The 70,644-nt window shown below is 42.4% G+C and overlaps 5 protein-coding genes across 6 annotated transcripts in view; all 5 read left to right on the top strand.

The window, feature by feature from the left end:
• Nucleotides 1-2,981, top strand: part of LOC140281915 (uncharacterized) — a 5,373-nt gene extending 2,392 nt beyond the window's left edge. Inside the window, exon 6 of the mRNA XM_072376426.1 lies at nt 2,936-2,981. The gene's annotated coding sequence lies outside the window, so the exon portion shown is untranslated. The remainder of the gene's footprint in view (nt 1-2,935) is intronic.
• An 11,126-nt stretch (nt 2,982-14,107) lies between these two features.
• LOC140281526 (L-amino-acid oxidase-like) lies at nt 14,108-19,717 on the top strand. The gene is made up of 6 exons (XM_072375964.1): nt 14,108-14,240; nt 14,695-14,804; nt 14,896-15,097; nt 17,008-17,076; nt 17,224-17,360; nt 18,896-19,717. The coding sequence occupies exons 1-6, from the start codon at nt 14,193-14,195 to the stop codon at nt 19,689-19,691; spliced, it is 1,362 nt and encodes a 453-aa protein (XP_072232065.1). The 5' UTR covers nt 14,108-14,192; the 3' UTR covers nt 19,692-19,717.
• Nucleotides 19,718-28,452: 8,735 nt separating this feature from the next.
• LOC140282335 (L-amino-acid oxidase-like) lies at nt 28,453-33,899 on the top strand. The gene is made up of 7 exons (XM_072376914.1): nt 28,453-28,487; nt 29,795-30,014; nt 30,131-30,243; nt 30,356-30,560; nt 30,976-31,044; nt 32,206-32,342; nt 33,083-33,899. Exons 1-7 carry the CDS (start codon nt 28,453-28,455, stop codon nt 33,897-33,899), a joined length of 1,596 nt encoding a protein of 531 aa, XP_072233015.1.
• Nucleotides 33,900-36,368: 2,469 nt separating this feature from the next.
• LOC140281523 (L-amino-acid oxidase-like) lies at nt 36,369-50,018 on the top strand. 2 transcript variants are annotated; one of them, XM_072375961.1, is made up of 8 exons: nt 42,942-43,037; nt 43,361-43,420; nt 43,924-44,147; nt 45,407-45,519; nt 45,903-46,104; nt 46,955-47,023; nt 47,539-47,675; nt 49,149-50,018. In XM_072375961.1, the coding sequence occupies exons 2-8, from the start codon at nt 43,390-43,392 to the stop codon at nt 49,948-49,950; spliced, it is 1,578 nt and encodes a 525-aa protein (XP_072232062.1). In that variant the 5' UTR covers nt 42,942-43,037; nt 43,361-43,389; the 3' UTR covers nt 49,951-50,018. The 2 variants fall into 2 exon arrangements, with proteins under 2 accessions (XP_072232063.1, XP_072232062.1); XM_072375962.1 differs by lacking the exons at nt 42,942-43,037; nt 43,361-43,420 and adding an exon at nt 36,369-36,385.
• Nucleotides 50,019-61,788: 11,770 nt separating this feature from the next.
• LOC140282099 (L-amino-acid oxidase-like) lies at nt 61,789-66,288 on the top strand. The gene is made up of 6 exons (XM_072376659.1): nt 61,789-61,996; nt 62,190-62,302; nt 62,462-62,663; nt 62,750-62,818; nt 62,920-63,056; nt 65,201-66,288. The coding sequence occupies exons 1-6, from the start codon at nt 61,826-61,828 to the stop codon at nt 66,006-66,008; spliced, it is 1,500 nt and encodes a 499-aa protein (XP_072232760.1). The 5' UTR covers nt 61,789-61,825; the 3' UTR covers nt 66,009-66,288.
• The last annotated feature ends 4,356 nt before the right edge of the window (nt 66,289-70,644 follow it).

Genomic DNA, 70,644 nt, shown 5'->3' with positions numbered 1-70,644 from the left:
GTCAGGTCAAAGAGGCATCGGGTCCAGTGGAAAATCCTGTCAATGAAAATCACAAACAAGTCCAAAATGCACCATGAAGGAGCTTGACTTTTTGCCAAGAATGCAAACACAACTTTTGCTTTGGTTAAACAGGGACTGAATAGCCCTTGAAAACAACTCTACTAACTTGGAGCACCCTGCATGGAATATCTTGGGGCATATGTTCCTAAGCCTTTCCCAAAGTCCACAAAACACATATAGACTAGATAGTAAAACTCCCATGACCCCTCAGTAACTCTGGGTGAAAACCTTGTAAACTGTTCCACGACCTGGGTGAAAACCATACTGCTCCTGCTGAATCCAAGGTTCTACAATCGGTTTGAGCCTCCTCTCCAACTCTTCAGTCCACCTTCTTAAAAATGGGAACCACCAACCCAGTCTCTCGCTCTACAGGTGATGTCACAGACCTCAAGGTGATATTGAAAAGGCGTCAGCAAAGACAGCCCCACAATGTCCAAAGCCTTCAGCATCCTGGGGCGAATCTCATCCATCCCTAGCACCAGGAAGCTTTTGAACTAACATTACCACCTCTGCCAAGGTGATGGGCAAATCTTCCCCCAAGTCAAAGTACTTCGCTTCCTCAGTGCAAGACCTGCTGGTCAGTTCGGGAAGATCCTCAAAGTGCTCCTTCCACCACCTAATGACATTCTCAGCTCGGGTCTGCAGTTCTCCACACAGGCCAAGCCCAACCTGAATTGGACCCTGCTTTCCTTTTCCAAGTCGCCAAAAAGTTTACCAGAACATTACTTTAAAGCAAGCTGGAAGTCCTTCTCTATGGCCTCACCATATTTCCTCATATGCCTGAGTTTTACCTTCTGCAACCACCACGGCTGCAGCCCTTGTTGCCCCGTCTGCTCCCTTGAACGCCCTTTATGAGAAACTACAGCAAGATTGCTGCTCCACTGACTCAGCTGATTTCAATTAAAGGGCCCTTCACCTGGAGTCAGGAGGCACAACGGGCTTTTGGAAAGTTAAAATCTATGTTCACGACTGCTCCTATTCTTGGTCACCCAGATCCCGAGAGACAGTTGGTCATGGAAGTTGACGCCTCAGACTCAGGAGTCGGGGCCGTCCTCTCCCAGCGCCTTCCTGCGGACAATAAACTCCATCCTTGTGCTTTTTTCTCTCGTCAACTCTCCCCTCCTGAAAGACATTATGATGGGGGGAACCAAGAGTTGCTGGCGGTCGTCTTAGCCCTTCAAGAGTGGCGGCATTGGTTGGAAGGAGCGGCTCCCCCATTCATAGTATGGACTGACCACAAGAACCTGTCGTATGTCCTCTCTGGCCGCCGGCTGAACTCCTGCCAGGCTCGGTGGACGCTATTCTTGGCCCATTTCAATTTCACCCTCACCTACCGACCTGGCCCCAAGAACAGTAAGCCGGACGCTCTCTCTCGTCAGTTTACTCCCACGGATACAGATGAGGCCGCAACGGACCCCATCCTCCACCCCTTCTGTGTGGTGGGTGCCATCCAGTGGCAGGTAGAACAGGAGGTCCTGGAGGCGGTTCAACAGCACCCGGCATCTGCAGACTGTCCACAAGGTCGACTCTTTTTCCCCCCACTGGTAAGACCCTCAGTATTCCAGTGGGGCTATTCTTCTGGAATCGCCTGCCATCTGGATATGAATCGGACCAATGCCCTGATTTGCCAGCGCTTCTGGTGGCCCTCCATGTCCACTGACATCAGGGAATTTGTCATGGTTTGTGTTGTTTGTGCCCACAACAAGCCCTCAGGCCGCCCCCCGACCGGACTCCTGCAGCCGCTGTCCATCCCACACCGTCCCTGGTCCTGCATCTCTGTTGACTTTGTCACTGGTCTTCCGCCATCTGAAGGAAACACAACTATACTTACTGCATTGACCATTTCTCTAAAGTCTGTTCAGTCTTCCCAAGCTTCCATCAGCCTTGGAGACCGCTGACCTTCTAATTCAGCATTTGTTCCGTCTGCATCGCATCCCTGATGACATCATGTCTGACCAGGGTCCGCAGTTCACCTCTCAGGTTTGGAAGGCTTTTTGTCAGTCTTTAGGTGTCACTTGTAGTCTCACCTCTGGTTATCATCCTCACTCTAATGGCCAGGCAGAACGCTACATGACATCACGTCTTCCGGCCTCCTGGTCCACCCAGCTGTGGAGTATGCCCACAACTCCCTGGTCAGCTCAGCCACGGGCTTTTCTCCATTCATGGTCACTCATGGTTTCCAATCTCCGCTGTTCCCAAGTCAGGAGGTGGAGGTGGCTGTACCTACAGCTCAGGCCCAGGTGCGGCGTGTCTGGCGTGAGGCTCGGGCCGTATTGGAATGAATGGCTGCCAAGAACCGACATTTAGCGGACAGACATCGCATCCCTACTCCAAAGTATCAAGTGGGGCAGCGGGTCTGGTTGTCAGCCTGGGACCTTCCCCTCCAGGTGGTCTCCAGGAAGCTGGCGCCACGCTACATCAGCCCCTATCCCATTGAGCGGGTTATCAACCCCTGCACCGTCTGCCTGACACTGCTGGCAGCTCTCAAGGTTCACCCCGTGTTTCACATTTCTCTCCTCAAACCAGTGGTGGACAGCACCCTTCACCCCCTGACCAACCTCCCTCCTCCCCCTCGTGTCATTGATGGTCCCCCAGAGTTTGACTCTCTGACCTTTTATTTCCCTCCCAAAGTTGACTTAAAATGTTCAGTATATCTTTGGTTACCCGATTATGCATCTGAATAACTCTGATAAACATACTCAGTTTCCCTCTAGCGCCCCCATGGTGCTGACTGAGAAGTTGATCTGTTGCAGTGCAACATAACAAAATACAAAACAAACCGATAAACATTAATTTGACATTTTTCTACAGGCAGCGTTTGTCCTCCTCTGTTCTTTGCCCCCACTTAGTGATAACAATAAAGCCCCTTCTACAGGCTGTGGTTCTATGAAGGCTGTTACAGAAATAAGCCACACAGGAAGAAACACTCTTCAGCGACTTTTTACGTCCGCCTCACGTTCAGTCAGCAGCAAGACGACATGGAGGTCACAGCTCTCTGCTTCAGACTGTGTGAGTACGCACATTTATCGCCATTTCCTGCTCATCCAGATAAAGAATGAAAGATAAAGAGGCTGTTTAAAGTTATGAGGGCTGTTTAAAAGTCTGTGGTGTTTCAAAAGTTTCCTGTAGACGAACCTTTTGTTTAAGGCTTTGATCTCACATATCAAACTTAAAGCTGAAATGTGGCACTTTTTTAACAGACGCATATATTGTACATATGTTGTAATAAACACGTCTCTGTCGTGTTTAATGTTGTTTCAGTGATGACTGTGATGATCCTGCAGTGTGAACATGATCAGAGAGTCGGTCAGTACCAGCTAACTTGAACCTTATCTATTCACTATTGTGTCTAGAAACACTGACAAAGTTGTCAGAAAATGTGGACAAGAATAAAATTTTAGTGTTTTTCTGTAATTGTAGAGGCGTCATAAATGTCTCTCTGAACCGATCTCTTATTCTTTGTCTCAGATTCAGCTTCTCTTCATGTCACTCCAGACAAACTGCAGTTCTTTAGCTATGAACAGGTAACTTTTCATTGCGAGTCAGAGTTTAATGATGGAGTCTTACAAAAGCTTGAGGGGAAATTACAATCATGTAGCACCACTGGTACAAGCCCAACACGATCAACCTGCAGCATCAAAGCCCTTTATTCAGAGGACAGTGGAGACTATGTGTGTGTGGCTGGAAGATGGGAGGGAAGCAACATCATCAGTATTACTGTCACTGGTATGTTTGCACTGACACATGGATGTTTGTTATGAATTCATCAAGATTTTAACAGGAGGTGAATATCAAACCCTTTTTGTTCAGGTGGCTCTGTGATCCTGGAGAGTCCTGCTCTTCCTGTGATGGAGGGAGAAGCTGTGACTCTGAGCTGCAGAAACAAGACGATGTCCTTCAATTTTACAACTGATTTCTATAAAGATGGACTCCACATCAGCAGCAGCTCCACAGGAAGCGTGACCATCAGCGGAGTTTCCAAGTCTGATGAAGGACTGTACAAATGTAACATCCCAGGAGTCGGAGAATCAGCAGAGAGCTGGCTGGCTGTCGGAGGCTTTACACATACAGGTGATACGAAAGAAAATAACAGAAAATGTCAGAGGGTGCTAAAACAAGCACAGAAATGCAAATTAATCACTTTAAAACATTACGTTTTAATCATTTCTTTATTTAGTCCTTTTAAGGCAACATTTTCACTTTTAAAGCTTACTTTAAAACACTTTAAGTCTTTCAATTAAAAAAAACAACAAAACGTTGTAATTTATCATCCTTTTATAGTCAGTCCCTCCTGTGAAAGCACACCGTGGATCGTTGTGATCGTTTTATTGATGCTTCTGTTGGTGATGATGGGACTTCATCACTTTGGCAAAGATTACTGGAACAGAGGTAATTAACAAAAAGTGTAACTTCTCCATCACGTGTCTTTTGATGCATGGTTTTTCCTTTTCCTGTACTGCAGTATCAATCTACCCGTGTACCAACGTTCATTCACCCTCAGAGGACGACCAACCCACATGTCAGTATTCAGGTATGCTTACATCTCTACTCTGCAGACACCCTTTCTGGTCTTCATTTTTTACATATCATGACGTAAGAAGAATCATCGGGTTTGTACCAGGTCTGAAATGGAAGTAAATACCACCTTAAATGAACAACAACCCATCGTGATAGAAATTCATTTTCCATCCCCTGATCCAGCAGCTTGTGGCGGTAGCTTCGGCAGCTTCAGCTGCAGTAATGGTTTCCTGTGTGACGTTTTCGGTCTCTCATATGGTTGTGGAGGAATCGTCTTTTTCACACATTCTGTTGTAGATCTTCTGCTGTCTTTGGGATCATTGTCCTGTTGATGAGCCAGTTTCATGTAGGCTGCAGCTTGGCCGAATCGAATAATAAGGAGAGACGGCTTAAATGGGGGGAAGTCGGGGATTCCCCGGCTTGCTTTAACGGCCAATCAGAATTTTTTTTCTCGCTGACAAACCCAAAACCAAATCAACATGCTGGATCTGCTGCAGAAAGTGTGTTGAGCACCAAATAGACAAAAGTCACAGATGTTCAGGGAGAATCCAGATGTTGCCAACAGTTGATTGTCTGCTTGGTGTATATCTCTATATATCTATAGGGTCAGCTCCCAATTTGAAGGAATACTTGCATTATCTCTGTCTGTAAAAAAACAGCTGCATTGGTGTTTTCATCAGCAGAAACCAGTTCTGTCTGCTCTGACAGAAATAAGAAGGATACTTTTCCTCTGAGGCATTGTTTTCCAAAAGTAGAAACCAAAGCCATAATACCAAGTACACTTACAACGTACTTTTGTACTTCCTAGTATATTATATATACTAGGATTATGTATTATATATACATATAGTATCTATATCTATATAGATATAGATACTATATAGTATTGTCTGAAGTATATACATGTTTATGTTTATGCATTTAGCAGACGCTTTTATCCAAAGCGACTTACAGGTAGGCAGATGGGGTAAGGGGGTCTTGCCTAAGGACCCCTACTGGAGACAGTACCTTTCATGCAGGGGATCCACAAGAAAGGTGGCAATTATACCACTACACTATCCAGTCCCCATATATATATATATATATACATATATAGTATCTATATCTACATCTATATAGATATATATATACTATATAGTATTGTCGGAAGTACAGACTTCTGAGGACAGAAGGACCCAGGTACGCTCATTATGCATTTGGAACAGAAGCGTTCTTGATTACATCAAAGACGTTGACGTTGACGCCAAAAACAAAAACATTTGCAGAAAAAAAGATTAAAAATTGACTGAGCAGTTGCTGTTGGTCTGCTTTACGTAACATTTCCAAACAGAATTTACAGTTATGTGCTTTCTCCTCCGCTATATTTGTTTGTGCCGCACTGCTTTCTGGGATAGCAAGCTGTCTGAAGTCCACACAAGTCACCACAGAAGCATCCTCCATAAAATGGGCGGAGCTAGTGCACATCTGGGAATTTGGAGCGTACTTGTCTTGTCTTTAAATTGGAACAGTACTTGGTCGTTTCAGAATTACACAAGAACACAAGTATGGACAAGTATGAACATTGAGAAACGGCCTGGATCTGTCCTTCTTTGTGTTTCCGAGAGCTGCAGGTATTTGGGGCCCTGTGGTTGGTGAAGTGGGGCCTTTGTTTGCGTTATGTGAATCCCAACAGAACACTGAGTTGCAACAGATGTTTCCTGTCAGTGGTTTCAGTGTCATGGCTCATGGGTGCACACACCTAAACACACACAAAAAGATGCTTGTATTGTATTAATTGCGTCATATTTGCTGTACAGTTTCTGCAGAGGCCGCTGCAGCTGATGAGGGGAGACCAACGTATGCTTCAGTGAAGAAAAACAGGAAGAACGGTATTTTTTTCTTGTTTCATCCTAATATGGATGGAATTCGCCGGTTACCAGGGTTACCATGGTTTTTTTTCATAGCCACAGCACAGTAACTGGAGTGGAAACCACTTCTACGACCAGGCAAAGCTTAATAATTTCCACTCACACATTCTCAGGTCATGCTCACTTTCATACTTGCCAGACTGTAAATGGAAACAGCCGCCCATACTGTAACGTGCACACGGTTTATGCATGAGGCTCCTTGTGTCCGTTACTGATTCCCATTCAGTTACATATCATCTTCCTCTGTATAATCACAGCGTTTCGTTCCACCTGTTTATTGCACTGCTCTGTTAGTTTGGTCAGTTTTTCAGCTTCTGTTTTGGGAGATTTGATTGTACCTGTCCTGCAAAGATTGAGATTTGACTCCATGAGCCCTTCAAGCCCTTTAAAGTAGTCCATGAGTCTTTCTGTTTTCCATCCGGGTGCCTTCTGAAGTTCTGTTGAATGTTTGGAAACTGCTGTCAGTTAGCATCAGTTTTAAAATGATCCCCCGATGCTGGTCTATTCATCTGTAACTGTAATCTGTAATTCTTTGTCAGGTGGTGACCAGCTGTCTTGTAGAGCCATTTACTGCAGTTTGAGCCCTGGTGACATTCAACAGCAAGGTGAGACTTTAACTCATTTGAGTGGAAACTGTCCTCCTCACAAACGTGACCAAATGGGTTGTTTGCTCACAGAGGCAGCAACAGATTACTTTCAAATGATATGTCACCTGTAGTGGTCATGAGGTCAGTGTGTAATTATGATCTTTTTTAACTCTTACCCAATAGATTTGATTTGACACATCACCAAGGCAACCAGAAAGGGCAAAGGTCGCCCTAACACACTGTAGAACATCGTATGCCAACCCTAACCGTTGTCATTCTCTAAACCCAACCAGGAAATAACAGATGAGTTTGAGGGAAGTTTACACTGAGCATAACCAGGAAGAATAAAACCAGGTATCCAGGGTCAAACTTGGCCGATGGAGTGTTATTGCACCTTAGAGTTATAGAGTTATTGTGTAGGCTGCCCCCCCTCCTCATTCGTATGACTTGTAGTTCCCTCCTTTTAGAGGCAACAATCAGTGCGGTTACATGAGCGCCATCGGATCGGATTAATGGCTAAATCACAATAAAACTGAGTTATTCAGCTCATGTAGACACCTTAATCTGAGAAGAAAACGGATCGGATCGGGTTAAGACCCCGAGATAACTCGATCCAAACGTGCACGTAAACGACAGCGGATCGTATCGAGCGTTCTGCGCATGCTCCAGATTTTTTACCGCGATCGTCACCCTGAAGTCGACGGAGACGATATTACTGTTGTTGCCGCCGTCAGAAAGAAAGAAACAAGGCGATGGAGAATGCGCCGTTGTGCATCGTCTGTGCCATAACCAGCTCATCACAGATGGAGAGGGACGCAGCTTCATCTCGCTCTGCGTTCGCCATCTTTCTGAATGCCTGAGTTTGTTGTTGTTGGCGGTGAAGACGTCAACAGGAAGTGGCTCTATTAGCGATAGCTGAAATGGGGACAGCGCCACCTATCGTACCGGGGTATGACATGCTTTGTGCCAGCGATTCCATTCATTCACCGCCATATATCCAAGGATAATTACCCTCAGATAAGGAGCACAACCCAACTGTAGCTGTAATCCAGTTAATCTCAGCATGTAGACCCACTGAATAGCTTCTAATGATGGGTGACGATTTTGGAAATGACCTGATGTAGTTTTTCTCTGTTTTTAAAGCAGAAGCTGGAATATCCAGCATCCAGGCTCCGTCAGCAGCTGTCCCCCAACGTTTAGCTGAGGATCCCTTCTATTCAACAATCCACTAGGTAAGAATGAAGGCAAAGCTGGATTTTATGCTGCTTTTGTGTCATATTGTGGATTTCGAAGGTTAAAATCAACCCAGGACATCTGAAAGACTGCAGGTTTTACTCTTTGGGGTGGGTATGTAAACATGAATAAGGCCATACATCTATATGCTGTGGCTGGGGGCACAAACAGTAAGCAGTGGTTGTTGCTATGGTCCTCTGCAGTTCAGCCTCTAACGCAGTGGTGCTTAGAATGAACTGTATTCAGAGCTGGACCAAGCCTCTCTGGTCCTCTGCAGTGGTGGTTAGACTGAACTGTATTCAGAGCTGGGCCAAGCCTCTGGTCCTCTGCAGTGGTGGTTAGACTGAACTGTATTCAGAGCTGGACCAAGCCTCTCTGGTCCTCTGCAGTTCAGCCTCTAATGCAGTGGTGGTTAGAATGAACTGTATTCAGAGCTGGACCAAGCCTCTCTGGTCCTCTGCAGTTCAGCCTCTAACGCAGTGGTGGTTAGAATGAACTGTATTCAGAGCTGGACCAAGCCTCTCTGGTCCTCTGCAGTTCAGTCTCTAACGCAGTGGTGGTTAGACTGAACTGTATTCAGAGCTGGACCAAGCCTCTCTGGTCCTCTGCAGTTCAGCCTCTAACGCAGTGGTGGTTAGAATGAACTGTATTCAGAGCTGGGTCAAGCCTCTCTGGTCCTCTGCAGTTCAGCCTCTAACGCAGTGGCAGAGGAAGCTCTCTCATGTGCTCCTGCAGAAGTCCCCTGAGAGCTTTATAAGGAAATATAAGACTGCTGGCCAGGATAAGAGTTACTCTTTCACATTTCTGTGAGCTGCAATAACGTGCACGATGTGTCACACAGGAGCCGTGCGCAGACTTCCTGCATCACGGACTGTATCAGGCGTCTTTTCACTCACGGGAAACACCTTCAGGGCCACGTGTTCATGCTCTAAGCAGCTGCTGCGATGAGCACACGGATGCTGATGGAAATGAATGGAGAGTTTTACATTGAACACTGTTCTGTTAGATTGGTTTGCTGATTGATCAGTGCATGAGCTTTGAGCGCACGCTGCTGTGACTGTAGGATAACTGACAACACTTCCCACCTAAAGTAAATCTGTAAAGATGTAAAACTACACTTTTTCTGTTCATATCTATTCAGTTTATCTTGTGTGTCTTACAGGTTTCTGAGAGAGCTGAAGGAGGAGCTTTGAATATCCTGTTCATACATGAAATGAGAAACACCATAATTAGCTGAGCTGGACGCCCTTTGGGTCTCACATGTGTTCGTTTTTACCTGAGAACATCAGGGCAGCATTGTGCAAACAGGCCAGTTTAAGTGTAAACCAAGAAGAATGATGCATGGAGGGACAAAGGAAGACGATGAGTGTTGTTTGTCTTGCAGAAAGGTAGATCGCTCAGTAACCAGAGTGTACTCAGTAAGCCACAGGGACAGCTTTGACTGCATGTGAAGCGCTCTGGCGAACAAAAGCATCTATTTTTAAAAGTGTTAAACCAAATAGCTCCATCTGCTTTGTTTGTTCTGAGGCGTGCAAACGTGCCTCGATGCTGCAGCTTTTAATGAACTCACTCACTGTGGTTATCGTCTCATCTGAAGGGGGCTTATTTATAACTGCCAGCAACAGACACTGAGTTTGTGGTCAGCAGTAAAATAACCATGCGAAGTTTCGAGAAAGTCTAAAGATTTCTGACTCACTCAAAACGTTCTGCATTTATCTGAGAGCTGAGTACCAGCTTATTTTTATCACTGTCTCTGTGACAGGCTGCTGGTAACAAAGTGCCTAAAGATCCCATTTAAAATGTTGTCTGTGATGTGTCGACACAACACTGGTTCATCCCTTGAGTTAGGAGCCTTTTTTCTGCCTGAATGACTCATAGGTCAAAGTTAAGTGGCTTAACAAAGAGGAAACTGAGTGAAAAAGCATAAAATGTCCAAAGAAAAACTTTGAAAGACCTTCAGAAAGCTGGAGAACTATTGCTCAACACCACTTTAAAAGAAAACAGGAAAGTCTGGCTGTTTGGAAGGTTTTTCCATTTATATTTATCATTGCTTCTGGTTTCTCTGAGAGCCACCAACAAAACTACAATGAGACGCTGGTCGTATCATTTAACCTACAGTAATTATCCTGATGATGATGCTGGGGTTCATGTTCCCAACACAAATCTCACTGACTCTGGTGATCTGAGTGTTCTATGAATATCTGCTCGATAGAACATATAATTCTTTATGCAGCTTCATTACACGCTAACTGTATGCCATCGACATGAAGAACCCAGAAATTACAGATAGAAAATGCTGAATTTGAGAGTAAACATTAAAGTCTTTTTCTGTAAAAAAAAATTCATCAACGTTTCATCTGTCGCTGTGTATAGTTTTGATTTGAGTGTTAATGAAAATATAGATGTTATATGTAACAAAAGAGTCATCTGACAGCATTAAAAGCTCCTTCCTGTTTGCATTCGCCCCCTATGCTCTTTAATTAGTGGTTCTGATGCCTTCCTTTTGAAATGCAGTCAGGCGGTGGGTGAAAAGATGTCAGAGCTGTCGATGGTTCATCACATGATATTTTACCACAAGCCAAGCCTCATTTCCATGGATTGAAGCTTCAGTTTAGATCAAAAAGTCACTCAAAGACCTGTTTTAGATGTCCAAGGTGTGAAAGGAAAGAAAACTCGTTCTTTGCACTTGATGGCGTTGACAGCCTCAGCCCGGGCTGAGGGTGCGTCAGGGCGTGTCATCTTTCAGGGAACTTGAAAACCGCCTCATTTCGGAAAACTCATAAATGATTGGCAGTTTGCAAGTTGATCTGTTCAACTGTGTGTGGTAATAATCTGTAAGAGTCGTGATTGCAGCAGAGCTGAAAAAGCCTGAAGCGTGAGAAAATGAGCTCTTCTTCACATTTCAAGTTGTTTTTTTTAGTCTGGTTGAAGTTTAGTGCCGTCCTGGTTCACTTTGCTGTTCACACTGGCCAACAGATGTCCAATAAAAGAATCTGGATGAGATCAGACATGCAAACAACAGGCTGCAAAACAAGACAAAGCATCCAAAGCATCATGTTGAGCGTAAACTTAGCAGAAAGGAGACAAAGAAAAGAAAAGTTTCCTGATAGCATTTTCAGTCATTCTGGTAATTGAGACAAGTAATGTTAACATATGTTTACTTTGTTACCACTTTTTTTTGCTAATTTTATGCAAATTACAGTGTGCAGGTGCCAAGCTCTGATTGGCTAAGGCTTCTGGAGCCCGTAGAGGATTGGCTAGACCTGGCTCAACCAGGCCTGATGAGGTGTAAACAAACTTTGGTTGGAGTTGTAGGGGTGGGCTGCCATACGTTTGTCCTGTTTTATCAGTCCAGAGAGGAAAGCTGCCTTCTGTTTTGAAGATGCTTTGTTCAGGTCAGCTTCCCTCCTGAAGATGGTTTCGTCTGTTTGTTGTTTTGGCCTCGGCCCATCCTTCGGACTTTAAAGATAAACTTTCATGTTAAATTCTAAATAATGTCTCCGGGGCTGCTTGAGGGCTGAGGAAAATGGGTCACATTTATGTTGTGCCCTGGCTACACCTGGTCTTCAACACAGTCGTAACTACAGTGTCGTTTATGTAAATTTCCATAACCTTTGGCATACAAAATGATTCAGTAACAGATTTAATAAGCCCTGCGGAGGGAAGGTGACAGTTTGTGGTCAGGGTGTGCCCTTCACACTTCAGCTTCCTTATCTCTTCATCATGTGTGTTCATCGGCGTCACAGAACGTGCATGAACATGCACGAACATGCCAGGTAACACAGAGGCATTCAGGAGATAAAACACATGAGTGAAGGCTGAGATCACCTGAATACAACGTTTTTACAACTTTCAAAGGTGTCTAAAACGTGTTTTTGGGTTGTGTGTAAGTTGATAGAAACATACAAATGTCTACTTAAAAGAACATATTGGCCATTATTACACACAGAATGACACCAACACACACTCTTTGTCATTAATAAATGTTTTTCTACCATCTACTTTTATTTTTCAATAAAACTTTTTGATAAAATAATTTTTATGGAGATTGAAATATCCTAAAACATGATGTGAATAAATTCAATTAAATTAAATCCAGTTTTATTTATATTTTATATATTTTTTAATACGCCAAACTACAGCAAATGTAATCTTAAGGCACTTAAATGATTCCAATTCAAGCCGATTGGAGTTCAATTAATTCTAATCATAATCCAATTAATCAATTTCAAAATTAATTCACTCAAAGCTCACCAACAGATTGCATCAAAACTTCTCTCTGATCCAATCCCCTGTAATCTGTGGAGAGAAACGACTCCCTTTTAACAGGAAGAAACCTCCATCAGAACCAGGAAGGGCTTATTGACCACAATAATGTCACATGTACATAATAATAAAGAATTACAGCAGTCCAATCCTGAAGTAACAGATGCATGGAGCAGTTTTTCTGCATCACTCTGAGACAGGATGTTCCTGATTTTAAGAGGTTACAAGAAATAAATGGAGGGATTTAAATGATGACGCCCGCTTTCTCTGGAAATGCTCCATCCTGGGCGAGATTTTTACTGATGATCTCATCTCTCTACCTGTAAAGTAAATTCCAGTTAAATTTATGTTATATTTGCCTCCCACACAAAATGCAAACGTTTGCCAAGAATATTGCACAAGTGGCCTTTTGGCAACCTGATGAGTTATTTCCTCTTTGTATAAAAAGAGAGTCGATCGACATATGCAGACACTGTGATTCCTGGTTCCTCGAACAGTAAGAACTCTTTCTTAATTCAAATTTAAAGCAATAGAAAGTTGTCATTTTGAACAGTTGAATTAAAGGTTATAAAACAATTTAAAGCTTTTGTAGCTGAGATGATATATAATCTTTCTGTTGTTTATATGTCAGGACTTTTCTCTTCAGTCATTCAGTCACAGAAGCCAGCAGGACACACTTGACTTAATGGATCTGCAGGCAGTAAAATGGATTTCATGTGAGTTCTCTTCCCGCTGTGGGATTTTATAAAGAATGTAGAGATGAAAGTTTAATTATTCAAAGATTCCTGCTGATATTACAGGTGAAATAATTCAAAGATTGATGTTAAAGCACCGTTACAGCGTTTTAAAAATGCTCAGTCATTGAATAGAATAAGTTGCTGTCACAGTTTTCTTTAATCTAAAAGAAAGTTTCAGAGAGTTTCTTGTTTTCGGTTTGGCACAGATCGATGAGTTCGGTTAATGAAAAGCTTCCAGAACATAAGAGACTTATTTTTCGCATTCAGTGACTCCCACGTGTGAAATATATCAATAATAAAATACAACAGATACCTTTAATACACAAATACGAACAAGGACAGGTGAAGAAGTAAAGTTGTGAATATTTACAAGTAAAAGTACAAACTGATATGAACACGATAAAGTTTTTGTTTGTGCTCCTGCATGAGGTGAGCTTTGCAGTCTGATAATTACTCTTTTGTCTCTGTTTCCTTTGGACGACCACCTTTACATTAGCAGAGATCAAGCTTTGAAGCCTTTATTTGTAGCATCTTAACTTGTTTTTGGCACCGAACGCCTCCCTGCGCTTCACCTTTCAAAAGTTAGAATTTCTTTATTGTAACATGTGTAAACACTGCATTCTCTTTCATTTTGCGTCACTTATTTGGTACTTTATAGACAGATTTATTGCCTTTTTCTTTCTTCCCATTTAGTGTTTTCAGTTACTTTGGGCTTACTGCTGCAGCTGATTACTTTGCACCACAGCATCACTGCTGAAATCACCCTGAAGGACCAACTGGCTGATTGTCTGAATGACACAGACTACACACAGCTGCTGCAGACAGCAGAGTCTGGTCTCCCACATATAACTGGAACTCACCATGTTGCCATTGTTGGAGCTGGCATGGCTGGACTTACAGCTGCGAAGCTACTGAAAGATGCAGGACACACGGTACATATGACTCAAAAGTATTATGTATAGTAGATGAAGCAGACTGGATTTTTAAGTCATCTTTTGTTGCATATATTTAGATTAGATTAGATTAGATTCAGCTTTATTGTCATGATACAGGTACAGAGCAACGAAATGCAGTTTAGCATCTAACCAGAAGTGCAATAAGCAGTGAGTGCATGCAGCCTAAATAGTGTGGTTTATAGAGGTATGTACAGGTTGTTTTTACAGCTTATGGACAGTATTTGCAGATGGAAATCTATGGACAGGTGAGACTGTATATACAGTTGATTGAGCAAAATATACACAATAATTGATTGAGGTGTTGAAAACATATTATACAGATGGATAGACTGTTCACTGGAACTATAGCATGGTTTACAATTAAGGAAATAGACAGATGATAAGTTGTCATTTAATACTTAAGGCCTTAATTTTTAAATATTTAAACAAGGTAACCATATTGGAGGCAAGTGGACGAGTTGGAGGACGGGTGGAGACCTACAGGGATGAAGACGGGTGGTACGTTGAACTGGGTGCCATGAGGATCCCAAGTACTCATCTGTGAGTGGAACAAGAAAATGAATCTTACTGCTGATCTTCATTCCAAATCTTATGATTTTCTGGGACTAAACTTTCCACAATCTTTCAACAGTATTCTTCACTACTATATCAATAAGCTGGGGCTTGAGCTGAATGACTTCATAATGGATGACGATAATACCTTTGTCCTGGTGAACGGGAAGAAACACAAAGTGTTGGATGTGAAAGATAATCCCGATATCCTGAATTACAACCTGCGAGAGAATGAGAGAAATAAATCAGCCAACCAGCTGCTGGAGGAAGCATTAAAGCCGGTACTGTATATGGGGCCACATGCTGCCTAAAATTATTTTCAAGGAATATACACCCTCTAGTGGTTGTAAGAGCAACTGCACGTGAAAGTGGGACAGTTGCATTGTAGAAATAATATATTTTTTGTCCTCACAATCATTCTTTCTTAAACCTAACCAAGAAGTTTTGGATTTTAAAGATGAGCCAAGTTTATAATTATTGCATAATACATGAAAATAATCATTGATTACTTAAATTTAAAGCGAAGAGTGCAGATAAATACTTTCAGTTATCATATGCACAGCGAAATAACTGTTTTCAGCCTGGATTTAAACAGAGTTGAGGCCTGTCTCACATCTTCTGGACTTTTCCAGACTTTAGGAGCATAAAGCTGAAACGCAGCCTCAGCTTGTTTAGTCCTGACTCTGGGCACCAGCAGGAGACGCCTCCCTGAGGTCCTCAGAGTCCCAGCTGGTTCATATGGCTCTAACATGTCAGAGATGTGCACGAGCAGAGCTGTTTTAAAGTCTATTCTCTGAGCGACAGGAAGCCAGTGCAGAGACCTGAGCTCTTGACTAATATGGTCGTATTTCCTGGTTCTAGTCAGGACTCGAGCAGCAGCGTTCTGGATGTCCTGCAGCTGTCTTACGGCCCGTTTAGAGCCCAGTGAGCAGCTGTTATAGTAGTCTAACCTGCTGGAAACAAACGCATGGATTAGTCTTTCTAAGTCTGGTTTAGACACTGTTCCTTTGATGTTTTTTAGATGGTAAAAAGCTCCTGATGTTATTGATTTAATGTGGCTGTTAAAGTTCAGGTCTGAGTCCAATATTACCCCAAGATTTCTATTGAGTTTTCATGTACAGATTGAACAGGAGGGGTCCCAGGATAGACCCCTGGGGAACCCCACAGGTCATAGTTATTTGTTCTGAGACACAGTTACCAATTTCAACAAAATACTTCCTGTCCTCGAGATAGGACTTGAAACAGTTTGAAGCACCACCAGAGATTCCCACCCAGTCTTCTAACCTCTGTAATAAGATCGCATGGTCAACTGTGTCAAAGGGTCCAGCAGAACTAAGACTTTTCCTGCGTCTGTCTTCAGGCGGATATCGTTTATCACCTTTTTCAGAGCTGTCTCAGTGCTGTGGTGGGGCCTAAAGCCTGATTGGAAAGCATCAAAAGCATTGTTAGACAGGAGAAAGTCAGAAAGCAGTTGGTATACAACTTTTTCTCTGACTTATATGGGCCGGTAGTTGTTCAGTACTGTGACATCAAGATTACTCTTCTTTAGAAGAAGCTTAATGGCAGCAGTTTTTAAGGCCTTTGGAAATGTTCCGGTCTGGAGTGAGATAGATAGCGAGTTGTGGCAACAAACTGCTCAACACAGACTTAAGAAATCGAGTGGGCAACTCATCAAGGCAGCACTTTGATGGACTCAGAAAACCCGGACCAACTTATGTTCCAGCCTATCCAATCAGGCAACTTGCTGTGTTTATATGTAACCATAACATCGGAAGGAAGACAGCACAACCAGTAATCCACAGGACTGGGCGCTGGACCAGTGAAACAACAGAAAGAAATAAAATGAATAGATCTTCCCTCCATAGACACAACAAGAAATCTTCTGTTGTTAAATTAACTTCCTTTAGTCTATAAACATTGGTATATGCCAGTAAACAGCTATTTAAATGTGTATGCTCTGACTCTGGAGCAGAACAGAAGCTCGCTGTCCATCATAACGCTGGCCAACCACATGAAAATCTGTCTGTAGGTGCTTCACATATGATTAAATGAAAGCTTGGTGAGACTTGCCAAAAAGCCAACAATTTCCATGTGTGCGAACTATTTCATGTCGGATTTTTGGGGTGACTGGAGGATTCATTCAATTGTCAGTAAAAGTGGTGAATTTCAGTTCAAATCCTTCTTTCTGTAGGTGAGAGACGAAGTGAATAAAAATGGATGTATAGCTGCGCTGAAGAGGTTCGACCGATATTCTGTCCTGGTAAGATTCTCATGTTATATTGATATTAAATGAGATTAAGCTAAAGTTAAATTACCACAAATATGATTAGACTCAGACACATAGAGTTTAGTTATGTGTTCTGTCGACTTTTTTCAGTTTCTTAAAACATTTTTTCCTGTTGAGCAGGGATATCTGCAGCAACAAACCGATTTGAGTTCAGAGGCGATTAGGATGATGGGAGACTTGCTGAACCAAGACAGCATCATGTCCATGGCGCTGAGTGAGATGATTTACCTTGAGAGTGATATCAACGACGAAACAATGTAAGGGCTAACACTGCGCCGTTCAAAGTTTATGGGGAGAAACTTCATGTCAACACACACACTCACATGGTAAAACATTTAGGCGAGTTCAGTTTATTCCAGCAGAAAAACAAAGTCTCATAGCTTCTTTGTATGCCATCCTCTAAAGGGAAACATTGCTAATCAGTAGTGAACATTACACACCAGACACCACCAGTGAAATAATGTATTTTTACCAGAAAGTTCCACGAGGGTCAGAAACCTTCTGGTAAGATTTCTTGTTTATGGTGGAAGCCACAGACTGCAGTAACATTCAAGTCAACAGTAGGTGGCAGCAGTGTACCATACAATCTGACTCAAAACAGTAAAGAAAGCAAGCAGCAACTAATCCTATTAGCATTGACGTGCCAGTAAGCAAAGCTGTAGACTATTTTGAACATTGTCGCCTTCGGTATGATGGTTGATGGATGTCCAGCTGAAGCAGTGTCCAAACCAGTGGGTCACCAGCTAAGCTACGTGTTAGCTTCTCTATCTCACAACTGAGACAATAGATGATCCAATGAGCAGCTGCATTGGACGCATCAATGACCACACATGTAGAATCAGTAGACAGCTGCTTATTTGCAATGAACCAGACCCAGGAAGGGCGGCCATCGGCCTCGACCTGCTGGGGTTCGAGAGGACAGAAGAGTGGGGACAACAAACCAAAACACCATTCAAAGGATACCTGCTGAGACAGGAAAACACAAGCCAATGACAACAATCATGCCAAATGTACATAATGTCATAAGACAAACTAAAAGGGGGAAAAAGTGAGCAAATTGGGCACAATTGTGACATAAGAGCGCCCCCAACAGTCTTGGCCTATAGCAGCTTAATTATGGGATGTTTCAGGGTCACCTGAGCCATCCCTAACTATAAGCTTTATCAGAAAGGAAAGTTTCAGCCTGATCTTAAAGGTAGAGAGGGTGTCTGCTTCCTGAAGCCAAACTGGCAGCTGGTTCCACAGAGAGGGGCCTGATAACTGAAGGCTCTGCCTCCCATTCTGCTTTTAGGGGCCTGATAACTGAAGGCTCTGCCTCCCATTCTGCTTTTAGAAACTCTGGGAACCACAAGGAAACCTGCAGTCTGGGCCTATAGCAGCATAACTATGGGATGTTTCAGGGTCACCTGAGCCATCCCTAACTATAAGCTTTATCAGAAAGGAAAGTTTCAGCCTGATCTTAAAGGTAGAGAGGGTGTCTGCTTCCTGAAGCCAAACTGGCAGCTGGTTCCACAGAGAGGGGCCTGATAACTGAAGGCTCTGCCTCCCATTCTGCTTTTAGAAACTCTGGGAACAACAAGGAAACCTGCAGCCTGAGAGCAAAGTGCTCTGTTGGGGAAATATCCAACTGTGAGATCTTTAAGATATGATGGAGCTCGGTCATTAAGAGCTTTATATGTGAGGAGAAGAATCTCAGATTCTATTCTGAATTTAACAGGGAGCCAATGAAGAGAAGCTACAATTACAAACTACAAGAATGTATGGTAACAACTGGAATTTTTCTGTTCTCTAGATTCAGTGAAGTGACTGGTGGAACAGAGCTTATCGTCGATGCTTTTAATGAAATTCTCAAGGACCGGATTCAACTCAACTCACCTGTCAAACACATCAGCCAATCAGATAATGGTGTCAAAGTGTCATATCTGAAAGATCAAGAGCTTCTAGACCTTGATGCTGATGTTGTCCTGGTAACAGCCACCACCAAAGCAACTCTTTTCATTGACTTTGAGCCACCTCTATCCATCCAAAAGATGGAGGCGCTGAGGTCAGTCCACTATGGGAGCTCCACTAAAATCATTCTCACATTTAGTAAAAAGTTCTGGGAGGATGATGACATCAAAGGGGGAAAAAGCATCACCGACAGGCCTTCTCGTTTCATCTACTACCCCAGCCACAGTTTTCCAACAAATGACAACGTCGGCGTCCTCCTGGCCTCCTACACCTGGGCCGAAGACTCTCACATGTTCTTAGGATTGAGTGACGAAGACCTGAAAGAGGCGACTCTGAAAGATTTGGCTCTGATCCACGGGGATCACATCAAGGGCCTCTGCACAGGGGTGAAAGTGAAACAGTGGATGCTGGATCCTTACAGCCTGGGTGCCTTTGCTCTGTTCACACCATATCAGCACTTAGAGCACGCCAAGGAGCTCTTCAGAAGTGAAGGCCGAGTGCACTTTGCTGGAGAACACACAGCCTTCCCTCACGCTTGGATCGAAACGGCTATGAAATCTGCAATCAGGGCGGCTACAAATATTAACGAAGCAGCACAGAAGGAGTTAGCTGGTGATGTGGACAGAGATGAGCTCTGAGGTCTGGGAGTGGGTCACAGGTTCCAGTAATGTTTCTTCTTCCTTTCTCATCTTATTTGGTATTGATTTGATTTAGACCAACCAACTTATCTCGAGCTCCAGTTTGAGCTTTCTATGTTAATGTTTGTAGCTGTATTCATGTGTGAATATCATCCTCCTCCTATCATCCTTATAACTTTACACTGAGATATTTCTATATTGTTTGATTTGAGTTGTACAATATATTAATCAATAAACCTGCAAATCTAAAAGTCACCACCTGTGATCTGTAGTTTATTTAAAGTCCATTAACTTTAGCATAAACTACCTTATAGTGTCGTAATCAGATAATAATCAGGTAATAATTCAGAATCTGTCCTGTTTCTTCCCCTGGATGTCAGCCATCAATTATAGATCCAGTTTAAACACATCAATGAAACAAATTAAACAACAACTGTTGCCAATGATTTAATAAATGTTGCACAAAACAGTCCTTAACTTCGCATTCTACACAAGATTAAAACAATCTCTGTTTACGTAGCATTTATAGGACACAAAGTAAGTGTCCATAAAACTGTCTTAAAGCACAAAGCAATAGCAACTGTCGTTAAGCTTCTTCTAACAATAAGGGTGTAATAGGCTTTGTTGAGACCAGAGAAACATGGCAGGACCAATGAGAGCACAGCTCATTTGCTGATTACATCATGTGATTGCATCATGATCATTCTCCTCTTTCATTGCATCATATCACACCATCGATATACTGTCCACACGAATTGATCACAAGCAAATAAAATCTCAAACGATAAAAGGAGATAATTCTGATTTCAGCCATTTTGGGGGTCTGCAGCTCGAGTTTCGTCCCCTGTGAACAAGGTATTCATGGGTAAGACACTGAAGTCTTACAAATATATGATACACTACACTTTATGGAGTCATTATGTGTGGAATAAGAAATAATTTTGTCTGTTTTTGCTTCAGGACTAAAGGTTCTCAATGTCTTATAACATTTCAGGGTTCAGTAGCTCAGGCCTGAGGTGAGTTTTGTTTAGGCTGCAGCACATGTGGGAAAGATGGTGCAACTTGTGTGGCTCCCCCAGTCACCCACGAGCATGGGGGAGCCCTGGGGACGGGGGGGGCATGGCCCCCGCAGATTCATCGCGACCCCGATCACCCCCATCACGTCCGTACTTAAGGTGGCAAACATCGCTGATAAGACCGATGGTTAATGTCCCGTTACTCTAATTCACATTGCAGCGTGCATTGAGAGTCCGGCGTTTCTATGATACAACTAATGATGCGTTCCAGTTGTACACAGATGTTTCCGAGATCCAAGTCTGATTTTTAATCTGAACCCCATGTGAAGTCGGATCAGGCTCGGAAAGTTTGTAAACAGCAGTTATATGCGTATTTGTACGTTTGTAAGGTTGGGATGCGCTGGGAGTACTCAACTTTGGGGTCATATTTTTCCCAGTTTCATTGTAAATGAACGCTCCAAAGGGTCCTAAAGAGGAATGTGTTGCTGCACATGTTTCACTGACGGAGCGAATGACTTCAATTCAGGAAAAAAAGACAGAAAAAGAAGAAGCAAAAGACAACCGGAGCGTTATTTAAAAAAAACAAACTGTAAGGTTTTGGTGGGTGATTGGTATTCCAGACAGCTTCATAATGTATGGCTGGTGTTTGTTTAACAATATTTATTGTTGTTTATCCATGATTTCAAATAATTCTACAATGGCGTTTTGTTAAAAGTATTGGCCCAAAGGGTATTACAAAAGTAGCTACCTGAGTGCCGGTTAATGCCCAAATTACTTGTTGACATCATTTGTTGACAGCTTGGTCCCCCCCCACTTCAAAAATCCCATCTGCGCCCCTGGCCACTGGAGCAGCTTCCAGCTTCTGTGGTCACAAACTCATCAATAAAACTGTCTGGGAATGAAAAGCCTGCTTAAATTCTCTAAATTTGGCATGCAGCCGTATTCTGGCCTTTATGGTGAATGCATTCTAATAGAACTGGGTGAGCTGGTTTGCCATGAAGTATCAGCTTTGGCTTGCTTGTGCTCAGCTAAGCTTAAACGCGCGTTATTGGGTCGCTTCCTCTCCGTTAGCAGCAGCAACTCTTTCTTTTTTTGTTGTTTTTGAATGCTGACTTTTCACTAAACTAAAAAAATCAAAAGTTGTTGTTTGTTTGAAAAATACTGTGGTTGAAGCCCTTCGGTGGGCAATGACATTTAGCAAGTATCTTTGGATAAAAGTCAGCAACATTTGATGTGTGAGGACACCGTTTTCCAGGAAACGCCTCAAACCCCAGTTCTTTTCCGAGTTCTTCCAAAGTTTTTGTCGGGAGATGTTTATTTTCAGGCTCAGAATCGTTCTCGCCCCAGTGTGCACTCGCTATCCACTTCTTCATCTTGGAACTATGACAGCAAAATGCTGACCAGAGCACGGAAGGTATGTTTACCTTGCCTCTTAGTTTGTTCTGGCCAGGTTTTGCTCCAGTCACTACGTAGGCTTCAATGATGCCATTTTTTACGCAGTACTTTTGCATTACACATTCGATGCATTCCTCCATTTTTTGCCAGCTGCCACCGTTAAAAGTGATCGCTTGTGGAACAACGTTAGTCAGGGTGAACGTTGAGATTTTATCATCGTTTTCAAATGCATGACAACTTGGATATAAATGGCCCCTATTGTATTCTGTATTATCTTTTTGGTCCCGGAGATAATCACTGTAATTGGCTTGGTGCTTGAATATGCCATCCCACATGTTGTTGGTTTCTTCAAGCTGCAAACATTGAAAGCTTCAGTCAGTGCCGCTGATACAGAATCCGTACAATTAAATGACAGTTTTGTGATGTGTTGTTGCTGGTGCTTCCATAAATTAAAGACACACATACCTGTGGCTCTATCATCCAAGGTACTTTAGGTCTTTTTCCTTTTTTCCCTCGGTACTTATATGCAGAAAACACTGGAATCTTGTTCTCGATGTCGTAGAGCGTCAAAAACCTTCTCTTGTTCCGGAAAGTCTGGCAGATGGGTTTGTACCGGTCCTGCTTCTTGATGATGCCCTTTTCTAAGATACCGGGGACCCGTGGAGGAGTTTTATCCAGAAGAAACTCGGAGCAGTCGGACACCTTCCTCACCACTTCAGTCACAGTGGGCACGATGGGCAGGAACGCAGCAAAGAACAGGAAACACCTCATTCTCGATGATGAGCTCTAGATAGTTTTAGGAGAAAAGATACCACAAGTTGAGGTGGAGTCGGAGGTTGAGGACCCAAATGCAGGATTACGCATTATGCCATGGCCAACACACAGCCTGCTGCAAGGCAAAGGAACAGAGGGCTTTGATGCCACACAACACTAAACATACTGATTCGGTTCTGGGACAACATCTGGGTCTCGTGTGTTGTCACGCCTAAAAATGTAGCGTTTCTCAGGGTTTTGTCTTTATGTGCTGCCGCAGCCCTTCTCGCCGTTAGCTGTTATAGTCCGTGTTCAAGAGTTATTATCACCCCACCATCACCACCACTTCAAACTCCAGGAAACCCACCAATCACAGGATCATCTCCTCAAGAGGAGGCTTTCCCCAAGAGAAAGCTCTCCATCGTTCTGAGCTAACTGCAGAACACAAGGAATACAAGGAAGGCTACCCTAAAAGGACCAAAGATTCAAAATAACATGACAGGAAATATCATGCTGTGTCTTCTTTAAATTCACCAAATACCAAACTCAAGTTTTGTGGTAACATTCAACCTTTTGCCTGCATCCCCAGCTGAGGTGTTGGTTTAGGAAACCGCTTGAAGTCACCACACAACATAGATGTTCAGGGGTTAACGCCCTGTGAAACTTTTCCATTACGAGTCCTGATATCTATCAGCTTAAACGTAGCAGTTTGACAATGAAAGCTAATGTATATAAGGTATATGTGGTGGAACTGCACAGTTATGATAAGGTGAAAATGTTCAGAAAAAGGAGAAAGAGGGACGGTTTCACCACATGGACTGTCATGCAGCCCATCCATCCAGGGTGTACCCTGCCTCCTTTTCGAGATCATTGTCCATCCAAATGCCCATTTAATAGCTGCTGTATGTATTGACCTGAGAAAAAAGGAAATATAACTAACATAACTTTGTTATCCGGCTTTTACTTCCAGTAAACGTCCGACAGCTGTGATGGAGCAGCGTAGCTAAGCTCAGTTATGAAGCGATTTTTCCAAAGTTGAAGCACTTTTTATGTAAAACACCAGATTAAAGCTTAAAATTACCGTTGGACTGAATGAACATATTAGGAAACAGGAAGACTTTACCTGAAGCTTTGCAGGAACCAGAAAGAAGAAAAAGTCTCGATTTTTCACGCAGACGACAGAAAAAGGTCTTGCTGTCACCAAAAGCAAGTCTCAACTATCTGTCTATCTTCCGTTCACATGTCCTTTAATACCCAAACAACCGGAGGAGGAGTTCACCAACCACAGCTTTTTTTCTTTTTCAGTACCAAAGAAACACCTTCTGTGTTACCTGAACTTCATGATACATAATTAGCTTAAAAAACATGGTTGTTTATATTTTTTAAACTCTTGCATCCTGAATGCCTCTCATATTATCTATAGTATAATTCCAAGTACATGATTGTTAAAATGCAATTGCATTTGCTTACTATGAATGCAAAATAAAAAGCCTTCATGTTTCTGTGGAAGGTTCTGTAGAAATTTTTATGAGGGGACAGGTTGCAACCACTTAACCACAAACCACAGGCATACATGAGTGTACAAAAAAGAAGAGGAAACAGTCTACCACAGAAAAAAGGGTCACAGGGCCAATGCACAGGAGCACGGTGGTGGAGGGCTGATGATCTGGGCTGGTTCTGCAGCCACAGGACCTGGGCACCTTGCAGTCATTGAGTCCACCATGAACTCCTCTGGATACCAAAGTATTCTAGAGTCAGATGTGAGGCCATCTGTCCCACAGCTAAAGCTGGGCTGAAACTGGCTCATCAACAGGACAAAGATCCCAAACACAGCAGCAGATCTACAGCAGAATGTGGGAAAAAGAAAAGAATCAAGGTGTTGCAATGGTCCAGTCAGAGTCCAGACCTCAGCCTGACTGAAATGCTGTGGTGGGACCTTAAGAGAGCTGTGCAGAAACCAATGCTGCAAACCTCAATGAGCTGAAGCAACGGTTGAAAAAAGATTCCACCACAACCATGTGAGAGACTGAGAACGTCACAGAGAAACCATTACTGCAACCTCCTGCTGCTAAAGGTGCTGCTGCAAGCTGCCGGATCAGGGGATGCAAAGACTGGGCCAAAATTCCTCTTTTTAATCATAAAAATCACAATGAACCAAACTGACACCGATTTAAGTTCACATGAAGATGTTCGATAATTTAAGCGTCTTTAAAAAAGAGAATTTCAGATGAACAATTGAATAAATTGTTTCGTGTCCAGCAACACCAAAGAGGACCATTTACAAGAAAGGAGCCGCTGAGGTCAGTTTATCATCAAAAGGCGCCATATCCGGTGCCTCTGAAACTAACACATTGAGGTTGTGGTAAACAGCTCAATAAACCTGTGAACAGCTCACAGTGCATCAACCTTTGGTGGAAAAGGTGATTGGGAGAGGTCAGCTCTTCTGGCTTCAAGCTTAATTTAACCCTCTTTACTTGATATACAGAAATAAAACTTATAATTGTTGCTGTGGAATTCCTCCTGCATGACACTTTGTCATCGAGGCAAGGCAAGGTCAGCGTCTTGTGACTGATGAATAATAAGTAGAGAATTTAATCTAATCTTCATATAAACTGATGGTGAATGACATCAGGCTTAATAAAAATGCTTTTGATACCATTAATAAAAACTTTTTAACACCATTCAGCATGATAGTCTCCTAAAAATAAGGCATTTGTTGATGCAGCTGTTACATCTCCATTTTAGAAAGCTGGGACACCTAGTGGTAGGATGAAGAACTGCATGGGAACTCTTCAGTATGCGTTTGAGCTCAAACGACCTTTGCTTTGACTTAACAAAGTAGCTGCAATGTGAAAACAGTGAGTTCAACTTAGAGAGTGATGGAATGGAAACAAAAGTGAAAAGCTGTTGCATTGTGTCTCAGTCACTGGTTGCATGATAACTGGCACCATCCACTCCTCATCTTTTCTCCTCATAAGCACTGGCAAAAGCTTCACATTTTATCCAACTTGTAAACACTCACATAAAGCATATTACAGGATGAGGACTACTTTAGAGGACTCTTCCATCGCTTTCTATTCAGAAGAAGACTTGTTTCCTCTCGTATTCTCTCATCGTCTGGTGTTTGACCTTTTGACCTTTGTCACTTCCATTTTTCCAATGCTGTTAAACTCCTCTTTCTCTTTTCAAAGCCTCAAAAAAGGCTCATTTTCCTCCCCTCATCGTATATCATCCATGAATAAACAGTGTCCTTGTTCATGTTTGCTTAGATCAAGCTGATTGGCTGGAAATGTAACGGGCAGAAAGTCTATTAGGCCTGAGGAGAGACAAAAAAATTAAGAATAAAGTGACTTTTAGTGTGGGAAAGTGGAAGGGACAAAGGATGAAAAGACCAAACACCAGACGATGAGCTCGTTGAGAACATACACATCTATGAATAAACAGTTGTGTCAACAGCTCTAAGGTGAGTGTGTATTGATCATCCACTGACATCATGTCTCATGCTTGTAAAACTTCGTGTTTGAATGCTTCTTTTCTTATCTGATAAACATAACCTATGACCTTTGACCTTTGTAGATGAAAAGCAGTGTGAACCTGTGTTTCTGATAATTGGAGACGTTTTTATATTTTTCATACATGCATTTGCTGCCCAACAGTTTCAGCACTTTTTTTATTGCTGAGCTGGAATTCAAACGAATGGAAACAGGTTTTGTTTTGCAATAACTTTCAATGGTGAAGTGAAAACATGAAAAAGGAAAAGAACATGCATCTATAGTGAAATTCAGCGAAGGTGGAGATGGTATGGTTAATGCATGAAATAGATGCATAAACAATAAATACTAACAGTCACAGTCCAATCAAATGTGATTAGTTCCAAATTAGACCAAATTATACATGCAGAGCCTAGTTATAAAAAAACTAAGCTAAGAAAACCAACAGATTGCCCCAAAACTTTCCTTCTGTCCAGTCTGAGCTGCACGAGGCGACTGTGCAAAGAAGAAACTCCCTTTTAACAGGAAGAAACCTCCATCAGAACCAGAACCAGGAAGGGCCGCCATCTGCCTCGATCAGCTGGGGCTGAGAGGACAGGAAAGAGGGGACAACAAGCACCGTAACACCAGGCCAGAGATACCTGCTGAGAGAGAGAAGCACAAGTTAATCTCAGCCATCTCAGCAGCATTTTTCACAATGGACCAGTTAAATGGAAACGACTATTGTCAGACTGCTGGATCCAAAAGTACCAAGAAAAACACTGGACACTCCTGCAAAGCATGGCGGTGGCACATTCATGCTTTTTGGGGTGCTTCTTATCCAGAGGGACAGAGAAACTGGTCCGGGCTGAGCCAAAGATGAATGCAGAACAGCTGACCCTCGCCATGGCAGCCGGTAGCTAAAACAAGTCTTTGTTAAGTCATTGTAGCTTGTTGCATCATATTGGCTACCGCTGAATGATGCAAGTTACCCCCTTTTAGAAATTACCGCTCTGTGGTGCAGCAGATGACATAAATTCCACTGAAACCTTCCCAACTCACACTGAGTAAGACTTTGTGACATGATGCATCACCCCCCCCCCCCCCACCCCCCCACCCCCACCCCCCCACCCCCCCACCCCCCCCCCCACCCCCCCCCCACCCCGACGCATACATATAAACGCTTCTGTCATTCAGCATCCCAGCAGACTCTGAGCTCTGGCCTTCACCTAGCCTCCTCAGGTAAGCACTGCTGTTTTAATCAGCTTTGTCCCATTCAGCTGTTTCATAACGTACGTCATGTGGTTTTATTTCAGAAGCCTGTTCAGCATTAAACTCAACGGTGACAAGAATAGAAAGGATTTGCTGTAGATTCCAGTGGTTTATATATTGATGAAAGAAATACAACCTGACACGTTTCGGGAATTCACTACGACCTCAGTGAGGCTCTTTATTCTCTCTACTGTGTCAATGGGGTCATATCTTTTATCTTTAATCAGGAGCGCATGTTTTAGATTCAAATATCGTTCTGCTCGCACTCAAAACTCTGTCCTCAGACTCAGAACTTACTTGTTTGCAGGCAAATATGCTCACATTTCAACATACGACAACGCTTCCGTGTTTATTGATGACACTCCTCTTGTTACTTGTGTGTCAATGTTTATGAATAAGAGAAATACTAACAGAAAAGGTGCTAAAAGATCACAAGTAACAAAGGGATCATTATCAAAACGAATACTCACTTGAGATTTCCAGATCTTCAGAGTTCCACATCCATGCTGGCTGGAGGTGGAGCTCACCTGTAAGGACAGAGAAACCGCAAGTGCACAGAAGCACTCTTCTGTAAGAGGAAGGGCTCAAATGTGAGTAAATAGATCAGATTTGCACGTAAGCAGGGACTTTTTGAGTGTGAGAACAGAGTTTCGAGGTCAGGCAGAGCGATATCTGAGCATAAAAAGTATGCTTCCTAATTAAAGATAGGGATATACCTTTGGGAAGGTGGTGTTAAGCACCTGCTGGAGAACAACACAAAGAGTGCAGCGACAGAGAAATAAGCAGTTACTCATCCCGTCTTAACTTTTCTTCCTCTTCATGACATCACAGAAGAAAAGACAAGAACTCGACTAAATGGATCAACACGCAGTAAAATGGAAATTCCGTGAGTTTTTCCTGCTTCATTTTTCTTTTAACTGAGGAGTGAGGAGATGAGGATGGGAGATGTGTTCAAGTCCCTCTGAAACCCCAAGAGGAAGAATGGTGGAGCTGTTGCTTTATAGCCACCAAAACACACACCGAAAGGAGTTATTCTGAGCTGTTTTCAACCCAGATGGTGTTTAACATCATGCAGAATTTTGTATTTTTATAAATTGTAACATTACTTTATTTTCAGAAGAAAGGCTTATCGTCCATACATTGAAATGAAAACACATCGTACAGCTGATTTAAGCACAAAAATGCCCGGGGAAATGCTTTATAACTGGCAGACACGTCTTGTTTCAAGGCTTTCAGTCAGATTATAGCCTTGATGCTCCTCTTCCAGACCTAGATTAGGCTTTAACATACGATATGATCTATGGTGGAGTCACACGATGGAAATAAACCTTGGAGTGAGCATACTGGGAATGGAAGAATGATATCCAGCCCTCTTGTAGATTCCTGAGAGCTGAATAATTTGACACTTCCTGGCATTGTTCATAGTCCAATCAGCAAAGCTTGAAGCCCCTGTTCCTTTGGTATCACGTCTTTTTTTTAATGTCCACAAGAAACAGACTTAAGAATCATAAAAATGTCTTGACATGCTATTAAAAACGCCCCACTACTGAAGGTACCATAAGAAGAGATGCAATCATTTACAAAAAGCTACGCCTGGAGTCTTTTTTTCATCTCAAATTCCCTCAATCAACCAACATCAAATCATTTGACTTTTTCTCAATGTTTCCCCTTTAATTTTCTAAAGAATTTGCTTGACTGATGACATCAAAACTGACTCAGGATCATCTCGAGACTCTGCTGATGTTCAGTTGTGTAGGAAATGCCATTTTTATACAAATAAACTGAGACAAACCCTCAGGTGTGTTCTTAAGGAACACTAAGCATCAGCTCTCCTTCTAATAGAGTTCAGATATGTCAACCTGTCAACGGTTACAATAGAATCACCAAAAATCACCAAAATGTTTGACTAAACACATAATTCTTACAGAATTTAATCTCCATTTCTTCTCTTTTTTGACTGCTGTTAACCTTTTTAGTTTTAACTGGACAGAAACACTCCAGTTTTGCACATGTATATCACCACATGCTTATAGCTCCTGTGTTTGCGGTCTGATTGGACCCAAATCTTTCATGTTCTGGCTTTGTTGTGTTTGTGAGTCATCTATTATCTGGAACAATACCGGCCAATGAGAGGAAACCTTTAAAAGCTACTTAAGATATTTGATTTTTTCCATTATGTGCCACCAGGTGGTGTCAGCATGCTGCTGCTGCTGCTCATTTTGCACCACAGCCACACTGCTGTTTTCACCCTGAAGGACCAACTGGCTGACTGTTTGCAGGACAAAGACTATGACAAGCTGCTGCACACAGCTAAGACCGGCCTTCCACACATAAACATGACCCATCATGTTGCCATTGTTGGCGCTGGCATGGCGGGACTAACAGCTGCCAAGTTACTGCAAGATGCAGGACACAAGGCATAAGCAACACACTTGTGTTTATTCTCCCCATTAATGTCATTTCTGTTTGTGGTCGTCGTAAATCGATAACTACTTTCTGGTGAATGGCTTGTTCTTTGTAATATCTTAACAAGGTAACCATATTAGAGGCCAGTGGGCGAGTTGGAGGACGGGTGGAGACCTACAGGAATGTAAAAGAGGGCTGGTATGCTGAGCTGGGAGCCATGAGGATCCCACATTTTCACAAGTAAGTCCTAACCTTTTGTGAAATAAGAAATCTCCTGGTGATTGCAGCCAAACAGAGCTGATATAGCCCCAGTGGTCTGAGCTTTGGACACTTTAATATCACCTTTCAACAGAATCGCCCTCTGGTTTGCAGCAGAGCTCGGTGTCGAGCTGAATGAATTCATTGGTGATGACAACCAGACCTTTTACCTGGTGAATGATAACCAAAAACACAAGACATATGAAGTAAAAGAAAACCCTGACATCCTGAAGTACAACCTACCAGAGAACGAGAGACAAAAACCAGCGGATGACCTGCTGCAGCAAGCTTTACAGAAGGTACAGAGGACTGTGGGCAAGTTGTACTGTGAGCATAGGTTGTTGTGTAGTTTTAAAGTAACACCAGATAAATCCGTTTGCCTTTGCTCTTTGGCTCCTCCAACAGTTGTGGAATGTAACACCACTCAGCCCTGTTGTTCTTTTGAAGAGCCCACAAAGGCGCCATCAAAAGGCCGTAAAATATCAAGCGACTATCAAGCAAAACGGCAAAGAGCTGCGCTGGAAACCAAACTACTGTGTCTCAGCCTTTGGGCACTCTGGGGCAGTTTCAGGCTCAGTAATGTGCATAAAAACATCTAAAAAATGAGTCGGAACAACATAAGGTTCAGAAAGCTTCTCTGGTGTTGCTTTAAAGGTTAAGGTGTCCAGTACCAGTGCAAGAGGTGCTTCTCAATCCAAATACTCTTTTCTGCAGGTGAAAGATGAAGTGATCGCAAACGGGTGCAAAGCTGCACTGGAGAAATTTGACCGCTATTCTGTGAAGGTGAAGTTCAATGTGATCTGTTGAAATTCTGTGGAACTGAAACACATTTGCACAATCTGCAGCCCAGAATTGGTTTGTGTTCATCTAAAGTTCACTGGCATCAACCCAGAACAGCTGTTTGTGCAAAGAACTTATCTATTAGAAAGGGTTTTGTTGCAGGCTAAAGACCAAATGTTGACATGAAGCAAATGTCTCACAATGAAATCTTATTGAAAAACATGCTATCCATGTCATCATTCTTTGAATGTTTGAACTTGTTCTTTCTGTAAGTGCACTGTAGCAACAAAGGTCTCCTGCATTAACCTCTAAAACTACTAGATGTCACGATTTACGTTCTGTTCCATGTCTTGTCTTGTCATTTCCTGTTTTATTTTGAAGTCACTGACCTTCTCCTCTCGTTTCAGATATCTTGCCCTTCCTCCCGTGTCATGCGTCTCATCGTCTTCCCTGATTCCCAAAGTGTTTCCACCTGCTCCCCTTGGTCCCTCATGTGTTAAAATAGTCTGTGTTTCCCTTGTCTCGTCTCCAGTATGTTGTCTCCTTTAGAGCTTCATTACCAGCCATTTGCCTTTGTCCCACGTTCCATGATTCCACGAGCCTGCAGTGAGCGACTCTCCTGTAGTGCATCTTGTTTTGTAATTTAATCTTGTTCCATAGCCTTAGTTTATTTATTGTAACGGTAAGTTTCATAGCCTTGTTTTTCCTCCGTTTTCTTGGAGTGATTTTTGTTGTAACTATTCCTAGTCGCCTCCGTTAAAGGAGAGCTTTTAGTTAAAGTTAAAGTTTCATAGAGCCTCGGTTTTGTGAAGAGTGCGCATTTTGTTTTTTTCCGCCTCATTTTGAGAGCGTGACTTAGTTTGGTTAAAGTGTTCATAGCTTTTCGGTTTTCCTCCCAGTTTGGAGAGATTTTATGTGAACTTTCATAGCTGCACTCCTTCTCCACCTTAGCTACGGAGGAGAGCGATTAGGATTTTTACAGCTTTTCTTTTGCCCTGCTCTGTTTGTTTGATAAAATAAAACCCTTTTGGAATCCAAAGACCCTGCATCTGTGTCCTAAGTCCCCTGACACTAGGTTTCCCTAGAAAATACTAGTCTTGTGTAACGTGGACTTGCATGAATCCTGATTTGGAAAACCAGCTGCTTTCTGGGTTTGTTTAACAGGAGTATCTGAAAGAGGAAGGCGGTCTGAGTCAAGAAGCGATAAGAATGATTGGAGAGCTGCTTAACGAACAGAGCCTTATGTACACCGCCCTGAGTGAGATGATCTATGATCAAACCGACATCAGCGACGACAACACGTAAGACCTGACAGCTGTTGGAAATGGGCACAGCTTTAAACATTTAAAAAGGTTTCAAATAATAAGAACCATAACCAGAGATAAAGAAGTTGAATTAATCGTTCATTTCATGGTGTGGAAAACTGAAATTATTCACTTCTTTGCAGACGATTCCATTCTTTATATTTCAGTATTCAGAGTTATGTTTTCTTCTTCTTTGTCCGCACACAAGCCTTTTTATTGACTTAATCATTTGATTCTAAGTGCAATAGAGTTTTGAGTCGTAAGATGTTGCAGAAAGACTTTGATGGGCTGATTACTGTCTTTCAGCATGCACTTGCTGGTTATCTTTCCTTTTTCTTCAGCCTATTCTGTTGATTTAATTAATGCTACTAATTGGAACAGGCATACACTCATGCAGGTTCTCACATTATGTGACATCAGCCCAAGAGCCACCAAAAATACTTCCTAAACACTTCTGATGTCAATATTTAAGGCCTTAAAGCAAGTTTTTTACATTATAGCTGCATAGAATGAATCACTTTGGAATTATTCACTCTTCCTTTGTGTGTTAAAACAATGTTCTTTGGCTAAAAAGGTGCCATTGGTCTGGCTTTTCTGAAGTACAGACCAGCTCAAACCTCTGAAGTACCCAAAGTTAGATCTTAGTTATGTAACTGGCTTCTTTTCTTTTGCTTTAAGGGGCCATGCAGCGCCCTCGATTGCACCTCTAAGAGCATCCGTTTCTCTTTGTTTTAAAGGTACAGTGAAGCGACTGGTGGGATGGATTTACTCCCCAAAGCTTTTCAGCGAGTCCTCAAAGACCCAATAAACTTTAACTCGACGGTCAAATTCATTAGCCAGTCACATGATGGCGTCAATGTGTCGTATCAGACAGGTGAAGAGTCCCATCTTACTCACCTTCATGCTGATGTCGTCCTGGTAACAACCACAACAAAAGCAGCTCTGTTCATGGACTTCGACCCACCTCTATCCAGCCAAAAGATGGAGGCCCTGAGGTCAGTTCACTATGACAGCTCCACCAAAATCATCCTCACTTTCAGTGAGAAGTTCTGGGAAAAAGACGGCATTCACGGGGGAAAGAGCATCACAGACCGCCCGTCTCGTTTCATCTACTACCCCAGCCACGGTTTCCCCAATAAGACCATCGGCGTCCTCCTGGCCTCATACACCTGGTCTGATGACTCCCTCCTGTTCCTTGGAGCGAGCGATGAGGCCCTGAAAGAGCTGGCTCTGAAAGATTTGGCTCTGATCCACGGCGAACGCGTCAAATCCCTTTGCACCGGCGTACTGGTAAAGAAGTGGAGCCAGGATCCTTACAGCCTGGGCGCCTTTGCTCTGTTCACACCTTATCAGCACTTAGAGCACGCCAAGGAGCTCTTCAGAAGCGAAGGCAGGGTGCACTTTGCTGGAGAACACACAGCTTTTCCTCACGCTTGGATCGAGACGGCGATGAAATCTGCAATCAGGGCGGTGACAAATATCAACGAAGCAGCGCCGCTGAGTCCAGATGAATGTTACGAGCCAGATGAGAGGAAGACTTCTTCTACAATATAATCCAGATTCAAGACGATCAATATTATATCACCTTATTATCACATTATCATCTTCAAGTTGATTTTAAATCTCTTTCTTATTTCTTGTGGTCCTACAAACTACTGGATGTGTGAAATATTGTAACAGTGAAATAAACTCAAGTTATTATTTCTCTAATTTTACCTTCGCTACTTTTTTATTGTATTTGTGAATGTTTGATAAGGAATACCTGTTTTTTCTGGTTTGAGTAAAACAACTATTGTCTTAAGTTAATTTGTATTGTTCTTCTAATTAATCAGATGTTTAATGTGTTTTCTTAATAGTTTATTGCGTAATCTACTTAATTTTTATGAAAAAGAAAATAAACTGAATCATCTCGGATTGCTCTGATGTTGTTTTAATGTATTTCTTGGTCCACTTTGGATAAAAAAGACTGAAAATGCGCATGTAGTGTTTAAAATTTCAAGTTCTAAAGTAATTCCACGTTTAGAAAAGCATAATTTTTACTAAACATGGCCTTTCGGTGTGGTCACAGCGAAAGATTAAACGCAGATGATGTCACTAAACTGCATTGAATCCACAGGACGTTACCCGCTCTTTCTCATGGTTTTGAGTTTGGATATTTTATGAATCAAAGAATAATTCAGAATTTGCTGAAAGAGCACATTTTGTCTCATTGGTTCTGGAATTTATGTCTGGTCTGCTGTAAAAAACACTTTGATGAACTTTCACTTCTGCTTTTTCAGCTCAACTTGCGATTTCACATCTGTCGCAAGAAAAAGGGAGTAGTTCATTCTTTCCTTGAATTTCCAGGAATTCATGTGACACTGTTCAACCCTTCTCTAAAAAACGAGACAGTCACAGCAGCTACACTTAGTCACAGTTTCCTCGTCTATGACTCTAACTCTTTACGATAAAGGGGGGCTTCATTGGCGAGTTGCCTCAGTTTCTAACAATAGTTTGGTTGCTGTTGCATCAATTTAATTAAAATAATACAAGCTTTCCAGTACTTTGCATGTTCCTTTTTTATTTTTTTCCCCTTGTCCTGTCCAGCATTATGGCAGCAGAATTGTGATCTGAACACCTTTTATGCCAAACAGATCTGCTTTGCCAAAGCTTTATGAATGTAAAGCTCCCCTTGATGCCCAAAACCTGCTTATTCATTTATTGATTTTTACAATATTTAACAATATGTAATAATGACGAACCGGACTGGTGGACAGGGAAAGAGGAAGAGCAAAGAAGAAGAAACAGAACAGAAATAGAAACAAAAACCAGACAACCAGCTGCAACACCTGCAAAAACAAAACAGACAACAATCCACGGCCTCTGTGGGGAATCCAGCTTTAGCGCCTTAGCCCCCCCCCCCCTTCCCCACCCAGGCCACCAGCGGCCACCACGAAGCTCAGAACCACGCAACCACCCAGAAGACTGCAGAGGAAGCCCCCAGACAGAGCCCCCACAAGCATAGGGCAGAGCCCCCCGGGAACCAGGGCCACCCAGACACAGTCCGTGCACTGGACTCAGCCCCATGAGCCCAAGCGCCACCAAACTCCCCAGCAGAGGCCCCGCCCCATACCCGAGAGGTCCAGGCGCCTCAGACAGCCAAACATAGAGGGCCAGGCTCCGCCCCAGTGCTCCAAATCAATCATTCTTACTCCAAACACAGGCATGAAATTTTGCTTTTCAAAGTTGGACTAAAACACCCAAAAAATGTGGCTGGAAATATAAATACTAAAATACTAAAAAAGAGCAAAGCTAACAGCATGTGTGAAGTTTACAGCTCTAAAGCTGCCCAGCTCACCCCTCAACGTGGGAACAACTTGCTGCCAGCAACATGTGACTCGCTTTGCTCTGCGGTTTAACAGTTTAACCAGAAAAAGGCTCAAAGAGACACGCTGCACAACATGGGCAATACCTCCAACTATCACAGTGGAGTCAGACACACTTTGATCCCTAATCGATTTCTCCTTTTGTGCCGTACACTGGGACAAAGACAGTGGTCCAATGACAGAACCCAGCTGAGCTATCGTCTTAGCTCTGCTTGACTGTAGAGAGGCAGAAGAGTTGCAGTTCCATCTGCAGGGCACCTGCAGGACTGAGGTTACAGTGTGGTTGCTGACTTCCTGTCTCACTGAGATGTAACTTATCGAAGTGGCCTTTCTCACGGTGGGTTTAAGTTTGTGGTTTTCAGACAGACCTTTGACTGAGTAAAAGCTGGGTAAAATTCTGTGAACTGAACACGGAAACTGCTTTGCATGCATCTATTTAATGATCAGTTTTGATGATGTGAAACAAAGTCTTTCAGCTGCATTTTTATGGCAGCATATCAAACCAAGACTCTTTGCAAGAAGCATGAATTTGCTGCACAGATGACATGATTCTGAATGATTGGATGGTTCAGCTGTGGTTTCCTGTGTTGCCAGGGTGAGCCTGACTGCCAGTTAAAGCCTCATTCAGTCAGAAACGAGACTCTCACCATACAGAGGTCTTCTGCTGATTGCTCCGTAAGTAAGTAGTTATTCTTTAAATTCACAAGCTTTATCTTATCTCACTTACGAACAGGTGAGTTCTGAACTCTTCGTTGGTCGGTGCTTATGTTAAAACCAGATTAAATGTCTGGAAGAGACGAGGCTTGGTATTCAGGAACCTGTGATATGTTCAGTAATATTCAGATAGTTACTCATTAAAGTAATTTATTATCATTTTTGACAAAAAAACGAACATTTTTAAATGCTCACATGAATTTCAGGGAATAATTATTACTGACTTCTTACACTGTGAGTTGTATGGATATATATGGGAATATACTTGCCTTTAATTTCATTAACATGTGGCTATCAGGGCTACCTTGTGTATTATACAGTTGTTTGAAGCTTGTGTGCACGTCCTCTGAAATTAAGGCCAACGATACACTTTCTTTTTAACCACGGGTTCACATGTTGTGGGCTTACTTTTTCCTCTACTTGTTGTTTTGTATGACATTTAATACTAATAGGGAGCGTACCTCAGACTGAAAAAGGTGCCTCATTTGCAGAATAAACAGGAACTTGGAGACAATGGACAAAGTTTTTGGTTGTTGTTAAGAAAAAGCAAGAGCTGTAGAATTGTGCCTCTGCAGTTCAGCTCTATTTTGTATTCATTTCTTTGGAAGTGCACAACTGATGCTCCAAACAAGTGCAATATATGTGAGTTAGCCATGAGAAACACCGGATATATTTCCAGCTTGATTAAACTCAGAGGTATCCGGGAAAGGCTGAATGTTTCTGTTTCTGTATTTATCAGACGCTTTTATCCAGAGCGACTTACAATTGAAGATATAACAGCTTTATAAAAAGCTAACAATAAGCTACATAGAAGGAACCCAGGAATCCGACTCTGTCAGAGGGGACAGAGTAGAGATAGGGTGCAGGCATAGAAGGAAGAGCAGAAAGATAAAGTGCAGAGATAGAGGGGGGAGGGAAGTACAAGGTAAGTGCTGGGATAGGAGATGCTCTCTGAAGAGCTGGGTTTTCAGGAGCTTCTTGAAGATAGACAGGGACGCCCCTGTTCTGGTAGCGCTCGGTAGGTCATTCCACCATCGTGGGACGACACATGAACAGAGTTTGGATTGTCTTAGGCGTGGTGTAGGAGCTGCTAGACGACAATCCTGGGACCAACGGAGGGACCCAGTTGGGACAGAAGCCTTTGCAAGAGCCTTCAAGTAGATGGGAGCCGTTCCATTAAGCTCTTTGTAGCTAACATCAGGGACTTGGATCTGATGCGGGCGGCTAAGGGCAGCCAGAGGAGCTCAATGAACAGAGGGGGGGCGTGTTCTTTTAGGCTGATCCAAGACCAGACGCACCGCCGCGTTCTGGACCATCTGCAGAGGTTTCACAGGCTGGAGACCAGTTAGGAGACCAGTTAGGAGACCAGTTAGGAGACCAGTTAGGAGACCAGTTAGGAAACCAGTTAGGAGAGCGTTGCTGTAGTCAAGGCGGGAGATGACCATGGCCTGCACCAGGAGCTGGGGGCATGTTGGGTCAGGTATGGTCTGATCTTTCTTATGTTTAGTAATGCAAAGCGGCTGAACGAGCAACTGAGGTAACGTGATCTTTGAAGGTTGGTCAACAATCATGACACCCAAGTTTCTAGCAACCTTTGATGGAGCAAGAGATTCAGTTTGGATGCAGATGCTGTGGTGTTTGGTTGGTTTGGCTGGGAAGATGAGCAGTTCAGTTTTTGGGAGGTTAAGTTGGAGGTGATGGGCTTTCATCCATGTTGATATGTCATAGAGACAGTCTGAGATTCGTGCTGAGACCGTGTGGTCGTCAGGTGGGAATGACAGATAGAGCTGGGTATCATCAGCATAACATTGGTATGAGAAGCCATGTTATGGATGATCTGTCCCAGTGAGTTGGTGTATATGGCAAAGAGAAGAGGTCCCAGTATTGAACCTTGGGGGACCCCTGTGGCGAGGTGGTGCGCTGCAGAAGTGTGACCAAGCCAGGATACTTTGAATGACCGACCAAATGTGAGCATAGCTCTGCTGGTGAACTTCTTTTACTTCTTCTCCATATTTCCTGTGTACATCCTGCAAATTAGGCTCTGTCCAGTCTTTGTTTTCTGGTTTACAGAAAGAATGTAAAGAGAAAAAACTGTACTGAACTGCTGCAGATACAAAGCAAACGTTTAGAGTGCTGCCGCTACGAGTTTGTGAAGCAGTTTCTGAGTGAATCTATTAGAGTGTGAGCATGCACGGTTATTTGTCTCATTCGTGTCTGTGTTTGCCCTCTGATGGACTGGCGCCCTGTCCAGGATGCCTCTGTCCCTGTTGTGAGGAGTTTTGTGGTTTATTTACCTCTGTTCATGTTCAATTTGTGTGTCACAATGAGTTTTATGGTGAAACAGTGCAAGTGGGGGATAGCACCAGGAGAGGACTTCTTCTGTTGCACAGCAGGTGGTATAGAATAACATCATCAGAGTGAATACTTCTGAAGAGTTAGGATTCCAGTAAGTCTCACCAAATTTCATGACAACATATTGGCATAATATTTTGAGTGATCACACAAAATAGATGCACCAGTCTGAGTCAAGCAGAAGTTCAGATTAGAAAGTACCCAGTAGTTTTCCTCAGTTTCAGGTTACATCAGATAAGGGAGTCACCTTGCCTCAGCACCAGTTGGTCGTGACTTTTCGTGTTGAGACAGGTTTTTCATTTTGTGCTGTGTTCAGATCGTACATTCACTATGTAGAATATATAGGAGACGGGGAGATGCTGAAGTTTCTCAGCATATTATACTTGATCTACGCCTCCCCACAGCTCTGGAGTAAAACTGTGTGACTGCAGCTGTAACAGTATAGAGGAGGGACCAACAGGTGAGGCTGCGAAGCGAAAAGAGTGAAGTCAAAACACACGAGACTGGAACAAAGCCTCAGGTATTCATGAAAGGCTGACGGTTGTTTGTCCATCACCAGGCCAGTGACTACAGGAGGGACACGTTGGCAGGAGGCTAAAAGGCGAAAGCAACTGCCACGTAGGGGAGGACGATTGGGAAACTGTTGAGATCATGACGGCTTTTGACAACTTTTTGTGTCGCAGTGAGTATTAATGCTATTTGGGTCAGTAGTTCAGCTGTGACAGATTACCAGTTTTGAATGAATGAATTTATTTCAGACAATTACCACAAGAAAGTAATTGGTAAACAGTATTTACAAAAAGAACAATCCCAAACAACATATTCACCAGTATTAGCTCATCACCGCATTATATATACATATTTAAATTTGAACATAAATAGAAACTAATAATATATAAACAAAATTTCCAATTTAATAAACTTTATACCTTCAGATGTGACATTAATTAATGCAAATTGTCTGAAAAGGGGTATGAAGAAGCAAAACTTACTTATTCATACCCCTTCTCCCTCTAACTGCCCTTATAGCAACCTTCCTGTTTGATTTCTATGCTTATAACCAAAATTTACACAAAATAAATAAATAATTAAATAAATACATATATACACATACATATATACACACAATTACCATTTAAAGCCTCATTCAGACAGAAACAAGACTCGCACCAAAGTCTTTCATTTGCATTTTTATGGTATAAAACCAAGACAACTGAAAAAAAAGCATTAATTTGCTGCACAGGTGACATGATTTTGAATGATTGTATATTTCAGTAGTTCAGCTGCGGTCTGAATGCCGTGTTGTGCCAAACACGTTTGTTTTATGGATATAAAGGTGCCCTTGATGTCTATGTACGATATATTTATTCATGCATTCTTGTTTAAATTGTATATTAACGCTGAACCTGGCAGACAAAGATACAAAAGATAGGAAACAACAACTGTATGAGAGAAACTAAACAAAACCAGACAAGCTGCTGCTTTATCTGTGGAGAGGCTTCACAGAAAACACCCTCAGAGCCACCAGGAACACCTGCAGGAAGACAAACAGAGAAAACACAAACAGCAACAACACCAGCAGCAAGGATATGAAAACATATCAGAGGACCCCACTCACCAACATGCAGGCCACGTTCTGAACTGGTTCTCCTCGCAGCACATGGTGCTCGATTCATTTTAGGGAGACAAAAGTCTAATCATTCAGACTTTGAATTAAAAAGAAACGTATTAAATGTTACAAGGCTGACACCAAGCATGACCTCTGCACTCCAGCTGTGTGAAAGCCAACTGTCCTGATATGTAATCAGGTCACTGTGGACTTCCGAACTGTTCATTTACCCTGAAAATGTTAAAATGCACTGAAGTTATTTGAGTGACGGGGGCTTCTTCCGGTGCATTTCTTCGCACAACATGTAAATTTCTCGTCAGGATGCAATTTTTTTCCACTCCGCGTCCGTTATTGGTCTCCTGGCAATGACTCGAGACTAATCATAAAGATATACGTCATTGTTGCACCTCAAAATGAACTGCCAAAACCCACGTCCATCTTCGTTTTTTGCAACGTTTATTAAAAGAAAAACTGTCCACTGTTTTTTTTTTAGCCTTTTCTACTTTTAGCCTACCTTTTAGCCTTTTTTTTTTTTTGCAACAACGTACTTCAGTCGTCCTCTTAAAGCACTTTTTTTAAAGGATAAGTACAAACATTTCCAATCTTCCAAATATGCAGAAATTCAGGTAAATAATATTTTAACCTTAAAATAATTAGAATAATATGAATTAACCGTAACACACATGGAGGAAATGACTTCCACTGGACACTGATTTTCCAACATTAACAAAGATGAAATTACTGTTCCAGTGTGATCATGTGAGTATGGAAGTTTATTCTATTGGTGTCAGAAACACTGTGGAGCTTTTATCTGCTTTTGTTCACAGCTTTGCGTCTCTTCCCTCTGAGACTTTTTGATCAAGTTGTGTTTTTGTATTGCATACAGGGTTTGTGTGTCTTTTGCAAGTTTAACGGGTTTTCCTCCAGCTACTACATTTAATGGTTTAATCTAAATTGATTGTAGATGTTTGTCTCGTTTGTGTTGGTGCTGACTCAGCTCAGCCCACCCCCCAGTGGACATTTTGGTGTTTTTGATTAAAATGGTTTCACTCCATAGAAAATAGCTGTAACTTAAGAAATCAGGTCTCCCATGAAAAAGAGATCACTCTCAGGACCTGGAAATTCAGTCACATCAGGAGCAGTTTAAGAGAAAACGGTGAACTTGCACAGAGGGTTGATGATCAGTGAGCTTCAGGGTTGCAGCCTCAACTTGAGGGAAGGTAAGATAATGAGTCCAGAATCCAAAGGCAGGGTCAAAACCAAGCAATGGTCAAAACACAGGCCGATGTCAGGTATATAACACAAGGGGTTGATGAGGGTCCAAAAACAGAGCGTGGGTCAATGTCCAGATTTCCAGAGGTGCAGGAGAAGTGGGCAAAGCAAGATGAATTACGAGGGCCGTGAACCTGGTCGGCAACTGGGATAAACGTAGCCAACGTGCTGGACTTCTACTCGATATGTGGCTGATGATAATCAGAGACTGGAGAGAACTTAAGTAGAGGTGTGCACAGGTGAAAACAGGGAAGCAATACAAGTTTTTCCAGAAAAAAAGCTCAAAATCTCGTGTGAAATTACCTCAGAAACTCAGTGTTGGATATCCATTGTACTGTGGGTGCCTCCTCACGATTCTTTCTGTTCAAAGCTTAGTCCTTAAAGCTTAAATATAAATATATGTGCAGTTATTTGTGAAGTAAAATATAATAAAACAGTTATGTCATCATGTATGGCTGCTGCTGTTCTTCCGTTAAACCGAGGCTTCCTCAACTTTTCTACAGCTGAGGTAAAACTTTGTCCATGAAAAGAAATGACGAGATGCTATGACACACCCTGGTTTAATTGTGACTGTATAAATCTAACGTTAAGTTTGGATGTAGGTCTCTTTAGAAGTCAGAAACAGCTGGGTTTCATGACACCGAGTCTGGATGCTTGCAGACTCGGTGTCATCCCCTGATTGTGAGGTGGATCAGAGGTGTTTGCAGAGGAGTTGGCTTTAATTGAAACATTAAATGAGTCACACGCAGCTCCTTCTCTATGACATTGTGGAGTCCAAAGTGTGGCTTCATGCCCAGTTCGATTTATGCTGCTCCATATTACTTAAACTCAAACTATGAGAGATAACTTTAGCTCCAAACATGCTTCCTTAACAGTGAGGAAGCCTGAAGAGATGCGCGTTAAGTCAAGATTCTGAGTCTTAGACGATAAAAGATGCCATTCTTATGGGAAACAATCCAACTTCTGTTTGATTTTCATGCTCTTTGATTAGTTTCCAGGGTGAAAGTATTAGCAGATGACAGGAATGGGACGACATGGCGAACATTTATTTCATAAATGAACTCCAAGATTAAACAGTAACCAGAAATTTAAAAAAAGTTTTTAATTTCAGTTCCTTTTGGCAGGGTTCCTACCAAACATGAACGGCTTTAGTAGGCGTTGATGACATTTTTAATCATGTGACGAGACGGGATTTTCAGCTCATCTGATCAGGGGGTGACTGATGGATGTCACAGACAAAACCACAAAAATAAAATAAAACCAGCAGTTAGCAGTAAAAGCTGTCAGGTGATGGAAATAAATCCAGAACAAAGTGACAGTGTTTACTGCTTCATCTCAGGCAACAGCGACGACACGTGTGGCCTTAAAGCGGCGAGGACGGTAAGAAAGTAGGATTTTTATCAGCTATTTCCATTTGAACAGATGTCTTTTCCATATATAGATAGAAAGATATTGATTTACCTTTAATGTCACACCATATTCTGTAGATTTCATTAGAATAACATTTTTTTGGTTCCTCAAATCAGAGTTTCTGTTGTTGAGTTCAGTCTGTATTGTGTGAATAGATCTTATAAGAATTATTATGAATAATAATTATTATTGTTGATTATTATTGTAAGAATTATTAAGATTATTAAAAATCAATACCTGTGAAGAATATTTCAACTCATCTGAAACACACATTTCCTCTTCATTTTCCAAAGAAAAAGAAGCTGCAAAGTTAAAAAGTGAAATGAGTCGACTGGAGATGAAATGGAAATTAAGTGAGTATTTTCCAACCAATCATTAAATGTTCACTGATTTCGTTGTTGTTTTGTACCATAACTCTAAAGGCCTTTGATTCTGGAGAGATTTAATTGCTAATTGTTTGGTTAGGATCAGATATCTGAATGAATGAATGAAGCATTTAAGGTTGAGTAATTCAGGGAGGGTTATGGTTAACTGTCTGGCTTCACTTCCTTTATTTGTTTCCTGGCTGCAGTAAAAACCATTGAAGAATATTCTAGTTGTGTTTTTTTCAGCTGAACTTTACACCATCGAAGTTTGGGTTGCATCATGGTTAAGTTTGACTGGACTTTACAGGAATGCATGTGACAGAAGAACAAAAAGTGACTCAGGTCAAAAACAAAAGTCTATTTGATTGATCAGAGTCTGTAAAACACTGTTTAAGAGCAGATTCACCCATATATTATGTATGTATTAAGGTTATATCTTTAAACATTAGCTGTTAGACTAACTCGGGAGAGTTCCTCTTACCTTTCTCCAGTTGCTGTCAGCGTGATGCTGCTCACGTTGTCCTGCAGCCTCATCGATGCTGTCAGCCTGAAGGAACATCTGGCTGATTGTCTGGAGGACAAAGATTACGATGAGCTGCTGCAGACAGTGAAGGCCGGCCTTCCACACATCAGCACATCTCACCACGTGGTCATCGTCGGAGCCGGCATGGCTGGTTTGACGTCAGCCAAGTTGCTGCAGGATGCAGGACACAGGGTACACGAAGCAGGCTGAATTTTCTCTGATATTAGATATGTTCAGAGCTATTTTAACAAGTGGACCCCTGAGCTTTCGAAGCCATCAGCAAGAATAGTTTATTTAGCATCATATCAACTGATATATTGAAAGGATAGCGTAGATTTTAAGAAATGCCCCTTCAAAAGCTTTTTTTAAAGCTCTTAACGGCCTCACCCCATCATATTTATCTGAGCTTTTAACTGTCTGTAACCCTGGCAGAGCTCTGAGGTCAACAAATCAACTTCTGCTGGAAGTGTTCAGGTTAAAATACAAACCCTGGGGTGACCGAGCCTTTTCTGCTGCTGCCCCCAGGCTCTGGAATAAGCTTTATTTATTATCTGCTGTAAAGCAGTTTGGTACCGAAATGGATTGTTGTAAAGGGCTGTAGAAATAAATTACATTTACATTTACATTCAAAGTCAGGTGAAATTGAAAAAACACGTTACACACAGATGATTTATCCAATCACCAATGTTTTTTCTGAGGTCATTCTGTGAGATAAGCCATCTAAAGCATGAGATGCAGGTCCCAGGAAACCACTGCAGTTTGTCCACTCTTTAATCTTGATGTCTTGGAGCATTTAGGAGAGCTAGAAACCAAATTATTTTATGACAAATATAGTCAGAATTTCCAAAGCACCAGCAAAAGATGTATAATCCACAATATTAGTGAAAATAACTGCTAGAAGAGTCGCTTCAACTAAAGTTCCAACCTGGCATCATTCATAACGACACAATAAGTCACCTATAAAGCTGCGAGTGTTGCCAGCAGATGATAACAGCAGTATTTGTGCAATGCCTACATTTTTCAGTCCAAAGAAAAGGGAATAACAGCAGAATAAAGTGGGAAAAAAAACTCCAAGCATCTATTTTTAAATACCAAACCATGTTTTTTTATGCCTAACCCTGGGAACCTAAACCTAACCGAATGTGAATTTTGTGACAGATTTACGCAACGCAAAAGTAGCACGTCATAATTTCTTAAGATGCAAGTTGGAATGATTTTGGTGCCCTGAAACTGTAGGCAGTCCACATATTTCTGAGGCTCTTTTTTGCTCTGTGGACCGATGTAATTCTCACACATTCCCTACTGAGACTGTGTTGGCTGCTCCATTAAGTAGCATGATGGTGATAAGCAATAACCAGAGATTTAACACCATTAATTCTTGTATTATCTAACAACCACAGCTGTGATTGAACATTACGAGACTGACCACGTTTATCTATTCTTTGAACAAGGTAACCATGGTAGAGGCCAGTGGCCGTGTTGGAGGACGAGTGGAAACTTACAGGAACGAAAAGGAGGGCTGGTATGCTGAACTGGGGGCCATGAGGATCCCGAGTTTTCACCAGTAAGTTGAAGAATTGCACACGGACATGAATGTGTTATATCCCATCTAAATATTCACAGAATTATGAGTAAGGAAACCATGCGAAGCTACTATGAAAACTGTTCAGCCGAAACCTGGAACCAGGCAAAAGCCAGAAACACAAGTGGATGAGAAACAGCTAATGCTACGAAACAAAGATGTAAAATCAGGCCACGAGGAGAACGAGACAGTATGGCAATTAGAGCTGGAAACTAAGCAAATGTACTGTGTAAACAGATGTAAATGATAATGATATATAGGTTAGAATAAGGTGTATATATCAGTGTGTGAGAACCCTTTCTTCATTTATGTCTCAGCTGAAAGAGATTAACTAATCAATAATCATCTAACTCCTGTTTCAACAGCATCGTCCTGTGGTTTGCTGACAAGCTGGGTGTGAAGCTGAATGAATTTAACATGGATGACCCCAACACCTTTTACCTGGTTAATGGCGTGAAAAAAAGGACATACGCAGTGCAGGCTAATCACAGCATCCTTAACTACAAGGTGCAGGCAAGCGAGACGGGGAAGTCAGCCGAGCAGCTGCTACAGAAAGCTCTGCAGAAGGTACGAGACACACATGAAACATTGGCAGAATGAAGGGCTGAAGACTGGGAATTCAAAGAATAACTTCTACTTTGGCCTTTGAATTTGATATTACAAATAACCACGAAAACCAGTTTGTCATCGCCACAGAGTTACAGAACATGTTTGCTATACTTCCTCCATTCTGGACCTTCTCACTTGATCTTTTGGTCTCTGTTTCCTCACAATTTATGATCAAAGTCATAATACTTATCATTCAATACTGCAAATCTGCTCAGACGTTGTTCAGAAACAACCAAACTGTTTGACATGTTTGTCGTTGGCCTACATTAGCAGAGTTTCTAAGTTATTCTGTCTCCACTTGGAGCTTTTGTTTAAATGCATCTAAAGTTCTAGTTTCCTGCTCTTTTCACGGCTTTAACCGGACGTCACATACTTTAATCAAAAGAATGGCAGGGTATCATTTGCACAGTATCTGGTCATACTTATTTGGACTTTTGTGTTAGTATTCACAGCTCCTCTTAGAAAATATCTGGATATGTTCAGGGTTCACATTTGTTTGAACAACTTTGATCATTAGGCAAGCTCCAAAATAATTAAGATCATTGCTAATTTTCGTTGACACATCCGCTTAAAAGCTGTCAATTCAATGCACGCTGGACCCCATAATGGCTGAACTGGCATTGCAGCTGGATGGCTTCCCATGAAGTCATTACCGTGTTCGAGGACTCCACCCTCTAAGAGCTCCGTCTGTGAATCAGTGTAAATATCAAACTTCATATTGTGACGACTCAGAAGAACAGCATTATCTCTCTAAATGACCGAACGTTTCATCCAAGAGGATTACTTTTGTAATCATTGTTTTTTGTAGGTGAAAGATGAAGTGGAAGCTCATGGCTGCAAGGCTGCATTGAGGAAATATGACCATTATTCTGTGAAGGTGAGGTTCAACATGCTAAAAAATAAATGTCATGAAATAAGACCACCGTGTGTTAAAAGTGTGAGAATTACCTTTTTTTTTTTGTTAACCACTTTACTTAATACTGAAAACAGTCAGACAGAGTAGTTCAAGTTATCCTGGGTCCTCTATCTGTGTCTAATGCAATCACAAGAACTCACTGTGCCTGAGCGAAAACAACCAATAAGAGCAAGGCGGAGTCTCCAGTAGTCTGATGGTTGCCATGGTTACTGGATTCTCCAGGGAGGGGCGTGGGAACCTGAGCTGAAGCCCAGCAGAGAGGGAGGGGACAGGTCCTGCGAGTTGTATTTGTTTTAGCTCTCAAGTTTGTTCAAGTTTCCATTTTACGGGATTATAATAATCTGATTTAATGGATAACTGGAACCGAAGAAAACAGTGGGTCCAGTTTAAGGTTGTGTGGCAACTTGATGGTTAAAAAAAAGTCACCCCCACATTGGATTTCTTGTAAAATGATAACAAGGATCTTTGTTTGACAGGAGTATCTGAAAGAAGAAGGAGGTCTGAGTCAGGAAGCCATCAGGATGATTGGAGAGCTGCTTAACGAACAGAGCCTTATGTACACCGCCCTGAGTGAGATGATCTATGACCAAACCGACATCAGCGACAACGTCAAGTAAGGCCTGACTGCTTTTTAACATTTATGTTTTCCATCTAGATGCATTGAAACTAGTGTTAAACATGATAAAACCCCTAGTGTTGGGTTAAATTTTGGCTCTTTCCATTTTTCAAGTAAAAGAGATTCCTCGATATCTCGTTATGGACATCACTCTGAAGTAGCTCACTTTGTTGTTATTATGAAGAGAAGCTCTGCCTCTAATTAACTCAGGCATTATTACACACAGCTAATGAACTCAGGCATTATGAAATGTACTCCACTGAGCTGATTATAAATCCTGCTAATGCACAGCTAATGAAAAATGTAGGATTAGTGTCAAGTAAGGTCCAGAGAGGTAGGACCCAGATACAGTCTTCAAAATGTTAAATAAAAAGGTTTATTTCTACAAACAAGGAGCAAGGCAAAAACAGAGGATATCCAAAACACTTAACAAGACAATGGCACTGTGAGAAAAAACAAGACTATGAGCCATAACCAGACGTAGCTCTCAGCGTGAGTGTCGAAGGGAAAGTGAGGATTCTGGAAAGAGTGTGACTGAACCTGGAAACTAAAGGCTGTGGGGAGGTGATTGGTTGAGTGAGACTAAGTGACATGGCCTGGAACAGAATAAAGAACCTGAAAATATGAAGATCAAACAGAAACCTGAAACATAACAATAATCAAAACATAAACTGTGACAATTAGCAGTAGGATTTGGTCTAAAAACAAGCCTGAGAACAGCTCTGAGTTGCATGATACAGGTTTGAACTTGAGATGTCAAACAATCAGGGGAGAAGTATTGGGTGTCATCCCGTTGTTTTTTAGGAAAAGGCCTTCATTTAGCAGGAACTGAGGGAATAGAAGCCTGCTTTATGCAATTCAGCCGTAAAATCAGTCTATTTTCCTGGGGAAGACTCAGTTTTATCCCTTTTTCCTCAATAAACTCTACATCAAAACTCTGCTCACCCTCTATACCCATTTTTACTTTTTTGCTTTTTATTACAGTAACTTTTGAGGTAGTTTTTTTTTTGCTTAAAGTTAGGGGATGTCCAAGGTCAAACTCTGGCCCAGACAACACTCTGGTTCTCTCTGGAAATAAGAGCATCCTCCCTGAGCTGTCTTGCTACATTAATCTATCTCACATTTATTCCCCTTTTTGGCCAGTTCTGCTACTGGATGGCAACATGCTTCAACATGCTTAGTTTCCCTCCAGTTGGCCTCTAATATCCTGTTCAAGGTCAACCTGACCTTCTAAGTGTGTCTCCAAATGAGGCTTTTGCCCTGTAGTAGCGTCTAATAAATTGAGGGACATTTTATTTCAAACACTCAAACATTTGGGACACATTTTTGATTTTCTCTGTTGTTAGTTTTCATGAGCATATAAAAATATATAGAACTTATCCAGACAGACGTCAGCTGCTTAAATAAGGTTTCAATAGACTGCAAGTCCTGAGCTCTGCATGATCATGATCCTCTTTTCTTGTTTTTAAGGTACTTTGAGGTTGCTGGTGGGTCAGACCTTCTCCCCAAAGCTTTTCTCTCTGTTTTACACACACCTGTTCTCCTCAACTCCAAAGTTGAGCGAATCAGCCACTCAGTGGAAGGTGTGGTTCTGTCATATCAGACAGACCAACAGTCCTCGCTTAGCCACCTTCATGCTGATGCTGTCCTGGTTACAACCACAACCAAAGCGGCCCTTTTCATGGACTTTGATCCGCCTCTGTCCATCCAGAAGATGGAGGCCCTCAGGTCGGTGCACTATGACAGCTCCACCAAAATCCTCCTCACCTTCAGTGAGAGGTTCTGGGAAGAAGACGGCATTCGGGGAGGAAAGAGCATCACAGACGGGCCCTGTCGTTTCATCTACTACCCCAGCCACGGTTTCCCAGGAAACGACACCATCGGCGTCCTCCTGGCTTCCTACACCTGGTCTGATGACTCCCTCCTGTTTCTAGGTGCCAGTGATGAAAACCTTAAAGAGTTGGCTCTCAGAGATTTGGCAAAGATCCACGGTGATCGCGTCAGGTCTCTCTGTACCGGGGTGCTGGTGAAGAAGTGGAGCCTGGATCCTTACAGCCTGGGCGCCTTCGCTCTGTTCACACCCTACCAACACTTGGAGTACGCCAAGGAGCTCTTCAGGAGTGAAGGCAGCGTGCACTTTGCTGGAGAACACACAGCTTTTCCTCACGCTTGGATCGAAACATCTATTAAATCAGCAATCAGGGCGGCCACCAATATCAACAAAGCGGCGCTGTCCACTTCAGATAAATGCCAACGGCGAGATGAGCTCTAAGGCCTGATTGTGTGACCGATTTTACTAAAAACATTGTCAAAAGTCTGATATTAGTACTGTAACAGAAAGAGGAGGTAAAAATGTCTTTAAAAACGATTCAATAAAATCATTTTGATGCATTATGAAGCGTTTCTTTTTTTTTAACAGAGAGTTTTGAAGGAGTTTTGAACATAGCACAACTATGGGTGACACTGCTCTCTCAGGGGTGGTGGGGGCACATGTCTGTGACTCTGATCAAAGGTAAATATCTGTATTTGTGTAACTCACAACAAACGTGTTCATACAGTAACCAGTGCAGAAGTGCGCCGGGGGAAAAGGTGAGGCTGATTAAGACATTTCACTCTTTACGCACGTGGTTATTAACACACAGAGAGACGATCAGGGGCTTGTTAGAAAGATCTTAAGCTGTTGTTTAACCAGCTAAAAACAGCAAGTTACTAACTTTAACCACCAACTATGATGCTGTGAAGACGGGATAGAAATTGGGGGGGCGCACATGCTCAATGCCAGCTTGTAGTCTGTTCCCAACAATTCTGTTACTGAATGTATGAATCGTGCGTTGAACCAGGCCCCCCCTTCCCCCACAAAGCATTTGCGCATCACATACGATCTGTACATTGATGGACTGAAAATGTTTCCTGTTGATATACAAATTCATCATGTGATGCCGCTTTATAGCACTGTGTGTGCAGTCCATTACATTCGGAAAACCGGCTCTTGTTTCAAATTGCGCTTTAATGTTGGCCTGTTCAGCTGCATTGTGGGAATTTGATGTACCTGCTGAGACTGGCACAGTCCTGCCTGCACCCTGTCTAGTGGGTTCCTTCTATGTAGTTTATTGTTAGCTTTTTATAAAGCTGTTATATCTTCATTTGTAAGTCGCTTTGGATAAAAACGTCTGCTAAATACAGAAACAGAAACAGTCCCAATCGGTTGTCCAGCTCCCTCTGGAATACCCCGGTTGCCCCAGTGTGCACGTCACCTGTGGCACGAGCAGCGCGTGGCTCCTCCCTGTTGCGCTGCAGCTCAGGCAGCAGCTCTGCGCACAGTTCCAGGAGGATTGCCCTCAAAACGGCCAGTTGTCATCATGTGCCAGCATGTGTCCAATTGCACCATTTACAAAGTCTTCCAACACCGCCAAAGCAGCCGTTGTTTTTAATGGTATGCACTGCAACACTTTGCGCGTGCTTTTATATCCACTCTGTAATTGAAGACACCTGCGTGTTTTAATTGTTCATGTGTCTCAAATGTGCGCATCGCTCAGTCTGAGGACAAACTGTGTTCACATCTATTCATTATAACAGTTTCCCAACATCACCTCTAAGTGAATCAGCAGCTGTAGAAAAGTGCGTGAAGTTGGCGTGAGGCACCGCACATTTCCACGGTCATTTCGCTCTTGATACAGCAGATTGTTGACGTGATAAAGAGCGTTCACCACTCCTTTGTGCATGCGGCCCCTGATCTTCTTCTTCTTCTATGATTTTTAATAGCAGCTGGCATCCTTAATGTTTCATATGCCGCCATCTGCTGAACTTAACTTACTTTTAATTCTTCTGTTCCTATATTCTTTTAATTACCCAGGTTGACACCAGGAATCTCATAATTACTTTCCCCCTTCTTTAGATTTCTCAGATTCTTCTATGTTTTTAAAATTAAATGTTCCTACTCCTGCCTTCTGCAGCCCTGTCTTCATCCCTTCCATCATGCTACCATCACACCTTCTCTGTCTCCCCACAGCGACACTGCCCAGTTGGATGTTTCCCCATTATCTATTATACATATATATATATTTATTCAGTTTACTGTGTCCTATTCTTATGCTGCTCATAATTACTTGTTCTGTTCTGTCCATAACAAGCAAGAGCAGATCTACGATCCCTCCTTATCTGCCGGGCAATTAAAGGGAAGAATACCACGGACGGTCAGAACTGCAGGGAAAGCCATCGTCCTGCTTCAGTCATATTCGAGTATTTTATCATCTTGATGTGCTGCGGGAAGCAAACTTTTGCTGCTTCTGTATTGATGACAAAACAAGGAAATGAAAAGGGAAGTGTAGTAGTTGCGTTGCTCTGTCATGAATCTGGGTCAGTTTCTAGATCGATATGAATCAAGCTGGGTCGATACATTTATTTTCCTTTCATCCGTTAAAATTCACATTTCCCTAATATCCAACACATGTCAGCGGTTTTCTTTGCTTAAATCAATCTGTTTTACATGTATTATGTCAAATCCATTACTCCTCAGCTGTAACACACACAAAGAAAGATTAAACATAAGAAGTCAGTTTGGTTCCCATATGGTTTACTTCTATCACAATGTAAGTTCTCACACTCACATCTACAGTGATTTGTAATTACAAGCGGCTGGTAATGAAGCTCAAAAGGAGACAACATACTGGCACGAGACAAGGGAAACGCAGACTATTTGAACACATGAGGGACCGAGGGGAGCAGGTGGAAACACTTGGGAATCAGGGAAGAAAATTAGACGCCTGACACGGGAGGAAGGGCAAGATACCTGAAACGAGAGGAAGAGGTCAGTGATTTTTCAAAATAAAACAGGAAATGACGAAACAAGACATGGAATGGAAAATAAACCGTGACACATATACATTTTTATATGTATATTTATTTATTTATATAAATATCCATTAACGCGCCAGACTTGAGGTATCTTTGACGTTAATCTTGTGTAAAAAGCTAATTTTACGTTAAAATGTTAAATTTCCATTAATTTGCATTAATTCTGAGTGTTATGTAGGGCAACTTAACGCATCAGTGGATATTTACTTTCCATTAACTTTCATTCACTTACATTTTAACGTGAAATTTAATTTCCTTTCCGTTACATTTATGGCAGTAATTCGACTGCGCCATAAAGAAGGGAAACGAAACAGATTCCTCTGCAGCGGGAAGTGAATGTGACGTTACAATTTACTTTAAACATTACTAAAGGACAAGATTCTCTGCTGATATCACCATTCTTATTCAATATGCACAACAATTCATCCTGCATTTACTTTGCAAGAAAGATTCTATAATACTGTCCTCATTCTGTGATGGTGAAGCTTTGCTGGCCTAATTATCATCTTTGAGTGTATTTCTCAGTCCAATTCTTTATAATCCAGTTTAACCAAATTCAGTAGAATCGAAAGTAGTCCAAGTCATACAATGCCAGTTCATAAATGGTTGCCCACTGAAGGAAAATGGATCACAGTCAATATTCTTTTTGATTAAACAGTGGAGACAGAAACGTCTTTCTGACTGGAGGAAACCTCCAGCAGATCCAGCTCATGAAGGGTGGACATCTGTGGGTTTAGAGGACAAGAAAAAAAAGTCACCTGGCTTGATCTAATGAAGAAAATACGTCTAAATGGATTAACAAGGAAATACAAAATGGCACCTCAGTAAAAGGCCATGGCTTATCTGTTATCTGCTTGCCTTCCAACTCCCCACTGTTTCCACATGTTAAAGCGTCCCTGGTTAGTTAATGTTGTCTGGGTGAATGAACTCATGTAATACACTTTGTTAAACCTAGACAAGCTTAGAAAGCTGCTATAAGAGTGTGAACCATATTTAGCATTAAAACAGGTCATCTCATGTTACTTTCTCAGTTTAAAACCACAAAGTCCCCTCAGTGGTCAGAGTCAGTGGATCTGCGGTGAGTTCAGCACTATGGACAGAGACCGCAGAAGCCCACTGTCCAGCACCATGGACAGAGACCGCAGAAGCCCACTGTCCAGCACCAAGAACAGAGACCGCAGAAACTCACTGTCCAGCACCATGGACAGAGGCCGCAGAAACCCACTGTCCAGCACCATGGACAGAGACAGCAGAAGCCCACTGTCCAGCACCATGGACAGAGACCGCAGAAGCCCACTGTCCAGCACCATGGACAGAGGCCGCAGAAGCCCACTGTCCGGTACCATGGACAGAGGTTAATTGTGTGTTAATTGTTCATGTGTCTGAAATGTGCGCATCGCTCAGTCTGAGGACAAACTGTGTTCACATCTATTTATTACAACAGTTTCCCAACATCACCTCTAAGTGAATCAGCAGCTGTAGAAAAGTGCGTACGACAGCCCTGAAGTTGGCGTGAGGCACGAGCACATTTCCACGGTCATTTCGCTATATACAGCTGATTGTTGACGTGAAAAAGAGCGTTCACCACTCCTTTGTGCATGCGGCCCCTGATCTTCTTCTTCTTCTATGATTTTTAATAGCAGCTGGCATCCTTAATGTTTCATATGCCGCCATCTGCTGAACTTAACTTACTTTTAATTCTTCTGTTCCTATATTCTTTTAATTACCCAAGTTGACACCAGGAATCTCATAATTACTTTCCCCCTTCTTTAGATTTCTCAGATTCTTCTATGTTTTTTAAATTAAATGTTCCTACTCCTGCCTTCTGCAGCCCTGTCTTCATTCCTTCCATCATGCTACCATCACACCTTCTCTGTCTCCCTCTCCCCACAGCGACACTGCCCAGTTGGATGTTTCCCCATTATCTATTATATATATATATATATTTATTCAGTTTACTGTGTCCTATCCTTATGCTGCTCATAATTACTTGTTCTGTTCTGTCCATAACAAGCAAGAGCAGATCTACGATCCCTCCTTCTTATCTGCCGGGCAATTAAAGGGAAGAATACCACGGACGGTCAGAACTGCAGGGAAAGCAATCGAAAAGGGAAGTGTAGTAGTTGCGTTGCTCTGTCATGAATCTGGGTCAGTTTCTAGATCGATATGAATCAAGCTGGGTCGATACATTTATTTTCCTTTCATCCGTTAAAATACACATTTCCCTAATATCCAACACATGTCAGCGGTTTTCTTTGCTTAAATCAATCTGTTTTACATGTATTATGTCAAATCCATTACTCCTCAGCTGTAACACACAAAGAAAGATTAAACATAAGTAGTCAGTTTGGTTCCCATATGGTTTACTTCTATCACAATGTAAGTTCTCACACTCACATCTACAGTGATTTGTAATTACAAGCGGCTGGTAATGAAGCTCAAAAGGAGACAACATACTGGCACGAGACAAGGGAAACGCAGACTATTTGAACACATGAGGGACCAAAGGGGAGCAGGTGGAAACACTTGGGAATCAGGGAAGAAAATTAGACGCCTGACACTGGAGGAAGGGCAAGATACCTGAAACGAGAGGAAGAGGTCAGTGATTTTTCAAAATAAAACAGGAAATGACGAAACAAGACATGGAACGGAAAATAAACCGTGACACATATACATTTTTATATGTATATTTATTTATTTATATAAATATCCATTAACGCGCCAGACTTGAGGTATCTTTGACGTTAATCTTGTGTAAAAAGCTAATTTTGCGTTAAAATGTTAAATTTCCATTAATTTGCATTAATTCTGAGTGTTATGTAGGGCAACTTAACGCATCAGTGGATATTTACTTTCCATTAACTTTCATTTACTTACATTTTAACGTGAAATTTAATTTCCTTTCCGTTACGTTTATGGCAGTAATTCGACTGCGCCATAAAGAAGGGAAACTAAACAGATTCCTCTGCAGCGGGAAGTGAATGTGACGTTACAATTTACTTTAAACATTACTAAAGGACAAGATTCTCTGCTGATATCACCATTATTATTCATTATGCACAACAATTCATCCTCCATTTACTTTGCAAGAAAGATTCTATGATACTGTCCTCATTCTGTGATGGTGAAGCTTTGCTGGCCTAATTATCATCTTTGAGTGTATTTCTCAGTCCAATTCTTTATAATCCAGTTTAACCAAATTCAGTAGAATCTAAAGTAGTCCAAGTCATACAATGCTAGTTCATAAATGGTTAACCACTGAAGGAAAATGGATCACAGTTAATATTCTTTTTGATTAAACAGTGGAGAGAGAAACGTCTTTCTGACCGAAGGAAACCTCCAGCAGATCCAGCTCATGAAGGGTGGACATCTGTGGGTTGAGAGGACAAGAAAACAAAGTCACCTGGCTTGATCTAATAAAGAAAATACGTCTAAATGGATTAAAAAGCAAATAAAAAATGGCACCTCAGTAAAAGGCCATGGCTTATCTGTTATCTGCTTGCCTTCCAACTCCCCACTGTTTCCACACGTTAAAGCGTCCCTGGTTAGTTAATGTTGTCTGGGTGAATGAACTCATGTAATACGCTTTGTTAAACCTAGACAAGCTTAGAAAGGTGCTATAAGAGTGTGAACCATATTTAGCATTAAAACAGGTCATCTCATGTTACTTTCTCAGTTTAGAACCACAAAGTCCCCTCAGTGGTCAGAGTCAGTGGATCTGCGGTGAGTTCAGCACCACGGACAGAGACCACAGAAGCCCACTGTCCAGCACCATGGACAGAGACCGCAGAAGCCCACTGTCCAGCACCAAGAACAGAGACCGCAGAAACTCACTGTCCAGCACCATGGACAGAGACCGCAGAAGCCCACTGTCCAGCACCATGGACAGAGACCGCAGAAGCCCACTGTCCAGCACCATGGACAGAGGACGCAGAAGCCCACTGTCCAGCACCAAGAACAGAGACCGCAGAAACCCACTGTCCAGCACCAAGGACAGAGGCCGCAGAAGCCCACTGTCCAGCACCATGGACAGAGACCGCAGAAGCCCACTGTCCAGCACCAAGAACAGAGACCGCAGAAACCCACTGTCCAGCACCATGGACAGAGGCCGCAGAAACCCACTGTCCAGCACCATGGACAGAGGCCGCAGAAACCCACTGTCCAGCACCATGGACAGAGACTGCAGAAGCCCTGGCAGAAACCTCTGGCAGAACCAGAACCAGGAAGAAACCTCTGGCAGAACCAGGAAGAAACCTCTGGCAGAACCAGAACCAGGAAGGGTGGCCATCCGCCTCGACCAGCTGGGGTTTGAGAAGACAGAAAAGAGGCAAAAGAGGGGGGAAAAACACCATAACACCATTCAAAGGATACCTGCTGGAACAGGGAAACACAAGATAATAACCACAATAATGTCACATGGACATAAAATCATTTGAGAAATTAAACAGGGGGAAAGAGAGCAAAGGGAGGAAAGGTGTGACAGATGAGGCCCCCCAGCAGTCTAAGCCTATAGCAGCAGAACTATGGGATGTTTCAGGCTCACCTGAGCCATCCCTAACTATAAGCTTTATCAGAAAGGAAAGTTTCAGCCTGATCTTAAAGGTAGAGAGAGTGTCTGCTTCCTGAAGCCAAACTGGCAGCTATTTCCACAGAGAGGGGCCTGATAACTGAAGGCTCTGCCTCCCATTCTGCTTTTAGGGGCCTGATAACTGAAGGCTCTGCCTCCCATTCTGCTTTTAGGGGCCTGATAACTGAAGGCTCTGCCTCCCATTCTGCTTTTAGGGGCCTGATAACTGAAGGCTCTGCCTCCCATTCTGCTTTTAGGGGCCTGATAACTGAAGGCTCTGCCCCCCATTCTGCTTTTAGGGGCCTGATAACTGAAGGCTCTGCCCCCCATTCTGCTTTTAGGGGCCTGATAACTGAAGGCTCTGCCTCCCATTCTGCTTTTAGGGGCCTGATAACTGAAGGCTCTGCCTCCCATTCTGCTTTTAGGGGCCTGATAACTGAAGGCTCTGCCTCCCATTCTGCTTTTAGGGGCCTGATAACTGAAGGCTCTGCCTCCCATTCTGCTTTTAGGGGCCTGATAACTGAAGGCTCTGCCCCCCATTCTGCTTTTAGGGGCCTGATAACTGAAGGCTCTGCCTCCCATTCTGCTTTTAGGGGCCTGATAACTGAAGGCTCTGCCTCCCATTCTGCTTTTAGGGGCCTGATAACTGAAGGCTCTGCCTCCCATTCTGCTTTTAGAAATTCTGGGAACAACAAGTAAACCTGCAGCCTGAGAGCAAAGTGCTCTGTTGGGGAAATATCCAACTGTGAGATCTTTAAGATATGATGGAGCTCGGTCATTAAGAGCTTTATATGTGAGGAGAAGAATCTGAAATTCTATTCTGAATCTAACAGGGAGCCAATGAAGAGAAGCTAAAACTGGAGAAACATGATCTCTCCTGTTAGTTCTCATCAGAACTCTGGCTGCAGCATTTTGGATCAGCTGGAGGCTTTTCAGAGAATATGTGGGACAGCCCAGTAATAAGGCTGCTTAAAGCACAGAGGAATGGAGCAACAGCTGGACCTTATGCTGTGTCTGAGGTGGTATTTCCCACCAACTCCAGTCAATTCCCACAATAAGAGTCTGTCTTAAAGAGGAAGCTGTTTGAGGATAAAACTGCCAGCTGAGTGTTTTTCAGTTCGGCGTGTGGTTGTTTGGCTTGGGTTTGCTGTTTGTGCCAATTTCAGTTTTCAGGCTACTGTATTCTCCTTCGTACAGTAATAACATGCTTTATGTGTTACTGAGTGCATTTAGTGTCCAAGTCTATGTTTGCATGATAGCTCACAGCTTTAGGACAGATCTCAGAGAAAAGGTGGCTGGAGTGGACTCACTCAGCTCCCTGAAGTCAGCTTCTGGTAACACAGCTGTAAACTCGTGTTACAGAAAGATGCTGTCGCACTTTATAAATGTGGTCATTTAACCAAACTATGCCTCAGATATTACATTAAGACCTCAGGAGAATGTGTAAACGTCTCCTGTATGGGTTCAAATCCTGGCAGGTGTGCAGGCTGCTCCTAGATCATAAGATAAAGGTGACCAGGGGCTTTTTACTAACCCTCTGTGTTTGCTGCAACTGTTTTAAACGCTTATATATGAGCTCAACTGCTATATTTTCACTGAAAATCACTTCAGAACCGTTTCATAAACTTTTTCTGATTAGATTAGCTTCCAAACAGTGAAATTAAACTCATCTGAACACTGTTGTTCGTTGCATCATTGCATGATTTAAAAACAAGCCACAGTGGTGGAACAGAAAGTGGAATTATCTTTCTTACTTCCCTCAAATCGAACCCACCAGACATCCCTAACTCCTGATATTCAGTCAAATGAACATGAAAGCAGAAGGATAATTACTCATTGGAATGGTTCCCATTTTGTTCAACGGTTCTTTCTTTGATCATGGGACTGAAGTGGATATTCCAGCTGCATGACATGGAAAAAACTAGAATACTTTCTGTTTCATTTTAAGGGAATCACACCCTGTGAGGAGAGGCCAATCAGGTGAGAGGAAAATTCCAGTGTTGCAGAAAACCAGAGCATATAAGACGCTGCTTTCCAACTTCAGCTCACTGTAGCGTCACAGAAGAAGGTAGGAAACGCGTTTCTTCTTTTCAAATATCTTTCACTAAAGTAAGAACCAGAACCTAAACCAGTAAAGTAACTTCAACAGCACCTAAAGGCACAGAATGTTATTTATATGTCGCTCACCAGGGCCGGAGATTAGTGGTTTCTGGTGAAAATAAAAACGAACATGTGACGGTTTTAACAACATTTATATTTTTACAGCTTTTTAAATGGAGCCCAAAACATAATGTACACAATAAGAAGCTGTAACCATCAGCAAATAGATGTATTATGACTTTAAAACATCATTTCTCTTCCTTTTTGTCTTCTTGATGCAGCAAGAAGGAGCCAAACATGTTGACGTGGAATTTCTGTGAGTATTTTGCAGTTCTTTCTTTTATATATGGCGTGTTTGGCTTCTTCCAGCTCATTTATTGACGCACCAAAACAGTTTATGAAGAGTTTAAATGACTAAAATCATTTTCCAGATGAGATACCAGCCATTTTTTATGGTTATTCTCTATTATTCTCTCCTTCTTCCTCTTTTGAGCACCAGCATCGTCAGTTTCTGTCGAGTCAAAGCCCGAGGCATAGCACCAAGGCCAGTTTAAGTCCCTTTTAACACATAGATGTAGGAATAATTAGAATTTTAACTTCATTATCTGAGGGTGTTTTGTCTTTTAACAAATTTGAGCCGGTATAATTACAGATGGACGAACTTAAGATGGGTTTACGTTTACATTTTTAACATTAAAGTCAAAGTCAAATTTATTTGTAGCACATTTCATGTACAAAACAATTCAAAGAGCTTTACATAAAATAAAAGCATTGCAGAAGCATTAAAAATATGTAAAAGAATATAAATATAAATAAATAAAATAATTAAAATTAATTAAAATGAATGAAAACAAGCAACAGTCTGGATAAGTTCAAATATATCGTGCAGATTTCATGCATAAACACATGAGAAAAGAAGCGTTTTTAACCTGGATTTAAAGATGTCTGCATTTGGTGACATTTTATGCAAATGTTCTGCCCTTCTGTAACTAAACATAACTCCACAGCAGCCTGTAGTCAGTAAATGAGGGCGTTAACGCCCCATCGTTGTATTGATAGAGTGAGAAAGGGTAAAAAGATGATGCCTCTATCAGTGATTCCAAAATCAGGGGGGATGGAAATGATTTGTCCATTTGTTTGATTAATTCAAATCAACCCAGTTCAGTTTTATTTATAAAGCACCAAATCACAGCAAATGTCATCTCAAGGTTTCCTTAAAATCTGTCCTGCTCAGAAAAACAAACTGCTGCCATCCAACAGTTTGCTGCTTCAAACCCTGATCACGAGCGCTCTGTTCGCTGCACAAAGTGAAACAACACCAGAAGAAGCTGTGCAATGTTCTGTGGAAACAGCCACTGAGTTCGTGAAGTTGCCTCTGAATTTGGAAACGGTTTCAGGCGTGAGACGCCGCAGTCTTTCTGAGACTCAGTGATGCTGGCGTCCTGAGGTGGAGCCACAGCTCCGAATTTAACCCCGAATTTAACCCCAGCGTTCAGTAACGTAAAGCACAGCAGATCCGTTTCTGCTCCGCCTTGCTCATCAATGTCTGGTGAGTTCCTGCTTGTCTGGATTTTTCAGTTTGCAGCATTTGTGTTCTGGAGATCCAGCCGTCCACCTGCACTGTCCCCCCCGATATGAAGCAAAAAGTGAACTTTAGCATGTGACCCCATGTAGAGGTCTGAGTTTTGATTCTGTCTGACTGCTTTGATCTCTTTTCTCTGTCTGCGGTTTCGTCAAAATGAAGTAATAAGCTGAATCAAGTTGGTCTATTTCTGCGTTTTCAGGACCGTTTGGTCAGTGGTTCAGTTTTTCTTCTTGGTTTGTCCCCACGTGATGTAATGAAGTCAGAAGGCAGTCTGTGTGTGGCACCGAAAGATGTTGAAATGTGCACCATCCCTCTGGGCAGAATTTGCAGAAGTGAAAGTCCCTCACATTTAGAATGAGGCGAACTGCTGTTTTACCCATTTAGATGAAATAAACAGAAGCTGGTTTGTTGCTGGAGATCATCAGCTTCCACACGGACGTTCATGCGTTAATAATCCTCTGAAACCTCACCTGTGTTCCCCTAAAATTGTGCATTTTGAAGCGTGATCGTTCTTTTCCACAAATCAAATTATACTGACCTCAAAATGTCAGCTCGAAAGCTTTTTCCTTATTTAGTGAATGAGGAACTCTTGACCAAGCAGCCACTCTTAACTTCGCCCACATGCAAAGAGATGTACAGCTCCTCCCTAAAAGTACAGCTCCTCCCTAAAAGTAGTCTGCAGTGGTCCCTCCCAACTGTTCATGCAGAACAAACAGGTTGTATGTGTTCTGTGGATTCAGATTAGACATTTCCAGCCACAGCTATTTTCTAATGATGGGTCTTGTAACACATAAAACCCTCTTATAGGCGTGGTAACAAGGTTAGAAACTGGTTTGTGTGTTTCATTGGTTTGATTCTACTGATACTGAAGCCTCCAGCTGTTCTCCAGACACTTCATCTGGCTTTATTTTACCAAGTTTAATATCTTGTGTAGTTTTTTCTCCATTGGAAGGTTAAAGAAGGTGAAATGTGTTGTTTTCTTGTCTGTCTGCAGGCGTCGTGCTGCTGCCCGCTCTGTACCACGCCACCACCGCTTTCTCCATGAAGGAAAACCTGTCTTACTGTCTGAATGACACAGACTACGCTGACCTGCTGCACACGGCGCAGTACGGCCTTTTCCCTCTCATTAACACGTCTCATCGTGTGGTCGTTGTTGGAGCCGGCATGGCTGGACTGACAGCCGCCAAACTGCTGCAGGACGCAGGACACAAGGTACCTGAAACAGGTCCCTGCTGGAGCAGGTCCACACATCAAAGCTCCATCACGTGTTTTCTGGCGCAGCAGTGGGCAGAAAACACTCAGACTCCTGCCTATCTGCTGAGTCTGGTGCAGGAAATTCTCATTCTTGTATAAAATCCACATAATAATACATGTATATTCTGTAATTGATTATGTAATAATGTAGGTCACCCTAGTAGAGGCCAGTGGGCGAGTTGGAGGCCGTGTGGAGACCTACAGGAATGAGAAAGAGGGCTGGTATGCTGACCTGGGAGCCATGAGGATCCCAAGTTATCATCAGTGAGTACATGTCTTAAAATTTACCCTCATTACTTACTACCTTAAAGGGTTAAGGTTTAAAGGTGTATCATGTGCTCATCTCTGGTTCACAATGACTAAACAGTAAAAAAATATATATTTTTTAAGGTTTTTCAGTCACAAACTTATGTCTCTTAACAGCATCATCCGCTTCTTCATCGACAAACTTGGGCTCAAGCTGCAAAGATTCACCATGGATGACGACAACACTTTCTATCTGGTTCATGGGATGCCGAAGAAAACGTACGCGGTGAAGGCAAACCCTGACATACTGCAGTACAAACTGCCTGAAAGAGAGAGGCACAAGTCCGCTCATGAGCTGCTGGAGCAGGCTTTGAAGAGGGTGTGTAAGGATGAAAAGTGAAGTTGTGTCAGCTGGAAAAGCATCAGATGGTTGAGCTAACCGCTGAAAATGACCTTTTTCCTCAGGTGAAAGACGAAGTCGAGGCTCACGGCTGCGAAGCTATGTTTGATAAATACGACCACTATTCTGTGAAGGTAACGCACAACGAGATCTCTGAAACACGGGCCCGTTTTATGAATTATCAAAGAAAAGAAAGATCGAGTTGAGTGTGACTCAGAAACGTTGGTTTTTACAGGAATATCTGAGGGCTGAAGGCGGTCTGAGTGCAGAGGCGGTGAGGATGATCGGGGACCTGCTCAACGAGCAGAGCCTCATGCACTTGGCTCTGACTGAGATGTTGTACGTCGACAGTGACGTCAGCGACCAAACAACGTAAGATTTGAGACACGCTGTGAAGTTCTTTCCAGTTCTTTTGAGTTTTTTTTTTGCTCTTTGGCTCCTCCTGCAGCTGTAAAAACAAATCTCTGTGTGAGCCCTGCTCATGCACAGCCGCACGTATGAACCTGTTTTAAAGCTGAAGACGCCACAACAGAAACAGAAATATGTCACGTGACCACGAAGCAAAAACAGCGCGGTGGAAACTAAAGTTGTGGACTGCGATATCTCAGGGGCTGCAGGGTAGTTTCAGGCACAGAGATGTGTAAAACGAAGGTTCAGGGGGTCGTTTTATATAGCTGTTTCCTCCTGGTGACGAACCACTGCAATAAAAAGTGCTTCAGAACTCTCTTATATTTTCTGCTTTTACACTCCAGACCAACCAAAACGTTGCTGTTAGTTACAGTCATGTCATAAACTGTTTTGATGTGCTCATTATCGTTAAACTTGCTGCAGCAGTTTGGTTTTTGGCAGACTTTGCCCTCTGAGGACGTGCAGGTGAACCAGCGGCTTGTAATTCTGCTTAATCTCTTTTTATTGCTCTGTGTTTGTGGGGGTGTTGACAGGGACTTCACCCAAACAGGGGGAGGTGCTATCAGGTTATTTCAGAGCTATTTTCAGCTTTTTATTACCTAGTGAAAGATGTTGCAGTAAGCAGCTGGGGATGATACATTTGTGGGTCAACAGAGTGAGAAAAGCTACATTTAAAAGATTCTTTTTTGTGTTTTCTGATTTCTACACATGTTTGTTCTTCTTGGTGTGTTTTTCATGTTGTTCATGTTTTATGAAAGGTGTCTGTTTCCTCTTTTCTTTGTGGTTTTCTCGTGTTTTCTGTGCTGTTGTTCCACTTAAAGCTGGATAATGTAGTGGTAAGACTGTCACCTTTCATGTGGGGTTCAAATCCTGACCCCTTTATGCTACCTGAGATATGAGATTTTATTCCCTTTGGATAAAAGGTTAAATAATTCTGATCTGAAGCACACTGACATGACATAATACCGCAGCTGAGATACCATATTTCACAACTTTGGGTTCATGCTTGGCAACTAGCTCGTGTTTTATGGGAGCACATCACATGAAAACAAGGCACTTTTGACATGAACTCATAGCTTCAATTCAAGATTTGTGGAAAAAAACTGAACAAAAACAACATTTTCACTTGGACCGACATTCTCCAGAGCAGATGAGGCAAAGACCCAATAGAAGTCCGTCAGAGTCAGGAAGCATGGAAGAGATTAAACCAGGCTGGACAAGAATAATAGATATACAATAACATACATCTGACTGGCTTTCACTTCCTGAGGAGAGCTCAAAAACAGGAGCCAGAAAGACTCATCAGGTCCCTTGTAGCTGGCTTTGACTTTCATTGGGTTTGCTTTGCTTGGTTCTGTCTGTAGAACTGTCAGCATGTGATTTTAAAATCATGTAAAGATTGAAATAAACAGCGTTTTTGCAGCCGTTTAAAAAGATCTCGAAGATTTGTTGGTAATTTAACACCTGAGTTGCAGCGTGCTGATCTGGCCCAGCTTCCATTTTCTCTTTTTGTCCGGAGAATCGTAGATTTTCACGATGCGTTGGACCCCCGCGGTTTCCTATGTTTTAATCAGACATTAGTTTATCAGAGCAGTGTGTTGGATCAGTATGTTACATCCTGCTTAGGTTATGACTCAGGTTATAGAAGCTGCTGCTGCTCCTGTAATAAAACAACTGCAGATATTTACTTTAAGGCTCTGCATCGAACTGGAAATACACAACATTATGAGAGCAGTGTGCTAATCTCTGTGATGCTACTGATGAGTCAAAGGTCATTGATACACTTCCTGTTATCTGAAGCCTCAGTAAGCGCCTGAGTCCCCCTCCAGACCAACATGAACATCAGTTCTGCACATGCAGAAATGCTAAATGTTAAACCCCAGAGTCTTCAAGCTGTGAAACCTCTCTGCTACCTCAAAAAAAACTATGGCTCTGCAATATATACAATACAAATGATATGTTTATATGTTAGATCCTGGCTTAAATCCTGACGTTTTTGGCCTCTTCAGCATGACAACGTGGCTGTGCACGTGCACGGTTCAGACAGACAGGTTTATTAGTTGCTCTCTTTCTCCCTGAGAGTCACAGTGTGTCGTTCTGTTTTGAAGGTATGATGAAATAACCGGAGGGACGGATCTTCTCGCCAAAGCTTTTCTGTCTGTTCTTGATGTGCCGCTCCTCCTCAACTCCAAGGTCAAGCACATTGACCACTCAGAGGAGGGGGTAACTGTGTGGTATGAGACAGATCATCAGTCTACTTCAGTCATCAGAAGCGTGGATGCCGACGCCGTCCTGGTGACAACCACAGCCAAAGCAGCCCTCTTCATAGAGTTCGATCCACTTCTTTCCAGGGAAAAGATGAAGGCCATGCGTGCGGTGCACTATGAAAGCTCCACTAAAATCATCCTCACCTTCAGTGAGAGGTTCTGGGAGAGCGACTACATTCGGGGAGGAAAGAGCATCACAGACGGGCCGTCTCGCTACATCTACTACCCCAGCCACGGTTTCCCAGGAAACGACACCATCGGCGTCCTCCTGGCCTCCTACACCTGGTCTGATGACTCCCGCCTCTTTCAAGGTGCAGCTGATGAAGACCTAAAAGAGCTGGTTCTGAGAGATCTGGTGCAGATCCACGGTGATCGGGTCAGGTCTCTCTGCACCGGGGTGCTGGTGAAGAGGTGGAGCCTGGATCCTTACAGCCTGGGCGCCTTCGCTCTGTTCACACCCAACCAGCACTTGGAGTACGCCCAGGAGCTCTTCAGGAGCGAAGGCAGGGTGCACTTTGCAGGTGAACACACAGCTTTTCCTCACGCATGGATCGAAACATCTATGAAGTCAGCAATCAGGGCGGCTACAAATATTAACGACATTGCACACAAAGAGTCAACCAGAGCTCCACAGCGAGATGAGCTTTAAGGTCCAGAGTCTGCATTTCAAAGGATTTTTGCTTTGTTCATTGGAAAATTAAACCAAAATGTAAAATATGTACACCCTCAATCAATTTAAGTTTCACTTTATATGTATTTATAGTAAAGAATCATTTGGTCCCTACCAGGTCTTAATGCAGGTAAATATAACCTCAGATGTAGAACTGCTGGTGATAATTTACTCTTTGTCATTTATTTATTCATATAACAAAAACTAAACCAATATGCAGATGCTGTAGGTGTGAAAAACTAAGTGAACCCTTCATCCAGCAGCTTCAGCAGCAGCTTCAGCAGCAGTGAGCTGCAGTAATGGTTTCCTGTGTGATGGTATCAGTCTCTCTCATGGTTGTGGAGGAATTCTGGCTCTTCTTTCCAACATTTGTTCAGATGCAGCTTTGCAAACCTAAGCTGTGCTGCCATGTTCTTTTTAGAGAGAAGAGGCTTTCTCCTGCAGCCCTTACAAACAAGCCATCCTTGTTCAGTCTTTCTCTAACTGTGCTGTCATGACCTTTAACCTTTAACATGCTAACTGAGGCCTGGAGAGTCTGAGATGTATGACCTTTAACCTTTAGCATGCTAACTGATGCCTGTAGAGTCTGAGATGTAGCTCTGGGCTTTTTCACCTTGGGGTGACCTTTAACCTTTAGCATGCTAACTGATGCCTGTAGAGTCTGAGATGTAGCTCTGGGCTTTTTCACCTTGGGGTGACCTTTAACCTTTAACATGCTAACTGAGGCCTGTAGAGTCTGAGATGTAGCTCTGGGCTTTTTCACCTTGGGGTGACCTTTAACCTTTAGCATGCTAACTGATGCCTGTAGAGTCTGAGATGTAGCTCTGGGCTTTTTCACCTTGGGGTGACCTTTAACCTTTAACATGCTAACTGAGGCTTGTAGAGTCTGAGATGTAGCTCTGGGCTTTTTCACCTTGGGGTGAACTTGCTGGGACGTCCACTCCTGGGAAGATTGACAGCTGTCCTGAATGTTTTCCACTTGGGAATAATCTTTCTCTCTGTAGAATGATGGACTCCAGATAGTCTGGAAATGGCCTTATAACCCTCTCCCAGACTGATGGGCAGCAGCAGCTGCTTCTCTGAGATCATTGCTGATGTCTTTCCTCCTTGGCATCATGTTAACACACACCTGAAAACTGACAGAACTTCTGCTTTTATAGAGCTGCTCACACTTACTAATGATCGATTGATCAGAGCATTGATCAGCAGCACCTGGCTGCTTCTTACCCTTTTAATTCCTGTGGAAGCAGTGAGGGTTCACTTAGTTTTTGAATACAAATGTTTTATGTCACACTGTGTTGTTCATTAAAGTTAAAATAATACTGATTTTCAGACCTGATACATAAAATCTTAGAATTGAAGGGGGGTGTACTTTCTTTTTCACTAGGCTGTACACACAGCTGAACTGAGATAACACACATTAAATGATACCCTGTATAATTAAAGGTATTACTCAGCTAATTCATCCTCCTTCTCTGTAGAATCCCTTCATGTGCAGCTGAGTTCCTCCAACAGCAGAACTGAACATTTCTTTTGTTTTTCCTTGATGAAACCTTTGACACTGACAGTTTTGAGGGAGACAGATGAGATTACTAACTGGGTATTTAAAAGAAAAAAAGATAAATACAGCTTTGTTCTCATGAAACTCGCACCGTGTTCCTGTTATATTTTGTATTAATGTGAAAGTTCCTGTTGTTTTTGCATGTGCCAAATTAATTACTTAATTTATTAAGTAATTAATTTTTACTTAATTTATTAATTAATTAATTACTTGAGTTCAGTAGTTTTGTGCCACAGTAATCTGAGCTGTGTGATTTATTTGTTTAAATGTATTAAATCACATTAAATACTCCTATTTCCATCCCTAATATCAGTCTTCATGTTCATTTTCAACAAAGAAATAAACTTGATAAGTCAAATCTCTTCCCAGTATACACACAATAAACATTGATTCCGTACAGATATATTTTAAATATGCATGGAAGTGAATTATTATCTTATCCAACAGGTAATGTTCAGATGTAGAAGTGTTCAGCCACTGATTCAGCTGCAGCAGGGCAGTTCTTTGGCTCTGTGCACGAACAGCAGAGGTAAAACCAAGCTGCTGGGCAGAGTTAACCAGTAGGTGGACATCAGCACCACGCAGCGGTCACTGTAATTCAACAGATTCCAGTGTTCAACAGCAATGCCTGCAAGCATCCCCAAACAGAACACCAGCAGAACTCCCAGTATGGCTGTGATGGTGATGAAAGCTTTCTTCTTTGATTTGTCAACCCCGCCCACGGCCCCAGGCCTGCGACGAATCAGAACACAGAGAACAGACACGCTGCAGAAGGAAATAACCACCGAGGAGACGACCAGCAGGACGAAATATGGCAAATAGGGAATACCAGGGATATACTGAGAGGTGACACCGAGCGATCCGCCGCAGAGCAGCCAAACACACGCAATGCTGGCGTTTCTGACCCTGACGCCACCTGACTGCCGGAGTCCCAGGTAGGTGACGGGGTGCACCACAGCCAGGTAGCGCTCCACACATGTCAGGATGTGGATTAATATCTCCCCAAGCAAAGCCACACTGCCCACATAAATCCCCACCGTCACAAGAGCTGAAACGCCAGAGTAATCCCCACAGAAGAGCAAGATGATCGCCAGCGCGTACATCAGCTGGAAGACAGCCGCGTTGTAGGTGAAGATGTCAGCGTGGCTCGTTGCTCTGAGTGCGCGCTGCCATTTCCGATGACCCATGTGGAGGACGAGGATGGACAGAGGGACGGTGGTGAGGAACTTGGTGTACATGAAGGCAGAGGAAATGGAGCCTCCAACTTTATCGTCAGTGCAGTGGTGAATCAGGCTGGAGGACATGTTCCCTGACACACTGCTTTGGGACGTGTTTGGTCCGTCATCAGGAGGAAGAAGGAGAAGAGGAAGAAACTTTAGAGAAACAGCAATAATTCATCAAACTACATGTTCATTCTGTGTCTTACTCGCCAAGCTTCAAAGTGGGAACTCATGAAGCTAACCTGAAGCAATCTGTTGAAAAGCTGCAGAAAAGAAATGTGAATTCAACCTTTTTATGAACTGATTTGAAGCAAATAAATGAGGTCGTTTTCACTGCCTTTCATTGTCTTTACTGCTTTCGATTGTAATTGAGTAGAAGAAGTAGTTGTTCTAACCTGTAAATGTAAATATACAGTGGATTTACGACAGTTTGCAACGTAAACTGCAGTGAAATACTTTATCATTTAAATGTAAAGTGACTCAGTTAAAGTTTTGCAGCCACTTTAACAGCTGGTTGCACTATGAGCTGCTAGATGGAACTATATTCCAAATATTCCAATAATTCATTTCCTAATCAGTATTAAAACTGTTCAGAAATGAACTCTGAGTATTGTTCTGAGCCATGGAGAAAGGCCAGCATTATATTTCATACAATATCACTGTGAGAGAAGACTTTCAAATGCCAAAAAGATGAGAATTAACATGAATTACGAAGTTTTAAGCTTGGAGAATGATTCATGGAAACAGGGCTTTATGTGTATTTTACTGCATTTTTGAGGAAATGTAAATTTACTTTAAAACAGTTAAAAAAAATACATTCCTCAAACTTATTTTCAATTTGATGAAACAAACGAAGATAGCTGTTCAATATGCAGACATATGTCAACAGATGATAGTGGCTGCAGAGTAAGATGGTAAAATACATCCGCCTGGTGCTGTTTTACAGGCAGATTCTCTGCTTGTTATTCACACTTTTACAGAGAGCTGTGAGTGATGCAAACATGGACACATGCTGGGACCATTTTCATTGGAAAAGAAAGAAAAGATTCATTAGAATAAGCCCACCTTGTCATGGTGACCTCTGGCTTCTCGCTCTTCAGCCCCAGAAGCAGTGATTGCTCTTTCCTTCTGTTCAGGAGCGGCAGGCAGCTGCAGGACGCTGCAGCAAACAGCTTAACTGTGTTTGACTGGATAAAAAGAAGTCACCTTCAGACGTTACACTGTCTAAGCGCTCAGCTCTTGCTGTCTATCCCTGCAGCATCTTAAAATCACCTATTTGCAAAACCTTTTCCTCTTAAATGGAGTTTCACTCGTCATGTGTCCAGTTGATTTGTTTGTTCGACGGGATTCAAATCACATGTGAACCAAAGCAAATGCTTATTCAAATTGGAAATACAAATTTCAGAATATTTTCCTGTCGTTTTAATGCGTCCGTGTCCAGCCAGATGTTTTTTAGGTAAATGACTTCAGGTGTGGAGGTAAGAAGAGGCCAAAGAGCATCATTCTGAGAGCTGGATGGAGACCAAAGGCTTCATATCTGCTTCCAGGGCTTTAGAAAGACTTCCTGAAGTTGAGTAATTTGGGGCAAAGCCAAAACACCTGCATCAAAGTGGCTGGCTGTCACATTTAGAGTCATTCTCCGGTTTAATGTTTGACAGCCCGACCCGAGTCCATTATAAACGATGGATGAGTTTAAGTTGGATGAGACTGTGGCGGATACAGATGGAGGAGGAATTCATCCCACATAAAGCAGCTGAGGCCAGGCCTCACAGCTGCCTTTCTGGAATAATATTCAACCCTGCAGCCAGGTTATGGAAATGGAGCATCACCCCTT

Source organism: Leuresthes tenuis, unplaced genomic scaffold (genome assembly GCF_036924035.1).
Source record: "Leuresthes tenuis unplaced genomic scaffold, fLeuTen1.0.hap1 SCAF_22, whole genome shotgun sequence".
NCBI lineage: Eukaryota > Metazoa > Chordata > Actinopteri > Atheriniformes > Atherinopsidae > Leuresthes > Leuresthes tenuis.
Note: the sequence above shows the minus strand (reverse complement) of the source record. Positions and strands in the feature narration are given on the sequence as shown.

Excerpts from the sequence above, each read along its gene's own strand:
- LOC140281526 (XM_072375964.1), top strand. The coding sequence starts at position 14,193 with ATGGCTGGACTTACAGCTGCGAAGCTACTGAAAGATGCAGGACACACG. Across the intron at positions 14,805-14,895 it reads AGGATCCCAAGTACTCATCT|TATTCTTCACTACTATATCA; the intron begins GTGAGTGGAACA and ends ATCTTTCAACAG. Across the intron at positions 17,077-17,223 it reads TCGACCGATATTCTGTCCTG|GGATATCTGCAGCAACAAAC; the intron begins GTAAGATTCTCA and ends CCTGTTGAGCAG.
- LOC140282335 (XM_072376914.1), top strand. The coding sequence starts at position 28,453 with ATGGATCAACACGCAGTAAAATGGAAATTCCGTGA. Across the intron at positions 30,015-30,130 it reads TGCAAGATGCAGGACACAAG|GTAACCATATTAGAGGCCAG; the intron begins GCATAAGCAACA and ends TATCTTAACAAG. Across the intron at positions 31,045-32,205 it reads TTGACCGCTATTCTGTGAAG|GAGTATCTGAAAGAGGAAGG; the intron begins GTGAAGTTCAAT and ends TTTGTTTAACAG.
- LOC140281523 (XM_072375961.1), top strand. The coding sequence starts at position 43,390 with ATGAGTCGACTGGAGATGAAATGGAAATTAA. Across the intron at positions 43,421-43,923 it reads GGAGATGAAATGGAAATTAA|TTGCTGTCAGCGTGATGCTG; the intron begins GTGAGTATTTTC and ends ACCTTTCTCCAG. Across the intron at positions 47,024-47,538 it reads ATGACCATTATTCTGTGAAG|GAGTATCTGAAAGAAGAAGG; the intron begins GTGAGGTTCAAC and ends TTTGTTTGACAG.
- LOC140282099 (XM_072376659.1), top strand. The coding sequence starts at position 61,826 with ATGAAGGAAAACCTGTCTTACTGTCTGAATGACACAGACTACGCTGAC. Across the intron at positions 61,997-62,189 it reads TGCAGGACGCAGGACACAAG|GTCACCCTAGTAGAGGCCAG; the intron begins GTACCTGAAACA and ends GTAATAATGTAG. Across the intron at positions 62,819-62,919 it reads ACGACCACTATTCTGTGAAG|GAATATCTGAGGGCTGAAGG; the intron begins GTAACGCACAAC and ends TGGTTTTTACAG.